This window comes from Macrotis lagotis, chromosome 1 (genome assembly GCF_037893015.1).
Source record: "Macrotis lagotis isolate mMagLag1 chromosome 1, bilby.v1.9.chrom.fasta, whole genome shotgun sequence".
NCBI lineage: Eukaryota > Metazoa > Chordata > Mammalia > Peramelemorphia > Peramelidae > Macrotis > Macrotis lagotis.
In genome coordinates this window covers 912948395-913020483 of record NC_133658.1, presented here as the reverse complement: position 1 = coordinate 913020483, position 72089 = coordinate 912948395, and the positions used below count along the sequence as shown (strand labels likewise).

At 40.1% G+C, this 72089-nt stretch overlaps 3 protein-coding genes across 8 annotated transcripts in view; 1 reads left to right on the top strand and 2 right to left on the bottom strand.

Moving 5' to 3' along the window:
• Nucleotides 1–7556, top strand: part of LOC141509768 (uncharacterized) — a 42796-nt gene extending 35240 nt beyond the window's left edge. For 2 of the 5 annotated variants that reach the window (XM_074219553.1, XM_074219552.1), the window contains exon 6: nt 2018–7553. In XM_074219553.1, the coding sequence (XP_074075654.1) occupies nt 2018–4008 (1991 nt within the window). In that variant the 3' untranslated portion in view covers nt 4009–7553. Of the gene's footprint in view, nt 1–2017 lie in introns of all 5 variants that reach the window. The other 3 variants (XM_074219555.1, XM_074219554.1, XM_074219551.1) reach the window with 3 other exon arrangements.
• Nucleotides 7557–14931: 7375 nt separating this feature from the next.
• Nucleotides 14932–33214, bottom strand: LOC141509770 (uncharacterized). Of its 2 annotated transcripts, XR_012474700.1 has the most exons (6): nt 33161–33214; nt 30229–30320; nt 25740–25866; nt 24904–24999; nt 15607–22171; nt 14932–15486 (listed from the first exon to the last, which is right to left on the bottom strand). XR_012474700.1 is itself a non-coding variant. In XM_074219556.1 (5 exons), the coding sequence occupies exons 2-5, from the start codon at nt 30259–30261 to the stop codon at nt 20109–20111; spliced, it is 2319 nt and encodes a 772-aa protein (XP_074075657.1). In that variant the 5' UTR covers nt 30262–30320; nt 33161–33214; the 3' UTR covers nt 14932–20108. The 2 variants fall into 2 exon arrangements, 1 of the variants encoding a protein (XP_074075657.1); XM_074219556.1 differs by having other exon boundaries at nt 14932–22171.
• Nucleotides 33215–40367: 7153 nt separating this feature from the next.
• LOC141509762 (uncharacterized) lies at nt 40368–71708 on the bottom strand. The gene is made up of 6 exons (XM_074219532.1): nt 71639–71708; nt 69243–69646; nt 67141–67232; nt 55063–55189; nt 53204–53299; nt 40368–46180 (listed from the first exon to the last, which is right to left on the bottom strand). Exons 2-6 carry the CDS (start codon nt 69271–69273, stop codon nt 43620–43622), a joined length of 2907 nt encoding a protein of 968 aa, XP_074075633.1. The 5' UTR covers nt 69274–69646; nt 71639–71708; the 3' UTR covers nt 40368–43619.
• Nucleotides 71709–72089: the final 381 nt, after the last annotated feature.

The following is a 72089-nucleotide window of genomic DNA, read 5'->3' as shown; positions in this document are numbered from 1 at the left end:
TCTCTGTCCATATCCATGTCTATGTACAGGCACACAGGTGAGCATGTATGTTTATGTGTAAAGTATATGTATGTACTGTGCTTATGTGTGCATAGATACATTATTTCATGTTTTTACACACATATGTGCTTTTACAGCAGACATTTATTTTCTACAGCAGCAGATAAAGTAGAAGTGATGCTGGAGATGGGAGAGAAGGAGAAGTCAGAGAACATAAATGAAACAAAAACAATAGAAAAAATACTGACACTGAAGTGTCAATTGAATAAAAAAGTAAACAAACCTAAATTTTAGATAGGCTACATTTAAATCTAGTTCAGTCTGAGACCAGACATGACGAGGGGATTCAGTACAGATGAGTCCATAATTCTGCTTTTTGAGTCCAATATAAGACAAAAATTTATGTGATGAATATTTTAAAAGAATTTTTAAACACAGTGTATTATCTGGGTCTGAGGTGAGTCTGAGGTTACATTTTATTTCAATAGATTATAAAATTATATATGAACTTTAAAATTTCAAAGTGTGGAATTCTCTGTACAGTCAGTGCATATACACTTTAATAAAAACCTGCTCCTGTTAAATCATTAGTATGGAGAACTAATGGTGAAGCAAGTTCCCCAGAGACCTGGAAGACCAGATGACTTTGTCTGGGTAACCTGGCCAGCATTTGTCTTGGAAGGAAGACTTGAACCTCCATTCTTCTTGATTCCAAGACCAGCTCTAGCCACTAGTCCACACTGCCTGTCATGTACAGAATAATTATGTGGGGGGAAGTGGGGAGAGGCCTTCCTTGGAATCCAGTGAGTACAGAAGGGATTCAAGATAAGAGGAATAGATTTGCCAAGGAATAGGAGGAAGACTAAGTGAATTGTGGAGTGCACCAGGAGGAATTATATTTGGTAAGGCTGGAAAAGTACATTGAAGCCAGGTTGTGAAGGGTTTTTAATTCCAACAGAGAAGATTCTATATGGTCCTGGAAGTAATGGGGAGCCTCTGGAGTTTGTTTAGCAGGGGAGGACATGGTCAGATCCTGTCTTAAGAGCTGTCATTTTTGAATCTGAAGTATGGATTAGCTAATGGGGATCTTAAGGCAGGGAGCTCTGTTAGGAGGCTGCTACAATAATTCAGGGCAGAAGTGATGAGAACCTGAACTAAGGTCATCTCTGTGTGAGTGGAGAGAAGGGGATAGATGCCAGAGATGTGGAGGCAGAAACATCAAGATTTGTCAACTAATTGAAAGTGTGGGTCGAGTGAAAATGAGAACTCAAGGTTCACTCCTAGAGGGAAAACTTGGGTGCCCTCAAGAGTGAGAGAGAAGTCTAGGGGCAGCGTAGGTTTAGGAGAGGAGACAGTGAGTTCTGAGTCCCCTTCAGTACACCCAGTTCAAAATTTCCAATAGGCATTTAGTGAAGGGCCTGAAGGACAAGAGGGACTGGGGTTAGAAATGTAGATCCCTCAGAGCTAGCAGCATAGAGATGGTAACAGGACCCCTGTTAGGGAGAGAGCAAAGAGAAGAGGTTCTAGAACAGAACCTTGGATTACACTCACAGTTAGGACATAGGAGTTGGACAGAGATCTTGCAAAGCAGGTTAAGGAGTGGCCAGACAGGAATGAAGAGAACCAAGAGAGAGTAGAGACCCAAAAGCTCAGAGAGAAGTCATGTCAACAAGGATTGATTAAGCATCACACGGTGCTTAATGTGACCACATCCTCCCCTGCTCAACAATGTGGTGCCTGGTACATTTTGTAGGAGCTTAATAAATGTGGATTAATTGATTGACCTATTCTAGACCATGCTTATCTAGTGGTAATCACTGGGGACATCTCACCCAGCTTGGGTTTCATTTTTGTCTTAAAAGACATTTATTCCACCCTTTTATTTATTTCTATTTCAATTTTTCCCTGTTAATCATGATTTTTCTTCCTGGAGGAAAGAGAATCAAGAATTAATTAGTATAAAGTATTTTCCTTCTATCCTAGCAGACATTTATAAATTATTTTTTTTCCCTTTCAGGGTCTCTTGTTCAAAAGAGAAGATGTGAAACCATGGGCTCAACTTCAAAGCAAAGCATTTCTATGGGAATATCATGGAAGGAAAAATTAACAAAGAATGGTCTCTGGGACCCCAAATTGGGAGAACCTTGGGAATTTGATGTCAGATTGAAGAGGCAGGATGACTGGGATGAACGGGCCAGGGAAATAGCAGTCATTCACAGAAAAATTTCTAATGAATTAAGTGCTCAGGAACATTATATGTTTATTAAAAGGGTTACCCCGGGGTTGATCCTTGTTCCACAACAGACACTTCCTGCAGGGAAAATTTTCCATAAATATGATACACTTGAAAAGAGCTTCAAACAGTTTTCTGAACTAAGTAAACATAATAACACCCCCTTAGGGAAGAAGCTTTGTAAATATAATACATGTAGGAAGCCTTTCAGTTACCACTCTGATCTTATTCAGTATTATAAAATCCATACAGGAGAGAAATCCTTTGAGTGTAACGAATGTGGGAAAGCCTTCAGCCAGAAAGGACACCTTATTGATCATCAGAGAATTCATACTGGAGAGAAACCCTTCACGTGTACTGATTGTGGGAAAGCATTTAGCCTTAGGGTATGCCTTACCCTACATCAAAGAACTCATACTGGGGAGAAACCCTATAAATGTAATGAATGTGGGAAAGCTTTCAGCCAGAGGGGACACCGAACTGAACATCAGAGAATTCATACGGGAGAGAAACCCTACATTTGTAATCAATGTGGAAAAGCCTTTACCAATAACTCAATCCTGCGGAATCATCAGCGAATCCATACGGGAGAGAAACCCTTTAAATGTGATGAATGTGGAAAAACCTTCAACCAGAGGAGACCCCTTACTGAGCATCAGAGAATTCATACTGGAGAGAAACCCTTCACATGTACTGATTGTGGGAAAACTTTCAGCCGTAAGGTTTACCTTACTTTACATCAAAGAATTCATACTGGAGAGAAACCCTACAAATGTAATGAATGTGGGAAAACCTTCAGCCAGAGGGGAGCCCTTAAACAACATCAGAGAATCCATACTGGTGAGAAACCTTTTGAATGTAATGAGTGTGGGAAAGTTTTTAGTCATAGGGTATGCCTTACTATGCATCAGAGAGTTCATACTGGAGAGAAACCTTTTGAATGTAATGAATGTGGAAAAGCCTTTAGCCAGCATTCCAATCTCACTCTACATGAGAGAATTCATACTGGAGAGAAACCCTTTGAATGTAATGAATGTGGTAAAACTTTCAGCCAGTTTTGCCACCTAATTGAACATCAGAGAATTCATACTGGAGAGAAACCCTTTGAATGTAATGTGTGTGGAAAAGCCTTCAATCACAAGTGGCAACTTACTGAACATCAGAGAATTCATACTGGAGAGAAGCCCTTTGAATGTAATGAATGTGGTAAACACTTCAGCCATCGGACATCTTTCATTAATCATCAGAGGATTCATACTGGAGAGAAACCCTATGAATGTAATGAATGTGGAAAAGCCTTCAGCAACAAATCAAGCCTTTGGAATCATAACAGAATTCATACTGGAGAGAAACCCTTTGAGTGTAATGAATGTGGGAAAGCCTTCAGTCAGAGAGGACATCTTACTGCACACCAGAAAATTCATACTGGAGAGAAACCTTTTCATTGTAACGAGTGTGGTAAGCACTTTAGTCACAAGACTTCCTTTATTCATCATCAGAGGATTCATACTGGAGAGAAACCTTATGAATGTAATGAATGTGGGAAAGCCTTCATCAGCAACTCAAACCTCAGAGGACACCAGAGAATTCATACTGGAGAAAAACCCTTTGAATGTAATGAATGTGGGAAGGCATTCCGTCAGAGTTGCCACCTTACTGAACATAAGAGAGTTCATACTGGGAAGAAACCATTTGCTTGTAATGAATGTGGGAAAGCCTTTAGCACCAGTTCAACTCTGAGGAAGCATCTTTGTAAGCATCTTTGTAAACTTTAAAATACTATGAATTTGTAGGATGGCAATGTAATTATCAGATAAGCCATACTGAAGGAAAACCCTCATGATTGTCATTTAAAAAGGGAGAAATGATAGCATATAGTTCATCAGTTATCAGATACCAGATCCTTCACACTGGAAAATCAAGATGTCATTTTGTTACCAATATTATTTGGTTCTTTCAGATATAAGGACTTTGATATTTTTTATTGCTCCATGTTACCTGCCATCAGAATGTTATTAGTCGATGCAGCAAGTATGCCTAAAATTCTTTCCAAAAAATCTGTTAGCAAATCCTCTAAAATGTTACTTAACAAAATAGCTCAACTTAATTTTAGATCACAGGAATAAAAGTGAGGAGTGAAATTGCCTAAAATGACCATTTTTTTCCTGATACTACACTATGATCTTTTTCCATGATATAAAAGAATTGACCTTGGGTTGCATTGTGACCAGTTAACACATTTTTCTGCCTGGGAGTCTGGGAACATATTGAGTGGCATTGTTGGGAAGGATCTCAAAAATAATTTAATCTTACTGTGGAAATGAAGAATGGAAAGGGGGTGAGGTAGAAACAAGAATGATCATTTTATATTTGGATTTCTCTTTGTTGCTTCATGGCAACCTGAGGAATTTCAAGAGAACTCAATCTGAAAGTAAAGATCTGAAACCCTTATATGTAAATTGGACTAAGAATAAACTAGATTTAGGAGGCTGGTGATGATCTGCAAGGGACATAGCATGAGTGGGAATGTACCATATTGAGGAATAAGAGGGCCACCAAACGTGGTTCTTTATGGATCCAGAGAAACCCTTACTCATCGTCTGGTCCTAAGTGACCTAACAATAATCACCATTTACATGGTATTATAAGGTTTGCAGAACACTTTTCATATATTCCCATAATTGACCCTCATGACTCTGTGAAACAGGTGCTATTATTCCCACTTTTCAGTTGAGACTGAAAAAGATTAGGTGACTTGCCCAGGGTCATACAGCTACTAAGTGTCCAAGTCAGGATTTGAATTTAGGATGTTCAGACTTCAAGTCTAGGAAGATCTACCCAAGGATTTTGATAATTTTCGTTCCACAGCACACTCGAAATACAATAACAGAAGAAAAACATTTATTAACCCTTGATCTCGCTAATGAGAATCGGAAGAGACTTGGGGATTCTGATATTGTGATTTCACATCTACCACTGTTTCCTCTATGTTCCTATGGCAACTTTTCCAACCCTGTATCCTGACCTGTGTGCCCACTAGAATCATATTCTTTTTGGTCTATCTTATTCTTAGTATCCATTTCTTGAAACTAGTCACTGCTGAAGTGGTAGCTTCTTTTATTTGATGTGTGAAGGGATGACCCGTGGAGACACCCAAAGAAGCAGAATCCTGGATAAAGAGAATAATAATAATAATAATTATAACACGAGGGCGGCCCCCTGCCCTTCCCTCTGCCCTGTTCTACAGGAGACACAAGTGACACTTTCAAATTAAGGCAGATTCCTCTCACCCCTCACACATTCCTGGCTAGAACACACAGGTAAGATTGGGCCAGGACACTGCCAGGGATCTCGTTACGGAACCTCAGGCACAATGGTCTGTAGGCCAAGACAGGAAGAAAGTGCTTAGTTATCTAGAACCTTGGGGACTGGGTTTCAGGGCAGCTGGCTCAGATGGAGTTGAGAGATGTCAGACTGCTCTTCAGAGGTTTTGTAGAAATGGTGGAGTCTTGTTCACCCGATCTTACTATCTTCATGTTTATGACCTCAGGAGCTAGAAACCAAGCAATTAAACTGGATATTTCTGGAGTAAGACATTTGTGGTGTGTGTGTGTGTGTGCGCACGCGCAAAGAAGAGATAGGGCAGAAAGAAGAGGGTGCCAGTTAGGAGGGGGTATATAACCTGTTTGACAGAGAAATGATTTTTTAAAAGTTTTTTTTCATAGACTACACCACCACCTATAAATCAAAATGATTAGTCTTATCTAGAAGTTTCCCAGATTCACAAATAAACCTTTTGATCCAGTTTCTCTTCTCTTTTCTCAGTCCTTTAACATCTGTACACAGTAATAGATATTATTCCACTTCCCAAAGTAGTAATATAAATGTGAATAGTACAGTCTGGCTCCTCATTATTTTGCTCTCCAGAGGGTTTACAAAACCTGTCAAGCAAATGAGATAGAACAGCCTGAGATGTGACTGATGGAACAATGTACGGGCTTCCTCCAGCCATATCACTCAATCAACAATCATAAGATTCCGTGTTACAAAATAAGCTCCATCTCCTGGGGAAGGAAAGCTCCTGGCTCCATTTTAAGATTCTCTGTAAAATTAACTCTGGCTCTGGCTCCCTTCCAGTGGCCTCCAACCACCCACTTAGCTTATATTCTCAGATAACATATACTTTGTGTGATCACATAAAAAAAGAGATTGATCTTAAAGAAACCAGGAAAAATGCATCACTACCTCCCTGCTCTCCCCCTCTTCTCTCCTAGAGCCAGTCAAAGCCACCTCAGGCCATGTAATCTCCCTGCTCATTTTGTTCTTGGCTAGGAGCTCCAAATTTCAAGGTGCTCAACTATGATTCAAAGCCTTTTCCCTGTGAAGTCTTCACCCTTAGGCCATGGGGAGGGTTAACATAGTTGCCAAGGGACTGTAAAATTTTGAATTTTCTTGAAAAATCAACTGCATCATTTTTTTTAGGGTTTTTCTTTTTGCAAGGCAAACGGGGTTAAGTGGCTTGCCCAAGGCCACACAGCTAGGTAATTAAGTGTCTGAGACCGGATTTGAACCCAGGTACTCCTGACTCCAAGGCTAGTGCTTTATTCACTACCCCACCTAGCTGCCCCTGCATCATTCTTTAATAATACAGAGTAGCAGCAAAAACAGCATTACATACTAGAACAAAAATGATTCCATCTCCTAGGCAACTCCCTTAAGAGTCAGGCATAGCAAATAAAGGATAATACATGCATAATGCATCGCCTAATGCAAAGCAGCATTTGATAGCTATTTCAATGACTACAGGTCTATATTTCAGAATACATGCAATGCAAACATCACATCTGAATTGCCAGTCAAAATAAAAGCAAATAGACATTATGGCAAACACACAGAATTCGTGAAAAGATAAGCTTTCCTATTTCCTTTTCCTTTGCTCTTGAAAGAGGTTTCCAGTCTTCAATGCAGACCACCAGGGGTTGGACAGAGGCATCCTGCCCAACATGCTTACAAGTGACCTCTGACTTTGGAAGCCAGTTTCCTGGGCTGCCATCCAGGACATGAAGTGGGAAGCCTTCCTCATCGATTGCACTGAGACTTTGGGAGCAGGGTCTCCTGAACTGTGCCTCTATCAGGTTGACTAGAAGTGCAGACAGGAGAGCTGAGACCAATGCCAAGGGCAGTGATCCAGACTTGATTCAAACCCAGGAATAATGACTGTAGTGTTGTCTAAGGAAAAGGGATCATGAATAACCAATACCATAAGTGATTATGTTATGCAGATTGATGAGCTAAGGCATGGAGACAACTTCCCTTCCCAACCTTTTCTTGTTTACATTTCATAGCTCAGCAATGCTCTCTCATCAACACCCCATTCCACTTCTCTCTTCACAATCTAGGACTGAGAACACTTCAGAATGGAGAGGGTAATGCGAAGAAGCTTGGGAAGACAGTTGGGTGGAGCTTCCATCTCAAAGCACTTAACAGACTCCTAATTTTCATGAAGTTTAATAAATTAACAGTCAAAATTTATTTTAAGAAAGAGGGGGGCTGTTTGGCAGAGAACAGAGATTCCAGGTGTAGTGTGGAGATGGAGCCATAAACTTATTTCTTAAAATTTTGAGCAAGATTTTATATTATTTCCCTACCTATATTCAGAACACAGTCAACATTAAAAACAATCAGATAGGGGTGGCTAGGTGGCTAAGTGGGTAGAGCGCTGGCCCTGGAGTCAGGAGGACCTGAGTTCAAATTTGACCTCAGGCACTTAATGATTACCTAGCTGTGTGGCCTTGGGCAAGCCACTTAACCCCATTACCTTGCAAAAACCTTAAAGAAAACCAGACAGACAACTGCTCAGAACCTTATGCCAAAGATACTGGAAAGAGAACTAATTGGTGGTATGAAGAGAGGGCTAACAAAGACAAATTGGACATTACACTCCACTGAATAACAAAGGGACAGGCTGCTTTTCTGGAGGCTTAGGAGTAGCAGCACAACCAGAGTTTCCTGACTGCATAATAAACAAACAAACAAACAAACAAATAAATAAATAGTAAAATAATAAAAAAATGAAACACACGTATACCTGCATATATCCCAAAGATTGGCCAAGTGACACAATGAATAGGGCACTAGACCTGTAGTCAGGAAGATCTGAATTCAAATTGTGCCTCAGATAAAGCCTTTCTGCCTCTTTCACCTGCCTCTAGCATTATTGTGAGAATTAGAGAATATTTTTAAAGCACTTTGCAAACTTTACAATGCTATGTAAGGGCTAACTATTATTATCTGAATGGGTGTTTTGATTTGTAAAAAAGCCCATCTTCCTTTGTGACACAGGAGTCACAATGAAGGATTCTTACCCTGAAAATGTATTTTAAATTTTTCTTGAGTGTGCACTTTGTTCATATTTTAAAGTTTTTTTTTCTGGATTTTTCTTTATTATTCTGATTTAAATTTTTTTATTTGTTTCTACTCTGGAATTTTTCTTTCTAGTGAAGATTTTTACAAATATATATTAAAAACAAATTTACCATGTATGATTACCCTCTCTTATGATTGACCCACTGTACTTTATAGTATTCAAATCCATTCTGCTTATGAATGTAATTGGTTGTTAATATGGGGATAGAATACCAGCCCTGGAATCAGGAAGACCTGAGTTCACATCTAGCTTCAGACACTTAACACTGAATTGCTGCATGACTTTGGGCAAGTCACTCAACCCTGATTGCTTCACATCCAGGGCCATCTCCAATTGTCCTGATTCATATCTGGCCACTGGACCCAGATGACTTCAGAGGAGACAGTGAGGCTGGTGACCTAGCACACACTGTCCTGACCATGGTCTTCCTCGAGAAGGAAGGACAGACAACAACCAATAACAAGAGAATGCTATTAACAATGTTATTGCTTATTTGCATGTGGCATTGACTTTTGGATACTGTTGCTTTTTCATATGTTAATTGTCTCTGTTTATCGTTCAGGGATGGTTTCTGCATTTTTATGGTTGTATATATGTTGCTTTTTGACAACTCTCTATCTTTTATATATTGTTATGTATTATATACATTGTTAATTTGCCCATTGCTGTGCTGCTTTGTTATTATATGGGATTGTTATATTTGACAATTTGTTTTTAATTACTGATTTCTTGAATACAATTTGAACTAAAATTTGAACTAAATAAAAGATGAAATTCTGGAAATGTGGTTCACAGAGCATAGAAACATGGAGATGTCTTTTAATCCTAGGATTAGAAACAAAGTGCAAAAATAAGGAGCTTATAAAAACATAAGAGTTGGAAAGAATACAGCGAACAATAAGAATCTAGCACATTCTTTGGGGCTACTAATCCAATTCTCATTCATATGAGCAAGTCAGGTCTCCTCTCTCTCTAGGGTTTACAAACTCTGAAAGGTTAATGTGCTGCTTCTACTGTTTTCTCATATAAGCCCCCAGCAGTGTGCTTCCCCATTGATTAGTCAGTTGAATTTAATAAGAAATGGGTAATTACTAAGGTGGGATAATCAGGGGCACACTCTGGCAAAAATATTTAAATGCAAGGGCAAAATAGAATTATAATTAGAAAGCATATGTGGCAAAAGAGTAAATCAAAACTCCCAGCTGCTGAGGGCCATTATTTCCCTTTCTGAGCTCCTCATGAAATTCTCCTTAGGCATAAGGTAGCTTTCTCCTCAGGTCCTTTATAGTCTGGAAATTGGCTTTCCTCAGTATCTCTGAGTTTGTTCTTGGCTCACAATGCAAACACTAATATCAGCTGTTCCGGAGACATGGCCAGGATCCCAATGGGAAGTTCTTAAATCTTCTATCCTTTCAAAATATTAAGTTCAGTTTTGAATATGTTGAATTTCAGATGTCTATGAAACATCCAGTTTGAGATATTTCAGAGGAATTGGAAATGTGAGAATGGAGACCAAGAGACAGAACAAGGTCTAAGAGTCACATGCCTAGAGATGCTAAGTGACTCATGGGAGCTGAACAGCAGGAGTAGAGAAGAGAACCCAAGACAGACTATTGGGGAACACTCATAGTTAGCAAGTCTGTCCTGGAAGATGAAGAAGAAGCAGACCAGTATAACCAAGAGAGACCGGTGTCCCCAAAACCTTGCAAGAAGAAAGAAAAGGGGATGGACAATGTCAAAGGCTTCAGAGGGTTGGGAAGGATGAAAATTGAGAAAAGACCATGGGAGACAGTAACTTCAGTTGGATGATGAGGACAGAAACAAAGTTACAGAGTTAAATAGAGAATGACATGAAAGGCAGTGGAGGTACCTATTGTGGACAGTCTCATCAAGGAGTTTATCTACAAAAGATAAGGGAATGATAGCTAGGAGATAGAAGTGGATCAAGGGAGGATTTTTTGAGATTCAGAAAGATATGGGAAGTAGGGAGCAGCTGGTGGAAAGGCCACCATTGAACAGTGAGCAGGTAGGGATGAAAGAGGGAGCAAGCTTTTGGGGAATATGGGATGGAATGGGACTATTTGAGCTTATAGAGGGGGCTTGCCTTGGCAAGGACAATGGCTGATTCTTCACGTAAGACAGAGGAGGAGGTAGGCAGATACTGGCAGAAGGCTGTTAAATGATGTAACATGAGGAGGAGGGGAGAAGAAGGAGCTCCAAGGGAATGCCTTCAGTTTTCTCAATGAAATATGAGACAAGATTCTGGGAGGAGAGGGGCTACAGGAGGCTTGAGCTGAGATTGAAATAGACGCTGTATGAAATAAGATAGGGTATAAAAAAGATAGAGTATAAAGAGGGGCGGCTAGGTTGCACAGTGGATAGAGCACTGGCCCTGGAGTCAGGAGGACCTGAGTTCAAATTTGACCTCAGACACTTAATAATTACCTAGCTGTGTGGCCTTGGGCAAGCCACTTAACCCCACTTGCCTAGCAAAAACCTAAAAAAAAAAAGAGTATAAAGAGATTGTATAAAAAAAGAGGACAAGGTGGAATTGAATTGGTTCACCAAAGGACCAAGATGGGAAAAGAAAGGGCAAAGAGAGTGCAGGGTAATGGCCTGGGAAAGGACTGAGGAATGGAGGGATTGGAAGTTGTGATGAGGATGAAAAAGAGAAGTGGGATGACAACAGATCACAATTGACAAATATGGAAGTAGTGCATTTGTAGTTGATGGGAAGATTAAGGAATGACCTTAGTGTAGCGTATCTGAGGGAATATACATATGCACATTGAAGTCCCCACTTAGGAGGGCAGGAATTAGGAAGGGGAGAAAACCTGAGTAAGGCAGGTGCTGAACTCATGAGGAAGGAAAGAGAGAATTCCTGGAGATCGGTAAATCTTGATGGGGTGATAAATACGGATTGAATGATTCACAAAAGAGCTAAGGTTCCTAAGTTCCAGTCAGCTGCAAGTGAATCTAGAAGTGGCAAGGGGGAGAGATAAGGAACTCCCCCAGCAAGACCAGTGCACTAGTCGGGGACTGAGTGGGTGTCTTGGAAAGAGAAATCATGGAAGCTGTGTCCCCAGAAGGAAGCCAGGTCTCAGTGACTATAAGAATATAGGAGGAAAAAAACCAAGAGTTTTAAGATGAAAGTTCATTTTTCTGTGGAACACATTCCAGAAAGCCTAGTGGAAGTTATATAACTAGAGTGGGAGGTTAAGGAGAATGGCAATAAGGGAACAGTTAGCAGGGGATGGAAAACTGGGTTTGAACAACAGCAACTTGGGGTTCAGAATCACTGAATGAATTTAGGTCAGTCATTGTCCACAGAGGTTTGTCCTCTGGTGGAACTGTCCAAGGATATTGGGCAGCTGTGTGTGGGGCTGGAAAAGTGGTGGGAACGAAGGCAGCCCTGTGGAGCTGTAGGGAGCTGGAGAGGATGCCTGGACTGTAATGGAAAGGCAGACAAGTCAGGTCCTATGGTGGCAAAGAAAGTCCAGGCAGGAGTGAGCCTGAGCAGCTGCAAAGCAGGTGGGTTGTGACCAGGACTACACCTGTCTGGAACCCATGGTATACAGAAGTAGCCAATTGCATTGTGCTCCACCATGAGGTCCCCCATCAGGGCACCCCTCACCCTTTGGAGCTCAGAGTGCTCCAAAGTTGAAGGTGTCATGTATATCCCATTCCTGGCAGTTTTGGGAAAGGGGTACGGAACTAAAGCTCAAACCCTTGGTGTCATCTTCAACACCTCAATCATGTTTATCCCACATAAACAATCTGTTTTCTTCTCATTTCTATCTTTGCAATTTCTCTTCACTGCCACAGCAGCCACCCTCAATCATGGCAAGTCCTCATCACCTCACTGGCTGACTACTGGCTCCCTGCCTCAGGTCTGGCTGCCAAAACGACTTCCCCGAGGCACATACTGACCATATGTACCCCCACCCCATCCCATTCAACAAACCCCACTGCCCCCTTATTACTTTCATGATCCTGACCAGGTCTTTTCTTGCCCTCTCAGTCTTCTGACACTCTTCACCTCTTCTGACTCCATAGTTTTGCACGACGGTTCATGCTACTTTGAACTATCAGTTCAAATGCCCCCTTCCCCAGTCTCCCAGCTGCTTGTTCTTTCTCTCTTCAATGACCTTCCATTTACTTGACAAGAATTTCCTTCTTTTAAAAACCAAACCACAAGGATTTGGAAACTCATTTCCTGAGGCAGGGAAATATTGCATCATTTGGGGCTGGAAAGGAAGTGATAAGACTCCTCTTCCTCCAAAAAACCAATTAGATGATTTCGATTACATTAAATTAAAAAGCTTTTGTACAGATAAAACCAATGTAACCAAGATCAAAAGAAATGTAGTAAATTCGGAAACAATCTTTACAACTAATGATTCTGACAAAGGACTCATTTCTAAAATATACAGAGAACTGAGTCATATTTTTAAAACAAAAAGCCATTCCCCAATTGACAAATGGTCAAAGGATATGCAAAGGCAATTTACAGATGAGGAGATCAAAGCAATCCATACCCATATGAAAAAAATGCTCTAAATCATTAATTATTAGAGAAATGCAAATCAAAGCTTCTCTGAGGTATCACCTCACACCTCTCAGATTGGCCAATATGACCAGGAAGGATAATGATCATTGTTGGAAGGGTTGTGGGAAATCTGGGACACTATTACACTGTTGGTGGAGCTGTGAACTCATCCAACCCTTCTGGAGAGCTATTTGGAACTATGCCCAAAGGGCAACAAAAATGTGCATACCCTTTGACCCAGCAATACCACTACTGCGTCTATACCCTGAAGAGATGATGAAAAAAGGGTAAAAACATGACTTGTACAAAAATATTTATAGCAGCCCTGTTTGTGGTGGCAAAGAATTGGAAATCCAGTAAATGTCCTTCAATTGGGGAATGGCTTAGCAAACTGTGGTATGTGTAATGTCATGGAACACTATTGTTCTATTAGAAACCAGGAGGGACGGGAATTCAGGGAAACCTGGAGGGATTTGCATGAACTGAGGCTGAGTGAGATGAGCAGAACCAGAAAAGTACTGCATACCCTAACAGCAACATGGGAGTGATGGTCAACCTTGAGGGACTCGCTGATCCCATCAGTGCCACAATCGGGAGCAATTTTGGGTGTCTGCAAAGGAGAGTGCCATCTGTATCCAGATAAGGAGCTGTGGAGTTTGAACAAAGTGCAAGGACTATTCCTTTTAATTTAGAAAAAAAAAACAGATATCTTATAGTCTGATCTTGTTACCTCTTAGACTTCTTGTCTCTTCAAGGATATGACTTCTCTCTCATCACACCCAATTTGGATCAAGGTACAACATGGAAACAAAGTAAAGACTGACAGAGTGCTTTCCGTGGGTGGGTGGGGGAAGCAAGATTGGGGGGAAAATTGTAAAACTCAAATAATATCTTTAATAAAAATAAATTTAAAAAAGACTCCTTTTCCTGAATTCAAATATTTTTTTAGCTGAGTGACTGTGGGCAAGTCACTTCACCCTGTTTGCCTCACTTTCCTCATCTGTAAAATGAGCTGGAGAAGGAAATGGCAAACCACTCCAGTACCTTTGCCAACAGAACCCCAAATAGGGTCACAAAGAAACAGACACAACTAAAGAACAACTCAACAGTAACAATGGAACCAAAAGGGAGACACTTTTTATTGCCCTTGCAGTAGATGCATTCCTACAGGTGCCCATACCTTCATTCTTCCTCCAATATTCTCCCTAAAGCGAGGTGCCCACAAGTGCACCAGTAGATCACCTCTGAGCTGATGTGCTCACCTTAGGAACACCTAGCAGGCTGGTTCCTGCAGGTAGGGATGCATTGGCCTTTTTGAGTCTCACATCACATGGTTCATTTCTAAAAGCACTGGCTTCCCAGAATAGCTGTGGGGATTCAATGAGGTCATATTTGTCCAAGGCTATGCAAACCTTAAAGCTGTATGGAATGTAAGCTGCTGCCCCTACTGCTGCTAGTGAAGAGTGTTTCATTAATTATGAACATGATAATCCCCTTCAGGGACTCATCCAGTCCCTCATGCTCACCATTTCAACTCCTTTGAATAAGCTGGACCCTAGCACCTTCCTCCGCATGTTTCTTAGCTTCTCTAACTCAGTCCATGTGCTCCTTCCGTGGGGAGGTCTTCCGGATGCTTTTCAGGGCCAGTGCTCCTTCCCCACTCCTGACCCCATTAACTCAAATTGACCTGGTAAATCTTTGCTATACACTTTGATGCATACGTGTTGTTCCACCCAGTGGAACATAAGTTCTATCCTATAATGACCAAGCTTTTGCACTAATTGAGGCAAAAGCTATAGGATTTGAACTGTCAACCAAACTGGAACTGGTCTTTAAGCTGTGGGTGCTGGAAGCCAAACAAAGCAGGCTAGAGATGGGAAAGTCAAAAATCAAACAAAAAGTTTAATTTCAGAGTGAGGAAAACAGTTTTGCAAACCATCCTGAGGAGGGCTTGTGGAAGGCATGGGTAGGGATTTTAAACATGAAAAATCAGCAAAAAAAAAAAAGTGGTACCTAACAACTGTGGGCAAGTCACATGGTAGGTCCAATAGTGTAGCTCTTTGGGGGATAATACAGGCAAGAAAGTTCTGTGCTAACAAAAATCACTGAGCCTTATGATTGTCTCAAGTTTAAATTGAGCGGGTACAGAACCAGAGTTAGTGTGGCAGTAACACTAGTGAAACACCTAAGTTCACTCAGCAGTTGTATGCGCGGAATTGTTCAGTATCAGATGTGATTCATCATTTCCTGTAGTTACAGCTCTTTGGTCAGGACTACCTAGGAAATAGGAGTGAATATAAAGCACAATTCTGGCAATGTGCTGCTGTGATTGAGAACCTCCAAAGGGTGAGCACAAAGTATTGTTATTACACCAAGTGCAGGGCATGATTTGCTTACCTGGTCTTATCTCTGGAAAAGAGGATGTCTCCTGATGTCTTGACATCTAAGGTGGTAGCATTACAAATAGAGGAAAAAGGTTCCAATGCAAATACTTCGATTATGAACCTAGAAGATTGGAAGAATGGGGATACCTTCAAGGAAAAGAAAAGTCTCAGAGAAGAATTTGTCTGGAGTATAAGAGGTTAAAGATAATGAGATCAATTTTAGATACTTTGCATCCAGTTTGAAATATCCAATAGGGAATGAATGCTGCAGGACAGAAACTCAAGAGTCGAAACTGTGACCAAATATAAAGATTTGTATTGGGAGGCTAGGGGGTGCAGTGGATAGAGCACCAGCCTTGGAGTCAGGAGTACCTGGGTTCAAATTTGGACTCAGACACTTAATAATTACCTAGCCGTGTGGCCTTGGGCAAGCCACTTAACCCCACTGCCTTGAAAAATCTAAAAAAAAAAAGATTTTTGAGCTATGTACATAGAGATCTTAGGTAATGGGAAACACCAAGGTTATCAAGTGAAGAGTGTAAAGAGGATTTTGAGCAGATCCTTGGGAAATATCCAAACTGATGAGGTAGCAAAGGACACTGAGGACTTGTTAGACTGGAGGAGAACCACAAAAACTCAGAGGAAGATGGTCAACAGTGTCAAAAGACTACTAAATTTACAAAAAGAAAATGAAAAACCATTAATAACTTTTTTGGAGATTAATTTCATCTCAGGGATGAGTAGAGGTCAGATTACAAATAGACAATCTTTTCTTCTACAAAATTTTCCTGTTGAAGAATTTCCTACCTTTTAAAGTAACCCATAGTTCACTTGGATCATTTTCCTTCTTTCTTTCTTTCATTACTTCCAGTTGTCAAGATTCATCAGCTATCAAGGTTAATTGTTCAACCCTGGACAGATAAGTGACTCGCAGACCTATTATAGCCAACCTCAGCCCCACTCTGGAATTTCAGTCCCCTATCACCAATTGTCTAGTGGACATTGCAATTTGGTTGTCCTTTTGAGATTTCAAATTCAACACATTCAAAAGTGAATTCATCATCTTTATCAGGAAACTTTCCAATTTCTAGAGGGCATAGTCAAAATTATTATTCAGGTATATAATCTTATCAATTTCTACTTCTCATTTTTCTCCACATCCCCAATAATTTGATAAATCTTGTTAATTCTACTTCCACCACTTTTCTCACATTCATACCCTCAGAAATGTGTAATGCTCAACAACCGATTCTTCAAGTGAGGCAAAGATACTCTAAATACATATCTAATTTAAACTGCATTATTAACATTTGCTCCATGACTTTCTTAAGTTTAGATCAGGAATCAACCTACTACCCCGTTTTTATATATCCAGTGAGCTAAGAATTCTTTTTATCTTCTTAAAGTCTGTTTTCTTTTAAACTGTAAATAAGCACTCTATAGATTTGGCCCTTGGCAGCACTCTACTGACCTCTGGTCTAGATAATCAACAAAATAATAAATCAAGTCCTGAATTGTAGTATTTGTCAATTAATAAGGTAAGAATGCTTAGCACTAAAAACTAAATTTTCATGCCATTCCCAGATGTCTCCTGCACATCTTACTGTGATATCCTCCTTTCTACTCATAGGAGTATACTGACATACTCATATGGCCAAGAGCTGACTTCAGGCTCTTATCATTTCTCACCTGGAATATCACAGTAGACTCCCACTGGTCCCTCTATATCCATTTGCTATTCTGAAAGCCGACTCAAGTCACTCCTCTCTAGGACCAAATTAAAAACCCCTCTAATTGGCATTTAAAGTTCTATTATTTGGCTCTTGACAACCCAAAAATGGAGTTAATCTCACAAAAGGTAGACTAGATTTACAAACATATTAGACTCCAACTTACAAATCAAAAGAGAATGAAACTAAGCTAGAGGATTAAAACAATTTACATTAAAACAACTTACACTAACCATGGTCAGTGAATAGTGAAGTCTAAAACTGCTTGGTCAATTAAGTAGCAACCTTGACGATTCACTGCTGCCTATTCTTCCCTTGCTTATGGTTGGTAAAAGGAAAAACCATTGTCTTGAGAGCAGTTCCATTAATATGTATAGTATATTTAGCTGCCTATGAAGGACCCTATTGCAAGCCCATTTCTGGTGGCTACCAGCCTCGAGATTAGTTGAAGTAGTCTTAGGAATTATTCTAAAATACCAAAAATCCTAGAAAGGAATATTAAGATACTCTGCAAACCTGCTGGGTCCCCCTTCTGGATTCTTTATCACTATGTCTATGTAGTTGTTCCAGAGACACTTTCACCTCTTACCAACTTTACCTGAGGCTGGAGATTGCTCTGAATCACCTTGACCTGAAATATTAAATTTGTTACAGTCCTTTAGTCATCAGCCAAATAATCTCCCAGGTTTTCCAATTAATCTTACTACTTGGTATGAAATCTATGAGTGGTATGCATCTTTGGATGACTATTTTTTTTAATAAGAAAATTGATAAAAGAGGGCTGATAGGGAGGTGCTCCTTATAAAAAAAAGCCTATTATATACATACATATATATATATATATATAATATATAACATATATATGTAAATTCAAGAAGTCACAACTGTAATTTCACAAAAGGATACAGAGGTCATTTTTAAAGTAAGATATTTATTAATAGAGCCCTGAACTTACTAATAAAGGGGTCTCTGACCTCCTCCATTTGAGTCAGAAGCCCTAGAGTCATCAACTTATTAGTCAGGCTAGCAGTAGTCAGTATGTTGAGTTGATGGCACCTCTCAATAACCAAAGACCGAAAGTGAGGGTAGAGAGGGCCTTTTAAACTTCAGAGTGTCTTCCTTCTCCTTGGTCTTACAGTACATCATCTGGGCATCATTGGTGCAGCCAGGTTTGTAGTGGCTATAGGGCGGGTTCACCTTCCTGAGTTCAACTCTGGTCTCAGACATTTACTAGCACTGTGAACCGAGGCACACTTTACCCTTTAGGCTTCAATTTTCTACTCTATAAAATGACCTAGAGAAAACCACAAATAGAATCAGAAAGAGATAAATATGATTGGAAAAAAGACTGAACAACATATCATTTGGACTGCCCCTGGAAAAGGCAAAGCAATCACTACTGGATATTTAAATGATGAAGTGGGTTAATATTTCTAGGTTCCCATGGATTACTTCCTAAATAAGGGAGAACTGAAGACAGGTCCAAACTTTAGGTGACAGAACAGGTTGGAGCTAGGGAAAATGGGATGACTTAAAGATGTAGCTGATTACATACCTCTATGGAACTTCAAGAATGTTATATGACCCAGTTGCCTTTGGCAATCCTGGCTAGAAAATTCGAAATCATCTCAATCAAGTCTCTCCTGCATTTCCTTTGCTATAGGAGACCAGGGTACCCCAAATCTTGATTAGGAAATTTAAGGGCACCAGTCATCCCATGAGAAGATCCTTAGCTCAAATTGGCTTTTGTTTGAGAGTTATAAAAAAAAAAAAGCAAGTGGTCCAAAAGAAAAAGGGTCCAGCCCAGGCTGATAAATGAGCAGATAATGATTAATTGGAGGCTGGCGATGTTCTCCTACCTAATCAAGCCCTCCAGAAACTCCCTATCCTTGAGAAATGGGGTCTGTCAAAAATCAGCAAAAGGATGGATCACACAGAAACACTGATTATTCACAACATTAATTTCTCTCAAAGTAGAAGGGCAGGGGTGGCTAGGTGGTGCAGTGGATAAAGCACCGGCCCTGGAGTCAGGAGTACCTGGGTTCAAATCTGGTCTCAGACACTTAATAATTACCTAGCTGTGTGGCCTTGGGCAAGCCACTTAACCCCATTTGCCTTAAAAAAAAATAAAGAAACAAAAAAAGTAGAAGGGCAAACATGGTGAATATTTAGGTAAAGAGTAGAAGGTAAAAACAAACAATTTTTATCATCTGAATGCATGACAATGTATTTAAAAAGTAAAAGCAAAAAAACAAGATCCTGTTGAGGGCTTTCCCATATTCATTCTGGAAGAATTCTCTCAATTATGAATTCTGGTGCTTCCCAAGAACTGAGATATAATTAAAGGAAGGTTTTTCCCATATCAATTACAATTACAGGGTTCTCTTCTGTGAATTCTCTGGTGTTTCCTAAAGATTGACTGTTGAAGGATTTCACATTCATTACATTTAGATGATCCCTCTGTAATTGGAGCTCTCTGTATTAGAGTATGGTGATCCCTCTGCCTGAAGATTTTTTACTGTATTCATTATTTTTATAAGGTTTTGCTGCAGCATGAATACCCTGATGTAGAACAAAGTAAAGCTTTCCTACATTCAGAATACACAAACTGTATCTATCGTATGAATTTTATGTTAAGTTCTCTTGTCTGGTTTTAGACTCTACATTTAGTCTATTTGAAGGATTTCTCTCCAGTATGAATTCTCTGATATCACCACTGTTGTGAGGTATGGCTCACATATGGGGTATGTGAAGTTTTCCTACATTCATGAGAGATGAAGGTTTTCTATCCAATATGAGTTTTCTGATGTACAGTAAGCTTTCCTCTGAGGGTAAAGGCTTTCCCACATTGAGAACATTCAAAAGGTTTCTCTCCAGTATGAATTCTTTGATGTATAGAAAGAGACCTATTTTGGCGGAATGTTTTCCCACAATCAGTACATTTGAAAGGTTTCTCTCCAGTATGAATTCCCTGATGTATAACAAGATTTGAACGGTGGCAGAAAGTTTTGCCACACTGAGTACATTCAAAAGGTTTCTCTCCAGTATGAATTCTCTGATGTACAATAAGATATCTCTTGAGGGCAAACGTTTTCCCACATTCAGTACATTCAAAAGGCTTCTCTCCAGTATGAATTGTCTGATGTCGAATAAGAGATGAATTTAGGCTGAAAGCCTTCCCACACTGTGTACATTTAAAAGCTTTCTCTGTAATATGAATTTTTTTATGCTGAATCAAACCCGACTTATGCCTGAAAGCTTTCTTACACTGAGTACATTCGAAAGGTTTCTCTCCAGTGTGAATCATCTGATGAATATTAAGATAGCTCTGTTTGAAGATTTTGCCACACTCCTTACATTCTACATCTGTTTCATCAGTATCATTTCTCTCTGGTATTGTAAGAAATTTCTCGTAGACAAATGTTTCTACACTTTTAGAATGTTCCAAAGTTTTCTTTCTAATATGAATTCTCTCATGATTATTAAGGCTGTACCTGGTAGTAAAGCTTTTACCACATTCATTACAGATAAAGGGTCTCACTCGAATATGAATTCTCTGATGCTTGCTAAGCAATGGTTTACTGCTGAAAGTTTTTCCACATTCAGTACATTTAAAAGGCTTCTCTCCACTATGGATCCTCTGATGGTCATTAAGTGGTCCTTTGTGGATAAAGGCTTTCCCACAGTCAGTGCATTTGTATGGTTTTTCTCCAGTATGAATCTTCCGATGAATAGTAAGTGACGCTCTCTGATTAAAAGCTTTTCCACATTCAGTACATTTAAAAAGCTTCTCCCCACTATGAATTCTCTGATGGTCAGTAAGATAGCCTTTCCAGCTAAAAGTTTTCCCACATTCATTACACTTATAGGGTTTTTCTCCAGTGTGAATTCTCTGATGATTCCTAAGGAAAGAGTTATAACTGAAGGCTTTCCCACAGTCAGTGCATTTGTATGGTTTTTCCCCAGTATGAATCTTCCAATGAATAGTAAGTGATGCCCTCTGATTAAAAGCTTTTCCGCATTCAGAACATTTAAAAAGCTTCTCCCCACTATGAATTCTCTGATGGTCAGTAAGATAGCCCTTCCAGCTAAAAGTTTTCCCACATTCATTACACTTATAGGGTTTCTCTCTGCTATGAATTCTCTGATGATTCCTGAGGAAAGAGTTATAAATGAAGGCTTTTCCACAGTCATTACATATATAGGGTTTTTTCCTCTTCTGAGAATGAATTTTCTGATGTACATAAATAGAGCGCTTCAGCTTAAAGGTTTTGCCACATTCATTACATTTATAGGGTTTCTCTCTTGTATGGATTCTCAGGTGGTTTTTAAGGACTGACTTGTTAGTGAATGATTTCCCACATTCAATACATTCATATGATCTCTGTGCAATTGGTGTGCTATTAATCTGAATAAGATCTGGGCTGTAAGTGAAGGGCTTCCTGCATTTAGTACACTTACAAATAGAAGAGTGAATTCTATTATCTTTATGTAGGTTTGAAAATTCTTTGAAGTTATCAAGTGTATCATGTTTCTGGAGAATTTTTCCTGTTGGAACTTTCTGTGATGAAACAATGAATGATGTGAGACTAAACCTCCCACCAAATGTATTATATTCATGAACATTTAACTCATTATTAGTTTCTCTATGAATTCTTGTTACTTCCTTGGATTGTCTATTCAAGCTGTCCATCTGCTTCTCTGACCTGACATCACATTCCCATGCTCCTTTCACTTTGGAAGTAAAGGGATCATTGTTGGTGATTCTGTCCTTAGAGGATGCTCTCAGAGAAATGTCCTGATTTGGAGAGTGCAAAGTTTCACGCCTTGTTTTCAGAGTAATGGAATCTGAGGGGAGAAAAGAACAAACAAAATTCATTGTTTTCTGTGTTGTAAGAAACAAAATTGCTTTTTATTGTTTTTAATTCTGAATCCTCATGAGCAAAAATGACAATCAAAGAATCAATACTGTTAAGTGGGACCAAAAGACCAAGACATAAGGAAATAGGAAAAGATTTGACAGGAGTCATAACATTTACAGACTTAGGGGAAAATGCTCAAATGTGTGTGTGTGGGGGGAAGAGAAATAAGGAGATTGTGAAACAATTGAATATGAAGCCTAATACCAGTCTCTGTCAATCTGATACCAATCGAATAATACACACTTTGGGAGATTCAAGAAGAGAAAAAGGCTGATTTCTAAGGCTCAGTAAGGGTTAAATATGAGCAAATTTCTTAGCGTATCAATTGGACAAGCATGTGACCTATGATTTGACTGGCAAAGGGAATTCCTGAGGGAAGGAAAGGCTAATAATGTATGTCAACCTCTTCCCTACAAATTATAGCCCTAGAAAATTCAGATCACTGTGAGGTTAACTAACTTAACTGGGATCAATCACCCAGCTGAGAGACCAAACTTCTTCATTTCTTTTAAATCAGATGAGGTAAAAACACATACCACAGCTCACACTTCTAAAGATTACACCGAAATGTCTTAGTAGTTTTGTTTTTATTAGCTTAAAGTTTATAATGTATATCACTTAAATCCTTTAATTTGAATTCACAACTATTAAGTATTATTTAACCATTATTAATGGGGGGAAACTGAGGGTCATAGAGACAGAGTGACTTGGCCATAACAATACATCTCATAAATCTGAAGAGATTTGAACCCAGTAGAGATTTGAACTCAAGACCAATATTCTAAGTACTAGCCTTGCACATCTCTCTAAGGAAGCTGCATGCATCAAGTAGTCTGATTTAAAAAAAGAAATGGAAAGTGTCTTACACTACCACTGAAGGCAAGATAACAGCTCACAGTTTAGGATCTACAGAGTGATGTCCCCTAGAGACCTAATTCAAAGTGTTTCAGTTAACAGATCGATATCAGTCTATCAGGAATTTCCCTTGTGTTGTGCCTCAGGTTCTATAACTGTGTTGTTTACTTTCTTATTCAACACTTTTAATGAAAACCCGGAAGGCATAATTAGTGTTGTCTCCAGATGTAAAGATTTCAAAAAATAATGACTTTGAACCTTCAAGAAACATTCCAAGAGGGTAGATGGGGATGTTGGGGAAAAAAAATTCCTGCACTGGGGAGGAGGTTGTACTAATAATTTCTAAGGGCCCTAGAGTCTATGACTTTAAGTCTTTCATCACAACATAAAATCAGAGGAAGATCAGAACAACAAATTGAAAAGACAATGAGGTTGATTAGCCCTCCATCTTTCCTACCCTCACATCTTCTATTGGCTCACATGCAATGGGCTGCTCTCCCAACTGATCTCTGACATTTCAGTACTGCACATCCCTTCTTATTTGAAAATAGGGATGATGTTATACTACCTGGCTGCTAATAGGAAAAAGAATAGGTCCTCCTTTTAAGAGAAGCTTCACAATGAACTGGAAATAGAGGGAATGCCTATCAATTGGGGAATGGTTAAACAGTTGTGATATATAAATGTAAGGGAATAATACTGTGATATAAAAAATGATGACCTGGCAGATTTCAGAAAAACCTGCCAAGACTTACAAGAAATGATGCTGAGTGACAGGAGCAGGACACTGCAACATTGTGAGATGATGAACTATGACCAGACATTACTCTTCTCAGAAATACAATAATCCAAGATAATTCCAAAAGACTCTTGATGGGAAATGCTATCTAAACCTAGAGAAAGAACTATGGTATCTAAATGAATTTATCATGTTTTTTTTCCCTTTTGTTCTGTTTCTTCTTTTACATTATGGCTAATGTGGAAATATATTCAATATGATTCTAAATATATATGCTATATCAGATTACTTTTCATCTTGGAGAGGAGAAAAAGAGGAAGGGAGGGAGAAAAATGTCAAATTCAGCATCTTAGAAAAAATGAATATTTAAGACTATCTTCATATATAATGGTAAGAAATAAAATACTATTTATAGAAAGAAAAAAGAGAGAATCTCATAAAGACTTCAATTATTGGGTGAAAATAAAAAAGTAGAATTGACCCACAGTTGTGTATTAAAGAGGAAACCAGGAGATATATATATATATATATACATATATATATATTATATATATATAGTGGAGTAGATAAGGAGAAACTTGAGATCTGAACCCAGGTTGTCTTCATCATCTCACACCTGAGATGTCATAATGAGTAATCCTACTAAGTAACCTTGCCCATGTCTAATCTTCCTTCCAGTTGACACTGCAAGCACTTACTTTTCTCTTATATTAACTTCAACATATTATTCATTTCCCTGATTGGAGATGGTAAATTTCTTTCCAACAGGCCCCAAACTAAAAGATCACAAAATTATTCTGTGAGGCATTCAAAGGTTCCCACAATCAGCCCCCATGTTAACCAGGTTTACCTTGCAGAAAACTTCTAGGGAATAGCTTTCTTATAAGATTAAAAAAAAATGAAGACATATGGAAACATTTCTCGTATTTAGTAGTCTCAGACTTTTCTTCTTGACCAACCTAAGCTGTTTTGAGAAGGAATTCTTTCCATTTCAAAGATATTTAACTGAGCAGCTACATTACTGTTTATAACAAATCTAATCACTCTGATCTTCACATACCCACCTGGACAAAAGACTTGTGGGATTTCTGTCTCTGATATCCAGGGTTCTTCCCCTCGTTCCAACTGGGATATTACATGTGGTTTAAAAACTGGCAATCCTGAAAACATGAAAAGACATGGAAAATGTCAAGAACATGGATCCAATTAAGAATTCCAAGCATCACAAATTCAAAGTTGAAAAGGACAACAGAGATCATCTAATCTACATCATAATCCCATACACAATATAACCAATTTAAGAGGGATTTCTACACACACAGAACTTTCAATCAATTAGTACTGATCACTTGGATTTATTTTTACTTGATTATAGGATTAAACTCCTTTCTTTAGAAAAAGTTAACCCTAATAGCTACGTCAAACTAACACAGATACCACTTCTTTTCACGAAATCCTCATCCTTATTTCTTCCATGAAAAGAGATAGTGGGAGAAACTTCAAAGTGGAGTACAAAGCAACTCAAAAAGAAAATTAGCTCATTTGAAAAACGTTTTGCTAAAAATATGGGAACCTTTCATGTCTTCAACTTGCCTCATCTGAGAATTTAGGGTAGAATCTTTGATATGAGGGAAGAGGACAAGAAAGTGTACTTTCATGGATACACAAAGCTATTGTCAAAAGAAAAGCCTATCACTTGAAAACAGTGAATAGGAAATCTTTAGTTTTGAATGACTGAACAAGTGCCCATATTGTATCTATTTCTCAATATTCCTGAGCAGCAAGCTCAGCAGTAGTTAAGCACCAAGTTAAGTATTACAGACCTGCCACAATTCCAAACAAAAGCTAATTCAAAGACACAATAGACAGATTTTTAATTACAAAGCAAAGTTGTCCTTACGCAAGGAAACAAGGTTCTTATAGTTCTCCAGCATCACATCCCTATACAGGTCCCTCTGTGCTGGGTCCAGTTGTTTCCATTCTTCTTCAGTAAAGTCCACAGCCACATCCTTGAATGTTATTGATTCCTGAAATAGTAAAACAGATACTGCTTCTCCTTCTATTTATACAGAACAAGAGGGGAGAAATGAAGGGAGCAGAAGGTAAAGGAATTGGTTCTCACAGTGCTGAGGCTTTCAGTGTTTTATCACTTATTTGTTGAGAAGCCCTTTACTATATGCATGATTTTAGGCTAGACAGGAGAGCAGATAGACCTTTGTATAATATTACTTAAGTTCACCTACAGTAAGGGATTTTCGTTTTTGGGGGGTGGGGGGGTAGGTTTCAAGGCAATGGGGTTAAGTGACTTGCCCAAGGTCAGACTGCTAGGTAATTATTAAGTGTCTGAGCCTGGATTTGAACTCAGGTCTTTCTGACTCCAGGGTTGGTGCTCTAACCACTGTGTCACCTAGCTGTCCTGGATTTCCTTATTCCTTTGTTGTCACGGGCCCTTCTGGCTAGTTTTTGGAACCTAGGGATGTCATAGGGTGAAAATCATGTCTTTAAATAATTGAAGGAAATGCTAACTTTCAGGTAGGGGTTAGCACACATAAAGAAGTAGGATTTTTCTGATCCAAGTTCACAGATTCCTTGAAATATATCCATAGATGTCTTAGGGAACTGTTAACCCCAAGTCAACAACCCCTTACTATCATCAGATAGTACCTACTCATGCAGAAGACAACCCATCCAGCAACTGAAGACTCAGTTTGAGAGTTCAAGGTTTGCTTGAAGACCCAGAAACACTCATCCCAGACAGACATGGATCAATGTGAGAATGAATGTAAAGTGATCGCAAACCCAGAATTGTTAGAGAAGTATTGTCTAAAACTAATACTGTTAGTACTATTACAAGGAAGAAATTTCTTTTGCTATCATTATCCCATCTCACCTCTCAAAATCTATAACTCTCCTTTTCCCAAATAAAAGAATATGGTTGTAAAATAGAATCACTTACAAAGTGGAATAAAATATAATATATAGGGCAGAACAACTGAATTGAATATACAGTACCAAATTCAAAGACAAAGGGATATGACTTAAGCAGTTACAGGACAAAATCAATTAAATGGAAAGAAGAATAAGGAAGGACAGATTTGATCTTAATCTTATATCTATTTTCCAAAGTTCAGTTCAAAAGCCTTCTTTCTTGGCTAGCTTTTTGTTAGACTTGATCAGTAACTCTTTAAGTTTCCTGTTCTAGTTCTCCTAGTAATTTGAGTGGTTTCTCCTTTCAGTCCTTAGAAGCTGATAGACCAGGGTTAGAATCTTCTACCTTGATGGTAGCATGTCTTTAAGTTTGAATTTTGGTCTATAAAAGCAAAGACTATTCAGTGAAATGATGCCAGTTCCCTTTTCATAGTATCAAGTCCAACCTCAATATACATCCTGAGCAGAAGGATGAGAAAGCGTGCCTCCAGAATGCTGAAAAGGCACTCTCCTTTCTTCCATGCAAGCCATGATTCAGTTATACTGGCCTACAAAGACACACAATTACAGACACAGACATACTCACTCACTCTCTCTCTCTCTCTCTCTCTCTCTCTCTCTCTCTCTCTCTCTCTCTCTCTCTCACACACACACACACACACACACACACACACACACTATCCCATCTCTCAACTCTCTGGCTCTGAACTGGCTATTCCTCCAAGCCTAAAGAGCTCGCCCTCCTCCCCTTTGCTTCCCAAGTCTCCTCTCTTCTTCCAGTCCTACCTGGCTATTCTGTCTTCCCTGGGAGACTAGGCTCCCCCTGAGTTTCTTTGTTGTGTGTGGTTATTTATTCACATTAGAATGGGAGTTTCTTACTGTCAGGGACTGTTTCTTTTGGCCTAGCTTTGTAAGCTTTAATTACTGTTTGCCAGAAGCATCCAGGAGCATTTGTTTCTAAGCAACAGTCATGTTCTTTTCCTTATCATTCACAGTCCAGTTATTGGTGACTTCAGATGCCTTTAAGTCTGTTTTTACATATTTAAGATTTGAGCCCTCAGCTAGCTTTCATTTTTCTCATGTAATCAACAGATTACACAGTCAACCCATTTCTACAGCATTTTCTTCTACATTGTGGGTAAAAGGAAGAGAGGACCCCAATGCTTTCTACTGTCTCCCAGAATAGCCTAGGGGAACCCTAAAATTTTTAGAAAGGAAATTTTATATATGTTGGTTGACATTTATACCTTATTTAGTTAAGTACTTTTGTTTTGTATTCATTTTACTAAGAATAATATGCTAGAGATGGAAGAAAAATGTAAACCTCAAAACCTTGCAAAAAATGATTGGGAAAAACTACTGCTGCATGTAGTTGGAAAAATAAATAAAGAAAATATTTTAACAAAGAATACACTAGGAGGGATAAGAACCAAACATTTAATAATCATCTTTTTTGATGTCTAAGGATGTTTAAAAGCTTTATTAAATGCTTTAGAGATTAGCTCAACTCTCTTAAGAAATAAGTTAAGAATGAATTGGGGCAAAGTAAAAGAATGAAACATTATGCAATGAAGAGGAGAAGGAAGAAGGACAATGAGGAAGAAGGGGAAAAAGGAGGATTTCCATCCCTATGTATTGTTTAAAACTGTGCAAATTCAAACAGATGTGATCATTTCTTTTTTTTAGGGTTTTTTTTTGCAAGGCAAATAGGGTTAAGTGGCTTGCCCAAGGCCACACAGCTAGGTAATTATTAAGTGTCTGAGACCAGATTTGAACCCAGGTACTCCTGACTCCAGGGCCGGTGCTTTATCCACTATGCCACCTAGCCACCTCAGATGTGATCATTTCAAGGGACTGATGATTCAAATTAATTAGGACCTCTCTATACATATATTTATGAAATGATGATGAAACAAAGTAGATCAATCACTTTTTTTTAAACAAAAGAAGTCTCATTGGGTCTAATTAGTTCTTCTTCTTCTGAGATCAGGTCAGACATTTCAACTCGGGGCTCTGTTTCTTCAGGTCCCAAGTGAGGAGATTAGGCCAGGTGATCTACTGCCCACTCCTGTTCTGTAATTACAACTTCTCAATTTGACATCCTCTGTCAGAAAAAGACCCTTTGGGACTTCAGAAAAGTCTGGAAAGACTTGCATGAACTGATGCTGAGTGAAGTGAGAAGAACCAGAAGAACATTGTACACCTTAACAGCAACACTGTATGAGGATCTGCTATGATGGACTTAGCTGTTCTCAGATGTACAGTGATCATAAACAATTCTAAAAGACTTGTGAGGGAAAATGCTAACCTAATCCAGAGAAAGAACTATGAAGCTTAAATGTAGATCAAAGCAGACTATTTTTACTTAAAAAATTTTTTTCATTCTTTTCTTTCTCATGGTTTTTCCTTTTTATTCAGATTCTTTTTTTTTTAATTTATTTTATTTTTTCCAATTACATGGAAAGAGTTTCCAACATTCATCTTTTTGTAAACTTTGGAGTTCTACAGTCTTTACATCCTTCCCTCCCCTCTCCCCATGACTACCCTGATAAAGTTATGCATGTACAATCATGTTAAACACATTTCTATATTGTTATATTATGAAAGAAGAATCAGAATGAAAGGGAAAATAAAAAGATAAAACAAATTTTAAAAAGTGAAAATAACATGTTTCTGACTGCATTCAGACAGTTTTTCCTTTAGATGTGGATGGCTTTTTCTATCACAAGACGTTTAGAATTTTCCTTGAAGTTTCCCTGAACTGTTAAGAGGAACTGAGTCTGTCAGAGTTGATCATCATATAGTCTTGCTGTTAAGGTTTGCAATGCTCTCCTGATTCTGCTCATTTCGTTTAGCATCAGTTCATGCAAGTGTTTCCAGACTTTTCTTAAATCCACTTGCTCAAGATTTCTTACCTGTTCTTCTTTCACAGCATATGTGCACATATAACCTGTATCAAATTATTTGCTATCTTAAGGGAAGCTGGGTAGCACAGTGGATGGAGCACTGGTCTTGGAGTCAGGAGGACAGGACTTTGAATTCAATTTCAGACATTTGATACCTCTTAGCTGTGCGACCTTGGGCAAGTCACTAAATCCTGATTGCTTCCCATCCAGGGTCATCTCCGGTTGTCCAGATTCATAGCCAGACTCTGGACCCAGATGGCTCTGGAGAAGAAAGTGAGGCTGGTGACTTAGCACAGCATCCCCTCAGTCAAATCTAATTATCACCTCCCAAGAATGAAGGACAAACATCATCACCAACAACATCATCATCATCACTTGCTATCTGAGGGGGGAGGGAAGGGTCGGAGAGAGAAAACTTTACAAAAATGAATATTGAAAACTATCTTTACACATATTTAGAAAAATAAGTTAATTAGTGAACATAAATTTTTTTTTAAAATGATAAAAAATAAAAATGAAATGAACCAGTATTTAGGAGAAAAAAATCTAACTCACCTGGCCTCTGTCTGACAGGAGATCAGAGGTCATTCCTTTTTCTTGCTCCGTCCCCCTTTCTTGGGGAAGAGAAGAATCTTGAGAAGGTAGAGCTGAGGGGAGAAAAGGTGCCATGAGGGAGACAAATCCCAATTACGTAGCTTTCACATTCAGCAGCATGGAAATCCCCAGACCACCTAGAGAGGTGATCCCCATGATTCCTACCCAAAGAAAGGTCAAAGAAACCTTCAGAGCAATCATGGCCCTTCAGGGAAAAATTAAGGGGATGCCTGCTACAGCCTAAGATCCTGCCACAGTCTCTGTGCTTATATCAGGACCCAAAAACTAGTCCTGAGATTTGAACTGGAGCTAAATGGATGTTCACAAATGTGCTCCCTGTATAATACATGACGTGACATTTCTCATGTAAGGAATAATAGTCATTTAATCATTAAAGTACTCCTGAAATAAGCATTATCCATAGCATTAAAGATGGGAAAGCACTTTTCAATATGATTTTGTAGGTACAATTATTATCCAGCCCCATGTTACAAATGAGGGAACTAAGGTAATCAGAGGGGAAGTGATTTCCCAGAAGTCACAAAACTAGGAGGTGACTAAGGCTGGAAATGAACATGGCTCAAGTCCAAAGTCATTGTTTAGTTTCCTCATTAAATGATAATCATCTAACTTGTGAGACCACAGGCTTCTCAAAAAATAATAGTACTGGGGCAGCTACGTAGTCCAAATGTATGAAGCACAGGTCCTGAAGTCAAGAGGATCTTTGTTCAAATGTGGCCTCAGATGTTACTACAGAGCAGTTACTTAACCCCAATTACTGCCCCCAAAAGCTAACCGTAATAATAGCCTGGAATTATATAGCACTTAATGAAAAAGCCTGAGAGACATAGTTCCTGGGTAATTTATAATCAGTTTCTTAATTAGACTAGTACATAATCAATAAATTGAGGTCAGAGGTTTTCTCAATAATCAAAAGATGATGCAAGGTGGTCTCTAAAGGTTTAAATCTCTTTGGAAAAGGACATATCCCTGAGGGTGAAAATCAGCTCTGATTGGTGAACAATCAATAATGAGAGAATGAATATTATAATGAGATGGCTTTTTCTAATGAATGATGATGGAACTTTAATCAAGTTAGCATTGTTCCAGGTCATTCTGCTTCCCTCAATCTATATAATTTATTCTCCAACCAGTACTACCTTAGTTGAATAATGGGCCACCAGAATTCACCTAGATTTTTTTTTTAGGTTTTTGCAAGGCAAATGGAGTTAAGTGGCTTGCCCAAGGCCACACAGCCAGATAATTATTAAGTGTCTGAGGCCGGATTTGAACCCAGGTACTCCTGACTCCAGGGCTGGTGCTTTATCCACTGCGCCATCTAGCTTCCCGATTCTTTTTTTTTAAATCAGAAAAATGTTCTACCAGTTGGGTGGGGTGATTGCCAAAATATTGAGAAGAGTCTCATTGTCAGCTCTGTCCTTCACAAGGGCTAGGCTTTGAATGAGGAAGTAAAAAGAGGGAAAAAAACTTTACTAATAACTAGCCTACTAATAATTGGTTATGAATCATCAAAAATCTTTTGGTCCTGTATATTAAACTGGCTATTACTGAAAAGACCTACATGAAATGATGCTGAGTGAAGTGAGCGTAACCTGGGGAACGCTGTACAATGACCATGGTTGCCTTAGCTCTTCAAAGCCATACAAAGAGGCAAGGCAATGTCAAAAACCTGGTGAGAGGATGTGGAATGAAGCACACTATTTTGGTTTCTTTTTACTTTCCCATGGTTTTTCCCTTTTGTTTTGATTCTTCTTTCACAACGTGATTAATGTGGAAATATGTTTAATGTGATTTCTTTCACACATATAACCTATATCAGATTGTTTGCTGTATTGGGGAGGGAAAGGGAGGAATAAAACTTTGGAACTCAAAGTCTTACAAAAATGAATGTTGAAAAGTATCTTTGCATCTAATTGCAAAAAAATTTAAATAATATTCAAATAAATTAAATTGCTTATTAACAAGAAAATGATCATTTTTTCTCAGCATTCCGCACTGTTAAGTGATTTTTCACAATCACCCTTGGAAATGAAATGATTTTATCATAATTACTGATTTTACAATGGAGGAACGGAGGCAACAGAGAGTCTGAGGCCAGAGTCCAAACTTCCAAGTTGGGGGCTCCATCTGTCAATCAGGTGAAAAACCCTGCACAAGATGCGAGTGAAGAGCGTTTTTCCCAATCCGAGGGCTTTTCAGAAGATGCATAAAAAGCAGGACTGACTACTCATGAGGCCCGGAAGGGTCACCGAGGGCTGACCAAGGAGGCTGTAGCAGTAGCTTCATTTGTTTTTGTTTTTGCAAGGCGGTGGGGTTAAGTGACTCGCCCAAGGCCACCCAGCGAGGTCATGATCAAGTGTCTGAGGCCGCATTTGAACTCGGGTCCTGCTGCCTCCAGGGCGGGGCTCTGCGCACGGCGCCCCCTGGCGGCCGCAGATGTAAGTCCCCGCGTCACCCGGCTGCCGGGCCCCTGGCTCGCTCCTCCCCTTCCCTGTCCACCTGACCAGCAGTGAATGATTGACAGACGCGGGGCTCCCGGCCTGGGCCGGCCCCTTCCGGAACACCGCCACCCTTCCGGAAGGGGCTGGGCCGGAGGCGGGACCAGGGAAGCACACTTCCGCTGAGACGCCGGAAGGGACCTGCGCAGGGAAGCGGGGCGCATGCGCACGCGCTCCCCCGGCACGCTCTCCTCTGCACACGCGCAGCCTCCGCCCCCTCACGCCACATTCAAGGCCTCCCGGCGTCCCCCCGAGGGGGCACACACACGCACGCACACACACAACACTCTCTGAGCCCACACCCAAGACGAGAAATTCGCCGGCCAGACGCCGCAGACTGCGCAGAAACCCCCACGCCCATCTCCGCCTCTCACCTGCGCAGCACAGCGGGCCCACGAACCGAGGCGGGAAACGGGGGAACTTCCGGCTTCCCCTTGAAACGCGCCTGCGCACGACGAAACCGAGACTCCCCGAAGCCCATTGGAGCCTGGCTGCGGTCCCGATGTCTTCTGGGAAATGCAGTCTTTTCTGCCCGACTAGGAGCCGGAGCCGCTGGTTCCCAGGACACCATTTCCCAGAGTGCAACGTGGCCTTTTTTTTCTGAACCTTGGACTGATACCCCCTGGGTGTGGGTGATTTCGCCCTTTTGGCTCTCCTGGTCCGTGGCCTTGGGCCTGCCAGAGTGCCCACGAGGACCCCGCGAGACCATATTTTTCCACATCTGTGCAAGCCTTTGAGTGGGATGTTCCCTCTTAAGAGTTGCGGGGTGGCTGGGTGGCGCAGTGGATAGAACACAGCCCTGGAGTCAGGAGGACCTGAGTTCAAATTCGGCCTCAGACACTTAATAATGACCTAGCTGTGTGGCCTTGGGCAAGCCACTTAACCTAAAAAAATTCAGAGTTAATATTCCTAGTCAAGTCCTCTCAGGGCTAAAAATCATGAATACCAAGACAGACTATTACCCTTAGACTATTCGTAGAAGGAAGAGGGAGAGAGGCCTTGCATTCCCAGCCAGGCCCCTTCCCCACTCTGTTGGGGGTGGGGACAGTGGGCTGTTTCCAGAGAGACCTTACATTTTTGGTTAGTCACCTGTTTGATGATGAATGCTGAAAATGTTGAATGTTGAAAAGTATCTTTACATTTAATTGCAAAAAAATTTAAATACTATTCAAATAAATTGGTTATTAACAAAACAAGAAAACTATCATTTTTCTCAGTATTCTGCACTGTTAAGTGATTTTTTTTCACAATCACCCTTGGCAATGAAATGACTTTTTATTATAATTATTCTATATTCTATTTGATATGATTATATATGATGAAACTTTTCACTGGGAGCAGGCTGTTCCTGTGAGAAAAGCTGAAGCTCATAAGACTCCTCTTGTTGGATGATAAGTAAACTGTTACTTCAATAAGATAGTCATCATCCTGAAGGTTATTCTCACCATCTGGATGGTGAGGTCATATTTTATAAAAACCTTCCATTCTCTTTGTTCCTGGGGTAGATTTTCACAAGTAGAATGTAACTTTGAGGACTAACCCATGAGTCGACAGAGAAAGGATAAGGAGGTAGGAGGGGATGCATTAAGCCTTATAATCTTGCTTGACTGTCCATTTGGGGCAGCATCTTGATCTTCACCACCTTTGTGAGACTTGGGAGTGTGCCCTTGTCTCAAGAAAAGTCAAAATAAACTTTTTTTTTTGCTCAGAGGAGTCTCTATATTTTTTTAAAGTGGATTTTTATCCCACACACCTCAAAGCTTTGGCCCTGGCAGTTGCTCCCAAATTCTACATATGGGTGGATTTTTTTTTTCCTCTGAATGACACCTTGCTCCTTCCCATCCTATTCAGTCCAGCCTCCCTGGTTATCTCCAACCTCAGGGATCCTGCTGCATCCCTGCCTCCCTCAAAGCTCTGGTCCAGGTCGCTTTCCCAGATCCCAGTCTTTAATACACTGACCATGTTTAATAAGAATAACCTATATTCCTGATTAAAAAAAGAAAGTCTGATTTCTTACTATTGTAAGTATGGCAGGTTATCTCTCCATGTGTTAATCACAGTCAATGGAAGACAGGTGATGATAAAGTCAGAAACTTTGTCCTATCTTAATCCAGGAAGGAGCTAACCATGCATCCTCCTTTAGAAGGATGATATGCAACCTAATAGACATCTTTACTTAAGTACAGAGATCCCTGTCTCCCTTTCCTAGGGGTAGTCTTTTCAAAATGACCTTCACCTATAGATTTCTTGGTAGAGAATAAACTTCATGTCTGACCTAAAATCATTTTTTTAAACCTAAAATTTATATTAACACTAAATATTTATTAAGCATCAACTTTGTGCACTGTGTTAAGCTGGGGGATCCAAAAAAAAAAAAAGACAGCAGAGAGTTCCTGCCCCCTTATGAGCATACTCTCTAATACTCTAATAAAGGAGAAGAGATCTAAAATATATATAATGAAGCCCCCCACCCCCACCCTGCCTATGGGTTTGGCCTTGAAAATTATAATTAAATGTGTTAACCTTCAGTTTGTCCTAAAAAGGTTTAAAATCCCCATGGTTTGGCCTCAAGAAATAGTAAAACAGAATTAGGCTAATATACAGTTCCTAATATTCTCTAAGTTTACTTATTACCCAGGCATGAGTGGGGAGGGGGGCAGCTAGAGAACCAAACCTCAAAATGGAGTCTTGGAATAGAGTACTTATACATTCCACTCTCAGAAGTCTGGATCTGAAAAGACACCTTGAGCCCCTTCTATCAAAGAAGGGAATTCCCTCAACCTATATTGGGTAGATATCGAATACACCTCCTAAGAGTTATATTCAGGAGCCTAGGCCAGGAGGGATGCCACCTCCCAAACTCAGAACGTTTATGCTTATCAATTATGTTAAGACCTCCACAAGCAACAGTGAATTATGCTAAGACCTTCTCAAAGCACTGTGAATTTTCCCCCTTCAAGATGTCACCACTACAAATGGTCAAAGGATATGCAAAGGCAATTTACAGATGAGGAGATCAAAGCAATCCATAGCCATATGAAAAAATACTCTAAATCATTACTTATTAGAGAAATACAAATTAAAGCTTCTTTGAAGGTACCACCTCACACCTCTCAGACTGGCCAATATGACCAGAAAGGATAATGATCATTGTTGGAAGGGTTGTGGGAAATCTGGGGCACTATTACACTGTTGGTGGAGCTGTGAACTCATCCGACACTTCTGGAGAGAAATTTGAAACTATGCCCAAAGGGCAACAAAAATGAACATACCCTTTGACCCAGCAATACCACTACTAGGTCTATTACCCTGAAGAGATGACAAAAAAGGATATAAACATCACTTGTGCAAAAATATTCATAACAGCCCTGTTTGTGGTGGCAAAGAATTGTAAAGTAAGTGAATGTCCATTAGTTGGGGAATGGCTTAGCAAACTGTGGTATATGTATGTCATGGAACACTATTGTTCTATTAGAAACCAGGAGGGATGGGAATTCAGGGAAGCCTGGAGGGATTTGCATGAACTGATGCTGAGTGAGATGAGCAGAACCAGAAAAACACTGTACACCTTAACAGCAATATGGGGGCATGATCAACCTTGATGGACTTGCTCATTCCATCAGTGCAACAATCAGGGACAATTGTGGGCTGTCTGCAATAGAGAATAGCATCTGTATCCAGAGAAAGAACCGTGGAGTTTGAACAAGGTTCAAGGACTATTCCCTTTAATTTAGAAAAAAACAGATATCTTATTGTCTGATCTTGCTATCTCTTATACTTTTTGTTTCTCCCTTAAGGATATGATTTCTCTCTCATCACACTCCATTTGGATCAATGTACAACATGGAAACAAAGTTAAAACTGATGGATTGCTTTCTGCGGTGGGGTGGGGGGAGGGAAGTAAGATTGGGGAAAAATTGTAAAACTCAAAATAAGTAAAATCTTTAATTAAAAAAAAGTCACCACTAAGGACTGATGGATTAGAGATCTTCAATACACAAATCAAAGATAATTAAGAAATAATTACTAGAGGGAAAACAACTAGAATTAAGTGGGGTTGGGAAATTTGTAGTGTCAAAGATGGGATTTTAATTAGGGTTTCTAGGAAGGCAGAAAAGTGAGGACAGAGAGAATTGTGAAGATTAAACTCTCTAGGCTTATGGGAGAGCTAGAGCAACTACCCAGTGTCTTGGTAATGGGCCAAGCAGGATGCCAGAGTTCCTGGGAAAAAGGGAGTTAGATATAAGGAGAGTGGAAAAGTTGGGGGCAGTGAATACCGAACAGAGCATTTAGCCTTTGATTCTAGAGATTATACAGTCACTGGAATTTATTGAGTAGTAGGATAAGATGATGAGATCTGCAGCTTAGGAGAATCGCTCGGCTGAATAGATGGTGGATTTGAGTGGCGAGAGACTTGAGGGAGGTAGACTCACAGAACACTTGCAACGGGTGTGACTTTGGTAAGGAGTTAGGTCACTGCACCTAAAACAGAAATGAAAGAGAAGAAAGGGCAGAAGGGATCGAAGTGAAAGGGGGTAAGGAAAATGAAAAGGAGGGAGTTCATAGAAAATGGCATCAATTTTTTTTTCTGTAAAATGAGAGGCAAAGACTACATCGAGGCTTGAGAAGGGATGAACAGGTTTGGAAGATCTGCTATAGAGAATAGGTTACTGAGTTGGTAAGAGAGGTGTAAAAAAAAATTCCCTAGTAACAGTGAGGTTGAGATGTCAAAATTGTCAGATTGACTGTGTGATTTTCCTCACTTTCATTCAGAAGCATCCAAGATGGCAAATGATGGGAATGATCCAAGTTTGAGGTTTGGCAGAATGTAATCAGGAATATGATGAAGGAGCTAGGGGTTCAAGAGAAGAGGTCAAGGTAGCTTTGAAAGGGCTCACTCAGAGATCAAGTGGAGAGAAAGAGAGAGGGTCTACGGCAGGGGAGATGACCTAGAAGAGAACTGAGGGGTCAGGATATTGAAAGTTGTTTTTTTTTTTCCTGAGACAATGTATGTAGTTATCTTCTCTTTTAGGTTTCTGTCTTGATTTTCCTGGTCGCCATAAAAATCTTTATGGTGGGATTATTTGTTTGTTTATTTTTCCAGCCTATTTTTTGGTCTTCTGATTTGATATTAGGGCTAGTTTCTGTGACACTTTTGGAGGGAAAGTCTGGGCTGGTCCTCTTGTTGCTCTCTTGGGGTACTATTTTGCTATTCCAGGATTTCGGGGACAAGCTGGGGATTTGAAAGCTTTAAAAGCTTTGTTCCTGGGCGGCTAGGTGGCACAGTGGATGGAGCACCAGCTGTGCAGTCAGGAGGACCCGAGTTCAAAATCGACCTCAGACACTTAATAATTACCTAGCTGTGTGGCCTTGGGCAAGTCACTTAACCCCATTGCCTTGCAAAAAAAAAAACCTAAAAAAAAAACTTTGTTCCCGTACAATTGCTGCCCTCTTGGATTGTGCTCTACTAGCTCCTAACTGAGTTTGGGTCTGAGCAACAAACAGAAGAATGCAGTTGGCCTCAGTTTCATCGGCTAGCTGAAAGTCCATTGGTTCAGAGTGACAGCATGGGAGGCTCTTTGTTGGCCTGGGATTCCTTCCCTAGCTATTCCTTTGGAGGCTGGTCTAGATCCTGGTTTAAGACCCATATTTGCTTCTTGTTCTGAGCCATACCTCTCCTTCTTGCTTCTAAATTTACTCCCTCCTCGACGCACAGCCAGGGCCGCTCTAGCTGGAAATATCACTTTGAGTCCAAGCTCCCTTTTCAATCCTCTCGTGATCTTTGATCCAGAACTAGGTAGCAGTTGTAATGAACAATCTTCAGTGTGGTCTTGTAGTATGGTTTTGGGGGTGTCCTGGTGTGGCTACGGGACCTCTTCTTGCCATAATACACAACTTCAAACACTTTGATAGAGTTATTGGACAGAATTGCTCTTCAGCTGTTTAATACAATTTATTCATAAATCCATCTGGTTTTGGGATCTTTCTCTTCCAAAGTTTATGACTTGTATACTTTCTTTTCAAAATTTTTTTTGTAAAAATTCTCTATTTATTATTTTTTTATTTTATTTTTGGCAAGGCAATGGGGTTACGTGACTTGTCTAAGGTCACACTGCTAGGTAATTATTAAGTGTCTGAGGCCACATTGGAACTCAGGTCCTCTTGACTCCAGGACCAACACTTTATCCACTGCACCACCTAGCTGCCCCAAAATTCTCTATTTCTTGTTCTCTCGTGACAATTTATTTTGTAAATATACTCAAATTTTATCTAGATTGTCAGTTTTCTTGGCATATAATTGGACAAAATAACTCCTAATAAACTATTTTGTCATTTCAATGATTGTGAGTCCGCCTTTTTCATTTTTGAAACTAATTTAGTTTTCTTCTTTTTTAAAATCAAATTAGCTAATATTTTATATATTATTGTTTTTAATAGTTGCTAGTTTTGTTGTTTTTTTGCTTTTGCTTTTATCTCCTTTTAGGATTTCCATTTTGATATTTGGGTTTTTAATGTACTGTCTTTTTAGTTTTTTTAATTGCCTGCTCAATTGTTTATCTGTTGTTTCTCTCTTTATTCCTGAAAATGTTTAGAGATATAAACTTGCCATTTAGGACTGCTTTGGTTACATCCCCAAAAGTTTGATATGAAAAGTTTGATACTGTCTTTGATGAAATTGATTGTTCTTATGACTGACAAATATCATGGATTTTTGACCTTAAATAAGAACTACATGTGGTAACCCCCAGTTTGCCTTAAAAAGGCCAATTTGTGTCAGCTCCCTGAAGTTTGTCTTAAGAAAGAACAACCAAAAATAGATCAACATACATGTTTAATAATTCTTAGTTTTGCAGCCAAATGCATATGCATGGGGGAGTGGGGTCCAGCTTGGAACTGAGCCCCTCAGAATGAGATTTTTAGAGCTAAATTCATGGGGAGCAGACAAAGGAGCATAGGATGATTGGCAGCAGTCAATAAAGTCATAGCATGTTATACTTTCCTTCCCCAATTTCAGGATGTCATCCTCATGTCAAGTAGTCAAAGGGTCCCATCAGGGGCCAAGGAATGCTACATAGCCAAAAGGGTCTAATGGGGAAAGAATGCTTTATTTTAACTCACAGTGTCTGGACCTTAGCTGCCACAAATTTCCACCAAACAGGTGATTCTCCTCTCTAGGATGACTGAGCCATCCTGTCATAATAGGGAATTGGCAGTTGTTACTGGAAGGAAAAACCAGGCAAGTTTCTCCTGTTCTCTAAGAAAGGAGGATTTTGACATTTTTATACTCATATTTGAGGGGGAGAAGCAGATTTTGAGCAAAAAAAAAAAAAAATCGAAGTTCAGGGGTAGCTGGGTGGTGCAGTGGATAGAGCACCAGGAAGCTAGGAAGACCTGAGTTCAAATCTATGTTTAGATACTTGATTCTTACTAGCTGTGTGACTTAGGGCAAGTCACTTAATCTCATTGCCTTGCAAAAAAAATAAACAATTATTATATATGTTAAAACATATATATGTATGTATGTATATAGACTCCTATAATTCACTGTTCACAAGACTTCCCCTTTGTCCCACCTTTTCTTTAGGATTTTCTCTACCATGTCTTAGAAACCTCTTTCTAGATCACTCCACCTGGACTATCTCTTACATGGAAGTACCCTCCTGTACTTTCAGCTTCTCTTTCAGATTGCTGGTTCCTCTCAAAATCTGCATTTTAATTAGGAGATCCAGGCTAACCATGTCTTCATTCCTCGCAAGGGTACATTGCTGACATCTCCACAGGACTTCCATTACCATGGCCTGGGGCTGGGGACTTTCAGTCCCCTAAGTTCTCCCCTTCCCCTCATCTTTTTTTCTTATGTGTTCCCTTTCCCCATTAGAATGGAAGCACCTTGAGGGCAGACTTGTCTTTCTTGTCTTTCTTTCCACTTCTATTTGTATCCTCAGTTTAGCCCAGTAACTGAGACATAGTAATATCCAAAGACATGGGGAAGGTGGAAGGGGGAGATCAGAGAGCTTCTTCCAGATCCTTCATTTAGAGGGACCAGAACAGCTGTCTCATTTCCCATCCAGCTTCAGGACTTCAACTGCCTTCATATGACCACACTTCTCATTCCTTCAGATCCCCCAAACTTCCATGTCCAATCAGTTGCTAATTCCTGACCATGAGTTGTCCTTTGCTCTATGTGACCTGCCATTTTATTTTTGATTATATAATTCCCTGACATTCTTCATGCATTTATTCTTGCAGCCTGCTACCTTATTGCTGACTTCCAACTTTGTCTTTGGAGAAGATGGTGTTCCATGACTCAAGGCCAAGGATCTTGGTATTAGAAAAGAAAGGGGAATAGGGTCTTCATTTTAGGAAATCATTCTTTTGAGTGATTATGAATCTGTTAGCAGACATTACAATATTTCAGGACTTGATGAAGTGTATTGACGTCATCTTCCAAAAGGCATGGTTTATTGGCGTGGGGTATAAATGTTGCAGGGAGTTATTTTTTTTTTTTATACAGCTAGTAAGTTGACTAAAGAGATGGGGAGTAGCCAGCCTAGCCAAAACTCCTGAGATTTCATGGGACATAACACTTTTGCAAAAATATTGCAAACATGCTATGAATAAATGTGAAAAGGGAAGGAGGAATTAAAGGAGTAATGAGATAATCCAATGAGATGAAGACGGAAATGTATAAATAGGGAGAAGGATATTAGTACCCAAAAAGAAAGAACAGAATGAGGTAGTTTGGAGACAAAGAGAACTTAAAGATGAATGAAGAGAAATGAGAGAAGGGATAGTGTTTGTAGTAAACTGTCAAAAGCAGGTTGTTAATTCTATTTTGTTCTAATTTGCCACTTGCTCTCTATGATCCCAATGAATACCGACTTCTCTTTAAAAAAAAAAAGACAAAAACTGCAGAATTAGTTTACAGCAGCTAACCTCCTGCTTATTTTATTGCCTATAATTGTTTCAAGGATTTCAATTGCTTCAATTTCTACTCCATCTCATGTCAGAAGTGATATATTTTTTCTTTAATTTCATATAACTAGCTGTTTTAAATCACATGCTCTTTCAACAAGTTATACCTTCACATAATCAGCTGCTTTGTAGTAGGTGCCCACATTTCATGTAAAGAATGGTATGTAGCTACTTTGTAAAATTCTAATTTTAGAATTTTAATTTAATTTAGAATTAATTTAGAAATTTAATTTTGAATTAGAATTCACTTGCTATTGGTGTATCTCACTCTGAGTAAAACTGCAACTTCTGGAGGAGTAGAAGGACATCTATGGCTGTGATTTAGGTGGAAGTTTGCAATCCGAATAAAAGACAACGAAAACTGGAGCAACAGGTTTATTTGTGTATCTGGAGTGAATATAAGGTAAGCGAATATGGTTTATAACAATAATTGACATAGCTTATTTTGCAAAGCATCTTACATAGGTGACCTCATTTAATCCCCACAAAAGCCCTGGGAAATGGGTACTGAAGGTATTTTCTCGCTTTATAGATAAGCAAACAGGATCAAAAAGGCTGAATGACATGCCTATGGTCAAAAAGCTAATAAACATTGGAGCCTCAAGCCCAGGTATTCCTTGCTCCAAGATCAGCACTCTAATGACTCTATACAAAGCAGAGGAGTGGTCATAGGGAGGAATTTGCAGAAGTTATAGTGGGAAAAAGCCCAAGATGTGGAATCATAACATTTAGGTCTGAACCCGATCTCAGCCAACTTACTAAATGTATTATCTTTGGAAAAAGTCATTTCCCCTCTCTAGGCCTAAACTTCCTCGACTATAAAGGAAGGGGTTTGGAATCACTAGGTGTTTTTCAGTTCTAATTAATATGATCCTATGATTTTTAGAGAGAAGAGGGGCACCTAAGGGGATAATAAAGACTTGGCTCCAACACCTGGAGCTGTCTCTAGGTCCATGTGTTGGTAATCTAAAGTATCTCAGGGCCCATGAAGACTCTAACCTGGGATTCCTTTTATGCTATAGTTTAATAAGGTCAGTCACAACCATGTGGAAAGGCTGTGACACTGGTCCTTTCCGTCTTTACCTATTTTTAGAATCAGCTCTTCTCAAGGAGTCTGTGGCTGAATTCTTCAAGACTTTCTCGTGTGCCTTTGCAACAGGAAACAAATTTTAAAAACTGCAATTTTGTCCTTATTCTCCTTATCCTGACCTATATTATTCCCTTCCACAAAATAGTTAAGTAGGTTTAGATGGAAAGTTTTCCAGCTGTGGTATTCTGATAGTTCTACCCCAGACCAAAATACAAAATAGTAGTAGCTTATAAATTGGTACCATTCACATTAAATTAATATATGAGAAACTTCCAAAATGAGATGTTTCCTATGTTATTTTCATATCTCATGCAAAAAATTATCTTGGGCATTTTGTCCACTATCTTTCAATCCTTTATTCCAAATGTATTCAAATTATTATTTTTTCCCCTAAACATCTTGGCGCTTTCAATAGAGATTCTTTCAGAAATCTTTTGGTTTAAGCAGCACAAGTTGCTGTATTGACTAACACTATGTTACTGCAGCCTGATGGCAGTTAACATATATTACTGGATGCATACTGGAATACAAAGTTATTTTGACCTATTTAAACACCAAGTAACTGTGTGAATGTTACAAATGGACAAATTGACTCTCCAGTATTTAGCAATGAGAAATCAACAGATTTTCCCTACATCATTACACCCGTAGGGAACCAACCAGCATAAAGTCTCTGATGTCTGATAAAGTTTGAAGCTCATGCCAACAGTATCCCTTAGCTTAATTATAGGGATTTTTTCCTTTTCAAATAAATCACGACTAATGCTTTAAAGTTTAGAAAGATGCTTACAAAGATGTTTCCTAAGTGTTGAACTGGTGCTAAAGGCTTTCCCACATTCCTTACATTCAAAGGGTTTCTTTCCAGTATGAATTCTCCTATGTTCAGCAAGGTGGCCCCTCTGACGGAAAGCTTTTCCACATTCATTACACTTAAAGGGTTTTTCTCCAGTGTGTATTCTTTCATGATCCCTGAGGACTGAATTACTTCTGAAGGTTTTTCCACATTCATTGCATTCGTAGGGTTTCTCTCCAGTATGAATTCTGTGATGATTGATAAAGGATGTTTTATGGCTGAAATGTTTACCACATTCATTACACTCAAAGGGTTTCTCTCCAGTGTGAATTTTCTGATGTTCAGTAAGGTGTCCCCTTTGGCTGAAGGCTTTCCCACATTCATTGCATTCAAAGGGTTTCTCTCCTGTGTGAATTCTGTGATGATTCCAAAGGCTTGAATTATTGCTAAAAGCTTTTCCACATTCACTGCATTCAAAGGGTTTCTCTCCTGTATGAACTCGGTGATGGTTCCAAAGGCTTGAGTTATTGTTGAAAGCTTTTCCACATTCATTGCATTCATAGGGTTTCTCTCCAGAATGAATCTTCTGATGATTAATAAAGGATGTCCTGTGACTAAAACTCTTCCTACAAACACTGCATTCAAAGAACTTCTCTCCAGTATGAACTCTTTTATGTTCAGTGAGGTGACTCTTCTGATTGAAGTCTTTCCCACATATATTACACTGAAAGGATTTCTCTCCAGTATGGATTCTCTGATGTTCCATCAAGTGGAGACTTTTGCTAAAATTTTTACCACACTCGTTACACTCAAAGAGTTTCTCTCCACTATGGCTATTCTGATGTTCAATAAGGTGTCCTCTCTGGAATAACATTTTCTCAGATTCATTATGCTCAAAGGTTTTCTCCCCAGTATCAATCATTGGGTGTAGAGAAAGGTCTGAATTCTGATTAACAGTGTTTCCACATTCAAAGGGTTTCTCACCAGCATGAATTCTTTGTAAAGCAAGCCTAGCCTTATGGCTTAAAGCTTTCCCTTTTTCTAAACGCTTCAAAAATTTTTCTCCAGTATGAACTCTCTGATGGTCAGTAAGGTGCCTCTTCTGTTTGAATGCTTTCTCACAATGATTACAGTTATAAGGTTTCTCTCCAGTATGAATTCTCTGATGATTCTTAAGGATTGAGTTATTACTGAAGGCTTTCCCACATTCATTACATATGTAGGGTTTCTCTCCTGTATGAACTCTCTGGTGTTCAGTATGATGCCCTCTCTGGCTGAAAGTTTTTCCACATTCATTACACTTATAGGGTTTCTCTCCAGTATGAGTTCTCTGATGTAGAGTAAGGTATACCCTATGACTGAAAGCTTTTCCACATTCAGTACATGCAAAAGGTTTTTCACCAGTATGAATTCGCTGATGTTGAATAAGATGTCTTGTCTGGTTGAAGGTTTTTCCACATTCATTACATTTATAGGGTCTTTCACCAGAATGAATTCTTTGATGATTCCTAAGAATTGAGTTGTTGCTGAAGGCCTTTCCACATTCATTACAGATATAGGGCTTCTCTCCAGTATGAATTCTCTGATGTTCAGTAAGGTGTCCCCTCTGGCTAAAAGCTTTCCCACATTCATTACATTTATATGGTTTTTCTCCAGTATGAATTCTCTGATGTAGAGTAAGATATACTCTATGACTAAAAGCTTTCCCACATTCAGCACATTCAAAAGGCTTTTCTCCAGTATGGATTCTCTGGTGTTCATTAAGATGGCCCCTCTGATTGAAGGTTTTCCCACATTCATTACATTTGTATGGTTTCTCTCCAGTATGAATTCTCTGATGACTCCTGAGTATTGAGTTGTTACTGAAGGCTTTCCCACATTCATTACAGATGTAGGGTTTTTCTCCAGTATGAATTCTCTGATGTTCAGTCAGGTGACCTCTCTGGTTAAAGGCTTTCCCACATTCATTACAGTTATAAGGTTTCTCTCCTGTGTGAATTCTCTGGTGGTTTCTAAGGATTGAATTATTGGTGAAGGATTTTCCACATTCATTACATTCATATGGTCTTTCTACAGTATGTATTCTATGATACTGAATAAGGTCTGAGTGGTAAGTGAAGGGCTTCCTGCATTTACTATACTTACAAAGAGAATAAGGTATTCTATTATGCTTATTTAGTTCTGAAAACTGTTTGAAGTTCTTATTAAGTGTATCATATTTATGGAGAATTTTTCCTATTGGAACCCTCTGTGGTGGAACAATGATTGATGCTAGACTAAACCTTCTTCCAAATGTATTACATTCATTAATATTCAATTCATCATTAGTTTCTGTATGAAACATTGTAACTTCCTTGGACTGTCTATTCCAGTTGTCCTTCTGTTTCTCTAGCCTGATATCACACTCCCAAGCTCCTCCCAACTTGGGAGACCAGGGATAATTCTGGCTGATTATCTCCTTAGATGACTCTCCCAGAGAAATGTCCTGGTTTTGAATCCAGTCCAAGTTTTCAAAAGTCTTCTGCATAATGGAATCTGAAAGAAAGAAAAGAGCATGAAAATCCAGTTCTATGTATTGTAAGAAAGGAAATTGCTTATATTAAATGATTGATTCTGACTCCTCAATTAGCAAAAATGATTACGAATTTGGAAACAGGAAAAATATAAGAAGGAACTGAAGCCCAAGAAATGCGAGGAACTAAAACAAAGACCTTTCAGGGACTAAATGACTTCGATTCAAGATAAAGAAAGCATTTTTGTAGCTGCATTCAGAGAAAAATTGTTAGCAATTTGGGAGGAAATGCATAAATATTCAGAAAAGAAAGACAAATTTTTTCCTGGAAACTCCAGACTGTTTAACCTGATGCCAACCTCTGCAAAATGCAGGAAACTAATAAATAATAATTGGAGAGATCTTTAAAAAGAAAAAGGAAATATTAAGGGTTGATTATGATAGGATTCAGAAAGAAATCTGATCTATTATTTCATTGTTATGGGGAACTTTTTTTTTAAGTTTTTGCAAGGCAAACGGGGTTCAGTGGCTTGCCCAAGGCCACACAGCTAGGTAATTATTAAGTGTCTGAGACTGGATTTGAACCCAGGTACTCCTGACTCCAAGGCTGGTGCTTTATCCACTGTACCACCTAGCTGCCCCATAGGGAACTTATTAAGGAAAGAACTGTTACTAATTCAAGTCAGACAAATTACAGTCCTAAGGAACCCAGAGGTAAAATGACTTACCAAGGGTTGCATAACCAATATGTATGAAAGGCACATTGGGACACCAAACTCAGTTTTTTATTTATAAGATTCTAGACTGGAGGGAGAATAAATATAAAATAGCAGCTGAATCTGTATAGGGTGTTTCAAAGGTTTTTGGGGTTTTTTTTTTTTAGGTTTTTGCAAGGCAAATGGATTAAGTGGCTTGCTCAAGGCCACACAGCTAGGCAATTATTAAGTGTCTGAGACCGGATTTGAACCCAGGTACTCCTGACTTCAAGGCCATTGCTTTATCCACTACGCCACCTAGCCACCAGTTTCAAAGGTTTTTGTGAAGTTTTAAGTTTTACTAGCTTAAGGTTTGCAAAGTGCTTTACTTACATTCTGTCATTTGAGCCTTGAAACCCAATATATTAGGTACATACTTGTGAACTCATTCTATTTTAAGATGGGGAAACTGAAGCAGAGATGTGAAGTGACTTGGCAATAACAACAGATTTCATAAATATCAAGAGGTGGCATGGGAATTTGAATTTTCCTGAGTTCAAGGCCAATATTTTATGTACTGAAACTTGCTGTCTTTCTTACATGGACATCAAGTATCTTGATTATGAAAAAGAAATTATTAAGTCTCCCAAACAATAAGAGAATAAGATAAACCCATGTGGTTTGGATGTCAATTTTCTATGAAGTGAATTCAAAGATGCATGAATGATCTTAACCAGAAAGTATTTTGTCTGGTTTTTTTTTTTGGCAAGGCATTGGGGTTAAGTGACTTGCCTAAGGTCACACAGCTAGTTATTTATTAAGTGTCTGAGGCCAGATTTGAACTCAGGTCTTCCTGACTCCAGGGCTGGTGTTCTATCCATTGTGCCACCTAGCTGCCCCCAGAAAGAGGATAATAGACAGATGTCAATGGGTAGGGAAAATTCTTGGTGCCATGCCTCAGAATTTCATACTTTTCATCCTGTCCTATTTGCCTTCTTATTCAAAACTTTTTAATGAAAATATAAAAGGCATATATCAATGTTGCTGTTGATATACAAATGTGAGCAACAGTTAATACACTAGAGAATGAAGTATTTAAAAGAGTATTTAGAAGTTCCAACACATAGGGGCAGCTAGGTAGTGCAAGTAGACAGAGCACCAGTCCTAGAGTCAGGATGACTTGAATTCAAATCTGACCTCAGACACTTAATAATTACCTAGCTGTGTGACCTTAGGCAAATCACTTAACTCCATTGCCTTGCCCCAAAACCCCCCCCCCAAAAGTCTCAACATGTTGAGAAAAGAGAAAAAAACCCAACAAGACAAAATTTAAAAATAACAAATATAACTGTTCAAAATGTCAATAGAGAGTTCTCCTACCCAAGGTAACCTGGAAAAGAGCAGAGAGGCTCTGCTCCTAGGGCCGGAGGGGCGGCCTGCCAGAGGGGTGGCCCGCCAGAGCCAAGGAACTTCAGCCTCCCGGAGGCAGCCCCAGGGCGCTGGGGGCAGCAGCTCGCAGCAGCGGGGGAGTCTCTTGGGCTGCACCCCGGGGAGCACCAGCACGGAGTGGGGGAGCAGCGGGGGACCTCTGCTGGGGCGAGCACGTGGAGCAGCCCTCAGGGCACACAGCCAGCAGCCTGGTCTTTTGGCAGCCCAGATCCAGGAAACAGAAGCAGGTGAGCTGGTAAGCAGGAGCCCCCAGGACATGAACCCATTGAGCTGAGGGAGGGGAGTGAAGAGAGAGACTGCTGAGCTCTGTCCTCTGCCTCTGGAACAGGGCTCTGGAGCTCTGACCACATTCAGATCCTGATCCCAGTCTAGGCTCCCCCATAGAACAACAGGGCCCCCCCACCTCGGCCCCGTGGCAGAAGGGGGCGCATATGGTCATTCACAGACCAGGAAGGAGGACAGAACCTCACACACTAAGACCCTTGTGGGAGTATCCCAAAAGCTCAGGAAGCACCCCAAAAAACAGGCTTAGGCTTGGAAAATGAACAAAGAAACAAGAGGAAGACCATTGAGAAATGTTTTGCAAATGAGCCCAAGAAGGATCAAAATACTCAGTCTGAAGATGAGGAAGCACAAGCTCCTGCATCTAAAGACTCCAAGAAAAACAGAAATTGGGCTCAGGCTATGATAGAGCTCAAAAAAGACTTTGAAAATCAAATGAGGGAGTCAGAAGAAAAACTGGGAAAAGAAAGGAGAGAGATACAGGAAAAATATGAAAATGAAGTCAGCAGCTTAGTCAAGGAAATCCAAAAAAATGCTGAAGAAAATTGCATGCTAAAAACCAGCTTAGGTCAAATGGATAAAACAGTTCAAAAAGTTATTGAGGAGAAGAATGCTTTAAAAAGCAAAATTGGCCAGATGGAAAAAGAGATAAGAAAACTCTCTGAGGAGAATAAATCCTTCAGACAAAGAATAGAATTCAGGGAGATTGATGAATTTACCAGAAATCAGGAATCAATACTTCAAAACCAAAAAAATGAAAAGTTAGAAGAAAATGTGAAACATCTCATTGAAAAAACAACTGATATGGAAAACAGACTTAGGAAAGATAATTTGAAAATTACTGGAATACCTGAAAGTCATGATCAGGAAAAGAGCCTTGACATCATTTTCAAAGAATTACTACAGGAAAATTGCCCTGATATTCTAGAAGCAGAGGGCAAAATAGAAATGGAGAGAATCCATCGATCCCCCCGAGAAAGAGATCCCAAAAAACCAACCCCCAGGAATATTATAGCCAAGTTCCAGAACTCCCAAGTCAAAGAGAAAATATTACAAGCAGCCAGAAGGACACAATTCAAATATTGTGGAGCGGCAGTCAGGATCACACAGGACTTAGCAGCAGCTACATTAGAAGCTCGTAGGGCTTGGAATACAATATACCGGAAGGCAAAAGAGCTTAGAATGCAGCCAAGAATGAACTACCCAGCAAGGATGAATGTCCTCTTCCAGGGAAAAAGATGGGCTTTCAATGAACCAGGGGAATTTCAAAGGTTCCTTTTGGAATGGGCAGAGCTGAACAGAAGGTTTGATCTTCAGATACAGGACTCAGGTGAAGCATAGAGATTGGAGGAGAGGGGGGAAATATGAGGGACTTAATGAGGATGAACTGCATGTATAGAAAAATGATACTGATAATATTCATATGAACCATCTCAGTTAATAGAGCAGGTAGAGGGAGCTTTTATAGTTGAAGCACAGGAGAAAGCTGAATTCGAAGATAAAATATGGTGTAAAAATGTAGTCAATAAGAAAAAAAGGGAAATAGAATGGGAGAAAGAAAAAGGAGAGGGGGAATAGTCCAAGCTATTTCACGTAAGATTTTTTTTTTATTACAATGAGCTATTTCAATGATATGGAAGGGGGGAGGCAAGGGGGAATGAGGGAACCTTTGCTCTTATCAGAGATGGCTAGGAGAGGAAACAGCAAATATACTCAATGGGGTATAGACAACTGGAGTAAGAAGGAGGGGGGAGCAGGGGGAAGGGGTGGGGATGTGAATAAAGGAGGAGAAGATGGACCATGGGGGGACAGTGGTCAGATAGAACACATTTTCTTTTTTTACTTCTTGCAAGGGGCTGGGATTGGATGGCCTGCCCAGGACCATAGGGCCAGGTGGATTCTGGGCCTAAGGGGTGGTATGGGGGCTCAGGGCTTCTTGGCCCCAGGACCAGGGATCTGTCTGCTGCACCACCCAGCAACCCTACAGCAGAGTCAGAGTGAAAGGAGAGAGAAAATATAGTACATGGTAGTGGAGAAATAAGAAAGGAGGGAGTTGCGATTAGCAATGGCAATGTTGGAAAAATATGGAAGTAACTTTTGTGATGGACTTATCATAAAGAATGTGATCCACTCACGACAGAGTTGATGGTGTTGGAACAAAGACTGAAACACATTTTTTGTTATTATTATTTGGGGGAGGGTGCAGGGCAAGTGGGGCTGGGTGGCCTGCCTGGGGCCACATAGCAGGGTGATCATTGGGTGTCTGGGGCCGGATTTGGACCCAGGTGCTCCTGGCTCAAGGGCCAATACTCTGTCTACCACCCAGCCACCCCTACTATTATTACTATTTTATTTTATTTTGGGTCTTTTTTTTTTCTTCTTTTTGGTTTTTGCAGGGCAGTGGGGATCAGATGGCTTGCATGTCACATGGCTGGGTGATTATTGGGTTTACGAGGCTGGATATGGACTTGGGTGCTAGTGGCTCCAGGGCTGGTGCTTCGTCCATTGCTCCACCTGGCCATACCTACAATTATTACTATTATTTTTTTTTAATTTTAATTTTTTTTCTCCCCCCTTTACTTTTTTGCCCAAGCAAGTCTATCTATATTCATGGGAGGAGGGGTATTTTGTTTACTTGTAAACAAGTATATTTTATTAATGTAAAGAAAAACATTTGTACAAAATGAGAATAAAAAATAAATTAAAAAAAAAGATAGGAAATATGTCAAGCCATTGAGAAAAAAATATGTCAATAGAACAGGATTGGAGAGAGCTAGTTGGTCAGCACAGATTGTTCAAAAGATCTGGAAGTTTTAGTTGGCCACAAAATGAATGCAAACCAACTTTTAGTAGTCACTAAAACTATCTATAACCATTTTGAGCTCCATTTCTAGATGGAAGTGATCAGATTAAATAAAATTATGTTCATATTATATAATACACAATTCAGAATACAATTTTAAGTTTGACATTCAATTCTGAGCTCATTTTGAGGGGACATTAATAAACAGCAGTGTAGTCACAGGAATGCCACTGGAATGATGAGAAGTCTAGAAATGATATCTTTTGAGTAATGGGTGAAAAATCTTGTGAGGTTAACAGAAGGAAGAAAAATATTCAGAAGAAATAAGATGGCTACTTTGAAGGCTATCATATGGAGGAGAAAAGGGACTTTTTCCCTATAGCTATCAAATAGAAACCTTGAACTAATAGGTACAAGTAACAGGAAAGTAGATTCTGGCTCAATATAAAAGAAGAAAATTCTAATAATGAGACCTGTCCCTAAATAGAACTGACTTTCACCAAATAATTACTTTACCACCTCTGGAATCATTCCAATTGAGGTTAGATAGGGATTTTGAAGGTATATGAGGTTTTTTAACCAATGATCCCCAAGATCCCTGAGATTCTGTAATTTAATGAAATGAAAGATGGTAAACTCAAGCCTCTAACTTTCCTTCCCTCAAGAAATCTACACTCCTCAGGCAATGGACTATTTTTGACCCTCTGAAACATATCAATTCAGGACATCTCTTTTTATGGTAAGGACAATGTTGTACTCTCTCAATGTTATCATGTTAAAGAATAGTTGTCACTCCTATACATGAGGTTTTTAAGAGTCATCTAATATGGACATAAAATCTAGGGGAAATAAAGGGTGAACACAGGCATAAAGCAGAATGGATTCAGGAATATGTATGAGAAATAAAAAGGGAAACCAGGATAGAGGTGATGGGAGGGGATGGTGGGGTAGAAAAGAAATATGAGATAATGAAAATAATTTGGGATTAGAATCAAGGGCTTCATCATCTCACATGTAAATTACTAAATCAGGGTCCTATCAATTGTACCTATAATAGAAAAACATGAATTTACCCTTCTTTGATATTATTTTCATCATAGGAATCATTTCTCTGATTAGATGATCAGTTTCTTTCCAACATGACATAAACTAAAATATGTCAGATATTCTGGGAGGAATTCAAAGATTCCCAGGATCACAATGCATGTTACCTATTTTACTAAATATTTTACTGTTCAACAAAAAGTACCACTGGCTCTAAAAAAGTTAGTATACTTAGCCTCTTCCCTATACTCTCAAATTCACATCTGCTTGTTCTCATGTTCACAGTCTTTCTTATTATATTTTCCTTGCTAAGTAATACCTTACTCACCTATTCCCAACTATTCAAATTCCAATATTTTATAACATTAAATAGATATATAATGTATTGCTAATTAATTGTTATAAGAGCAATGTGCCTTATGTTTTGCAAGAAGAATGTAAAATTAGAGCAGGACATAAAGTTTAGTGTTATATTCCCACAAGGTAGTAAAACAATGGCAAAAGAATCAATCAAAAAGCATTTAAAAAGTTGCCACTAAATCTCAAGCAGATTTGAGGCACTAAAAATGACTTCTGGTGAATAAATTTTGATTTTTTGAAATTAAACAACAAAAATATATGAGGGACCTTCCTTATGCTTGGTGGCATGAGCCCATTTTTCTCCACCAAAGCTAGACTAGACCACTAGGTCTAGTCCTTTTCAAAGGTGCCTGGCTGAGCAGCTCAACCGTTGTTTGGAATGATTCCTCTCTGCTTGGCTTTCACTTATGTACCTGTAGAAATGACCTGTGGGACTTCTGTCTCTGATGTCCATGGTCCTTCCCCTCGCTCCAGCTGGGATATTACATCTGGTTTAAAAACTGGAAACCCTGTTCATGGGAAAAGACATGGAAATCATTAGGAACACAGAATCACTTTAGAATTCCAAGTATCACAGACTCTCAGAGTTGGGTCAAAAAACCACAGAGATCCTCTAATCTAAATCATACTGAAACCCACCTACAACATACCCAATAAGTGATCATCCAATATTGTTTAAAGACATCAAGTAGGGAGAATATAAAAATTCTTATCTTTCTCCACAGGAAATTCATTCGATTATTAGAAGATGACCATCATATCCTACTCTCCCATTTCCCAATTCCAAGTCTCTTCTTTTTCACATTATATACGTCTAATCCCATCAAGCAATTCCTTAGTTGACATGAAGCTCTTGACCATCCAGGATGCCCTCTTCTGGGTACTCAATCTTAGCGATTTGTTTCTTAAAATAAAATTTAAGCTTAAAATAATACTAAAGGTAAAGTCTGAGTACAGCAGAATACCCAAAACTATCATCTCCTAGATTCTATACACTAAGTCTTTCTGAATGCAGAGAAAAAAACAGATTGTGCATTGTGGGGCTACTTTGTCACACTGCTGACTTAGATAAAGTTCTTTTTCAGATACATAGATATCCATCTTGTTTTCCTGCCTTGTCAGCAAAGCTGACTTTTTTTTTTTTTTTTTTTTTATCATTTTTACATACCATTCCATTAACTTTTGCCCAACATTCTGGCCTGTTGAGCTCTTTCTGAATCATAACCTATGCACCCCTTCTTCCTAGAAAATTTGATAAAATGCTATCTAAGCCTTTCCTCAAATCATCAACAGGATGTTGGACATCAAGGTTGCCTGGGGCATTTCACTAGAGACCTTCTGCCAAGATGACATCAAACCATTGAAGACTGACTATCCTTGGGATCCAGATATTCAAAATCTAGTTATCTGCTGTACATCTCTGTATCTTGTTCATGAGGACAGTAAGATAGATTTCTGTCAAAATCTAGGTAAACTATGCTCAGCATTTCCCTGTTGTACTGGTCTTGTCAGCTATAAAAAAAAGTTAATATAGAATTCTCCATTACTGATGAAGTCATGCTAATTCTTTGCAATCACCACTAACTTTTTAAGATGTTTGCCATTTATTCATAATATATATTCTGGGAACAGAACCAAGAGAACATTGTACACATTAACAACAACATTGTGAGATGATCAACCTGGATGGAAGCAGCTCCTCTCAGCAGTTCAGAGAGCTAGGACAACGTCAAGAGATAAGCTATGGACAATGTTATCCACATCCAGAGGGAGAAAAACAAAACAAATCAGACAAAAAACACCTACAGAATCTGAATGAACATTACATTCACTTTTGAAAAAATTTCTCTTATGTTTTTCTTTCCTATCTCATGGTTTTGTTTCTTTTCCCTTAGTCCTAATTCCTCACTAATTTATAATCTATAAATTAATCTATAAATGTGCTAGATACAAATGTATATGTATGATATTCAGCAGATTGTTTGCTGCTGGGGGATGGGGGATAGGAAGGGAGGGTAGAAGGAAATTTTATAATTTATAAATATGCATATATATGTGGATGGATGTTGAAAAATCTTCATAACATGTAACTGGATAAATAAAATATCTAGGAATTGACAGCAAGTTCACAGACGGACAGCTTAGACTTTGCTTCTTCTGATTTTTAAAAACCAGGACAATAAAAATGCCTAAGCCCTTCAGATACCCCATAATCTTTAGCGAAGACATCTCAGTAAATAGATTCTGCGATTCAACAGAACACTGGCCTTACCTAAAGAGACAAAGTTTTTATAGTTCTCCAGCATCACATCTCTATACAGATCTCTCTGTGCTGGATCCAGTTGTCTCCATTCTTCTTGAGTAAAGTCCACAGCCACATCCTTAAATGTTACGGATTCCTGAAATATAAAAACAGAGAGATATGAAGCTGGAAGAACATAAAAGAACTGTCCTCAATATTGAGTGTTTCAGTGCGTTCTGTAAAATATCTGTTGAGTGGCTATTTATTCTGTACCAGAAGAGTTTGTACTAGACCTGGGGGCATACAGATTTATTTTTTAAGTTCCTATTTTTATTTTTTAATTGATATTTTATTTATTTTTCCAATTACATGCTATGAACGTTTTTCAACATTCATCCACTTGCAAATTTATAAGCTACACATTTTTCTATCTACCACCCACACTTCCCACTCTCCTCCCTTCAGTAACGAAGAATCTGGTAAAAGTATTCAGTTTTTAAAAAGCTGTTTGCCCAATTCTTCCTTTTTTTTTTCTTTGATTGATGAAAAATATTTAGAGATATGCATTTTCTCCTAAGGAGCACTTTGGCAGCATCTTAAAAGTTCTGATATGTCGTCACACTGTTATTTTTGTTAAATGAAATTTATCTATTGTCTCAATAATTTATTTTCAAAATGAAAGCTCTCTTGATTACATTTTTAATTGTACTGTAATTAGTAAATGACTTATGCTTTTTTCATGTTCATTGATTTTTTTCCAAGTATCAGGTACAGTTCTGAGAAAGACAAATAATTCCTTTTTAATTCCATTCAGTAACTGCCAGAGATGAATTAACATCTAACTACTAAAATTCTGTTCCTGCACTTAGCTTTTTTCTTGGTTTTCATTTTGTTAGACTTGTCTAGGTCTGAAAGAGGCATAAGGAGTTCCTCAACTATGAAAAGATTTTCTTTCTATTTCTCCCAGTAATTTGATTGGTTTTTCCTTTCAGTACTGAGGTGCTAACAGGCCAGGGTCAGATTCTGCCACCTTGTCACTTGGTCACAAAAGCAAATGGCAACTATGTGGTCTCTACTGGAATGTTGTCAATGAAACTCTGCCAGTTCCCTTTTCATATCAATCCCATCTTCCATATTTACTTACATCATTTCCAGACTGATGGGAAGTGATGAGAAAACAGGCCTCCAGAATGCTAAAGAAATTCTCTCCTCTTCTCCATGCACACTATGATTCAGCTATTCTCTCACATACACACAGACACACAGGCACACACAGATACACACACACATACATGCATACTTGCACACTTTCCACCTCAGCTCTTTGGCTCTGAACGGTTGTTCCCTTGTTCCACAAACCCTGCCCTCCTCGCTTCTGCCTCATAACTTCCCTGGCTCCTCTCAAGTCCCCTCTTGTGCAGGCTGTCTCTCCTCGTTGGACCCCCCATGTCCCACCCCAACTTTCAGTGTTTCCCCTGAGAGTGCCTTCTGTCTTCTCTGTAGACATCTTCTAGTTATAACCCCCTATAAGAATGGGAGCTACTCAAAGGTGGGGGGAGGGAGAGGAATGGTAACCTCTATAAAGAATCAGGGGCAAGCAATATTCTCACCATGCATGGCCTAGTTTTTTGTGACTTCAGATACTTTTGATTAAATCCTGTTTTAGACATTTAAGTCTTATACTTAAACCAACTTTTATTTTTCTGATGTGACCAATAGATTACCAGTGACCAATAGATTTCCAAGGCCTTTGCTTTGTGAGGAAAATAGAGAAAAGATCTTAATTATCTCGACTTTCCCAACAATTCTCTACTCAAACCCTCCAATTAAAAAAAAAATTTGTTTGTATCGGCTACTTTTAATATTTTGTTTCTGTTAAATATTCTGTAATACCTTAAGCTGTGGTATGTGATTGTGATGGAATACTATTATATCATAAGAAATAACAAGCAGTTTCATAAACAAGATAGTTTCAGAAAAAAAATCTAGGAAGATTTACATGATTAGATGCAAAGTGAAGTAAGCAGTGCTAGGAGAACACTGTACACAGTAAGAGTAATATTGTATCAACAATCAACTGTGAAAGACTTAGCTATCTGATCAAGAAAACGATCTAGCACAATTCCAAAGGACCCAAAAATGCTATTTCCCTTCATTGACAGAACTGATGAATTCTGAATGCAGGTTGAAGCATGCCTTTCATTTTTTTTATTTTTCTTGGATCTTTTTTGTTTTCTTTTTCAACATGATTAATATGGAAATATATTTTGTATGACTTCCCATGTAAAAATCAATATATTGCTTGCCTTCTCAAAATGATGGGAAGGGGCAAGAAGGAAGGAGAGCATTTGGAACTCAAAGTTTTTAGTAAATGAATGTTAACTTTTAAATGTAATTGGAAAATATTTAAAAAAAATTTTTTTTAGATTTTTTTTTTCAAGGCAATGGGTTTAAGTGGCTTGCCCAAGGCCACATGGCTAGGTAATTATTAAGTGCCTGGGGTCAGATTTGAACCCAGGTACTCCTGACTCCAAGGCCAGTGCTCTATTCACTGTGCCACCTAGCCGCCCCAATTGGAAAATATTTAATGAGATTTCATATATATGTATGTATGAATTTTAAAATCATTACACTCATTGCACTTGATTCTCCAGTCAGAGTTTGAACTTTTACTCTAAAGTAAGGTAAGGTAAGACCAGGAAAGATGAGGAAACTCTTAAAAATCAAATTTTTAGGACACAAAGAGAAACAATGCCAATTAAACAGAAAAGTGCAACCATCTAAAGCTGCCAATGTGGATGCCCAACCAACTTTTAAGAAAGATATGTATAGAAAATGGAAGCAAAAGCAGATAACAAAGGATGAAGAAGAAAGTGGGGTACAGTCCTAAACAAACAAGGTCAGAATGAGATATATTTGGAAAAAATAGCTAAGGATGACAAGAAGGGTTTTTTGGAAGGGATGTGGTTAGAGAGAAAGAGAGCACAGTATAGTGGACAGAATGCTGGCCATCAGGCCAGAAGACCCAAGTTCAAGTCTCACCTCTACATGCTGGCTGTATGACCCCTGGCAAGTCACTTAATCTTTCAGTAATCTAAATTTTTAAGTTGTCAGAAATGTGTTGACCTGCAGAGGTAGAAGGAATTTCCTGATTCAAGAGTTTCCCCAAACCAAAGAAAAGGGAGAAAGGGAAGGGAAAAGAAAGCTTAAAGGCATAGGCAGGATCACTGTTTTAGGTGGAGGAGACAAAGATAACAAATGATGGAGAAAAGACAGAGTTGCTCAACTTTTATTTTACATTTCTGTCTTCTGTCCTGTTTGTGCCAAGGAAAATGATCTTTCACTAATCTCAAATTAATTGTAATGACAAGTATCAGTCCTGGGGAACAAAGGATGAAATATTCCTCTTCTCAGGCTCATATTCTGGGAGAATAATTTACACAGTAACCACAATAATATAAAGGAAACAAACTTTGAAGACTTCAGAGAGGTAACGGAATACAGATACAGAATGAGACATCCATTTTCAGATAAGTTCAATGTGCTGAATTGTTTTGTTGCCTATTATTTGTTACAAGGGAAAGGGGTCTATGGGGAAGGACAGAAGGATTAGTAGAAATTGATTGTTTTAATTCTGAGGTGCCACCTTATAACTATCAGATTGGCTAAAATGGAAAAAGATCAATATTGGATGAGTTGTGGGAAAACTGGGACACTAATGCCCTGTTGGTGGAGTTGTGAACTGATCCAACCTTTCTGGAGAGAAGTTTGGAACTATGTCCAAAGAGACAATCAAAATGTGCATCCCCTTTGATCCAAAACCAATACTAGGTCTGGATCCCAAAGAGATCATAAGAAAGGGAAAGACCATTGGGGGCAGCTAGGTGGCGCACCGGCCTTGGAGTCAGGAGTACCTGGGTTCAAATTCAACCTTAGACACTCAATAATTACCTATAATAATTACATAGCTGTGTGGCCTTGGGCAAGCCGCTTAACCCTAATGCCTTGAAAAATCTAAAAAAAAAAAAAAAAACAAACCAAAAAAGGGAAAGACCCAAAAGACCCAAAAGTACAAAAGTCTTTACAGCAGGTCTGTTTGTAGCAGCAAAGAATTAGAAATTGAGGGGATGCCAATTACTTGGAGAATGGCTGAACACATTATGCTATAAGAATGTTCTGGGGTAGTATTGTTCTGTAAGAAGTCACAAACAGGCAGGTTTCAGAAAAGACCAGAAAGACTTGTGTGAACCAATGCCGAGTGAAGTGAGCAGAACCAGGAGAACATGGAACACCTTAAACAGCAACATTGTTTGATGATCGACTATGATGCTCCTATCAGCAGATCAGTGATCAAGGACAATCCTAAAAGACTTGGGCTAAAAAATGCCATCCACATCCAGAGGAAAAACTATGGAGTCTGAATGTAGATTAAAGCAGACTATTTTCACTTTTCAAAACATTTTTATGTTTTTTCCTTTTTTTTTCATGCTTTTTTCCCCTTTAGTTCTTTTACAACACTAACATGGAAATATGTTTAACATGATTGCACTTATATAACCTATAATCTATATTTTTATATATAAATATAGATATATAGATTAGATTGCTTGCTGTCATGGGGAAAGGGGAGGGTAGGGAGGAAGGAGGAAAAATATAGAACCCAAAAGCTTGCAAAAAGATGAATATTGAAAACTATCTTTTGCATATAATTAAAAAAATAACATTCAAGTCTTTAAAAAAATGAAGGTTTTTTGGGGTTGTTTTGGGGTTTTGGGGTTTTTTTTGCTAGGCAATGGGGTGAAGTGACTTGTCCAAGATCTCACAGCTAAAAGCATTAAGTATCTGAGACTGGAGTCCTTCTGACTCCAGAGTCAGAGCTCTATTCAACTCAGCTGCCCCCCAAAAGTTACTGTTTTGGAAATAACATTAATAAAATAAAACAATAAAATTCATAAGACAAACTTGGCAACTGTTACTGATCTGTTAAATTTCATATACAATTTTCCATATACATTTAAAAACAGTATATTCAAGAGAAGTTCACAACTTCATATATTACTCCTCCTTTTTGATCTGTGTTTTTGGACATCTGTGTTTGTTGAAGACTGTTAACAACAAAAAATGAAAAAGCCAACAAGTTGTAAAAACTAATGATGGCAAATATTACCCAAAAAAGTGACATTTAAGATAAATAAGAAAATGTACAGAATTCACAGGGATGACTCCAAGTTTACAATGACAAATATAGACTGAAGATATGATCAAACAATTTCTCTCTCTCTCTCTCTCTCTCTCTCTCTCTCTCTCTCTCTCTCTCTGGCAAGGCAAGGGAGTTAAGGGACTTGCCCAAGGTCACACAGCTAGGCAATTAAGTGTCTGAGGCTGGATTTGAACTCAGGTACTCCTGACTCCAGGGCCTGTGCTCTATTCACCGAGTCACCTAGCTGCCCCAATCAAATAACTTTCAAAAGAGAATACAATTGTTTTTAGAATTAGATTTATCAAGTATTAAATGCCTTTACATGCCAGGTCCCAAGCTAAGTACTTTTAAGATATGATCTCATATGATCCTTACAATAAACTTGGGAAACAGGTACTGCTATTACCTTTTAAAAATGAGAAAACTGGGGCAAATAGAGGGTTTATCTAGGGTCACATCATTTCTGAGTGTCTGAGGCCACACTTGAACTCAAATTGGACTCCAAGTTCAGGTCTCTAGTTATGGTGCTGCCAAGCTACCAAATTGTTTAATAATCACTTGGAAAATTCTCAACCTCATTAAAAATCAAAGAAATTAAGGAGATATCACTGCAGATCCAGCAAACTGATAGCAATAATTAAAAGCAACAAAGTTCGATGTGGTAAAAGGGAGATAAACAGGCAAGCCTTTTGCCAAGAAATCTGAGAGCTGAAGAAGTTGCAAAATCATCATACTCTTTGAGCCAGCACTTAGCATAGGTCTTTTTTTTTTTGCAAGGCAATGGGGTTAAGGGACTTGCCCAAGGTCACACAGTTAGGTAATGATTAAGTGTCTGAGGCAGAATTTGAACTCAGATTCTCCTGATCCCAGGGTTGGCTCTCTATGCACTGTGCCACCTAGTGCCCAATAGCACATGTCTTGAAAAGCATTCAATGGTTCTTAATAAGTATTTATTGGTTGACTGATTGATTCAATAATTCTATTTCTTGGGATATACCCCAAAAGCGTTTTTGCTGGGGTGAGGAGTAGGGGTGAGAGGAAAGCCAATTGCTCAAAGATTTTCTTAGCAGCATTTTTTGAAATTGCAAAACAAAGAAAACAAAGTCCTGTAGACAACTTAAAGACCAACAAGAGAAAAATGGTCAAATAAACTGTGGTACATTAATGTAATGAAATATTAAAATGTAATTAAGAAACAAATATTAAAAAAAAGAAAAAATCTGAAAAGATCTTTAATAAGAAATATGAAAAACAAAAAAAATCCACAGAAATAGAAGACCAGAGTATAAATAACTAGAACCCTGGAGGAGAAAAGATCAATAATGGACAGACAAAGCATGTTGAAGGAAGTTTCTAGGAGGGACTGGAAAGTTATACTACTGAGAAAAAGTTCATGATCAGGAATAATCCTACTTAGCTGTACTTAAGTTCAGTATCACTTATAAATAATTTAATTTAAAAAGAAAAAAAGAACAAGATGAATATTTTAAAAGGTTCAGATTTCCAAGAAAACCTCTTATAGCATGTTAATCTGTCAGCACCAAGCACTTTATTAAACGCTTACTATGTGCTAAGGACCACATTAAACCCTGAAGATACAAAGAAAAGCAACAATCAGTCCCTGTCCTCAAGGAGCTCATAATCTATAAAACCAGATCTATACAGGATAAATTAGGGGTGGTCTCAAAAGGAATGCCTTATTTTATTTTATTTAAGGCAATGACTTGCCTTAGACTTGCCCAAGGTCACACAGCAAGGTAACTATTAAGTGTCTGAGGTCAAATTTGAACTCAGGTCCTCTTGACTCCAGGGTCAATGCTCTATCCACTGTGCCACTATATTTCTCAAAAAAAAAAAAACCAGAACCAAGAGACAAATAGAAGTCAAAGAATGGGGCGGCAAATGATTCTTACTATGTAACAGATGAGCAACAGTGGACCTTAGACTCAACAAGCAGGTGACACAGATTTCCAATGGAGAACTGGCCAAAGAATATAAACAGCTCACCCATCCCCAGGATGAAAAGTGTGCAGAAACTGATTATTTTTCTGCTGCTGCTTTTCCATTTTTTGGAAAAAGTCTTTATTATAAGAGATGGCTCTTTGGGATGGGGAAGGAAAAGTGATAAAATGGGAAATTAAGCAATGCAAAAACAAAAGATATAAAACAAAATCCACTTTCTTTTTAAAAACAAAAATGACTCATCACCAATATAATCAGGTGTGGAACACTTCAGTTCAACATGGGTAGATGAGTAGTCAGAACCAATATAATACAATTGACAATTTTACCAAAATTAATCTATATATTCAATGTCATCCCAATTGAATGATTAAAAAGTTATTTTATGGAGCTAGAAAGAAATGACAAACTCATTTGGAAGAGCAAATGTCAAAAATATCAAAGGAACTAATGGAAAATATGTAAAGGAAGGAGGTTTAGCAGGACCAGATCTTAAACTAAATTACGAAGCAATAATTATCAAAACTATCTGGTCCTGACTGAGAAATAGAAAGGTAGATTAGTGGAAAAGAGTAGATATATGATCTATAGCAGCAAACTACTATAGTTTCCCAGTGTCTGACAAACATAAAAGACTTAAGTTTGGGGGGAAAGAATACATTATTTGGTAAAAAAAATTGTTGAGAAAGCTGGAAAGTTGTCTGGCAGAACTTGTCATTTTTTCTCTGGCTCCATAGAATAATTTTTTGGTAACAAACTACAAATGAACCTGGAAGAGCCCTGGACTTGTAGTCAGGAAAGTCCTGGACTGGAATTCCATGGACCTGTCATCTAAACTTTTGGAGGTTACGCTTACTTGTCTGTAAGATGGAGATAATTATGCCAGTCCTCTTTACCCCAGAGTTGGCAGAAGGCTGTATGATAATGCCTATACTTATTCATTTGTTCATTTGGCTCAAATGGGGCAGTGGGTAGAATGCTGGCTAGGAGTTCAAATCTGATCTCATACACTTACTAGATGTGTGACCTTGGGCAAGTCACTTAACCCTGACTACCTTGCACCCAGGGCCATCTCCAGTCATCCAGATTCACATCTGATCACTGGACCCAGATGGCTCAGGAGGAGAGAGCAAGGCTGGTGACTTGGCATAGCCTTCCCACTCAAATCCAATTCACGTGTATGTCATGCCATCACCTCTCTGATGTTGTGGACTTCTTTGAAAATGAAGGAGTCAAACACCACATTCCAAACTTATGACAGAACTGAGCTCTATTCTGGTACATCAAATGCACCCTATGCAAATCTGGCTGGGCTTTGGGTTCAACATTCCTTCCTCTTGAGCCTATCCAGGACTCTTTTTGCCTCTGAGCTAGTTCTTCACCCCTTTTAAACATTGACTTCCACATGCTAGCTTAAGACACCAGTCCTCACCATCCTTGGTCATCTCCCACACTCGCCCCCAGTTTGAGGGCATCGCGGTCATTACCCAGGGCTGGGCAACAAGAGAACCTGAGTTCCAATCCACTCTCAGCACTGCTCGGGATTCAGATTCTAGTTGCAAGTGGCCCAACCTCGGTCTGTGTTGGCATCTGTTCCCATGAAATGGACTTTACAGCAGCACCCAGTTCATAGGACAAGGAGACAGGTCCATCAGCACAGGGCTCACACTGGTGAACACTGACTGCTTTCCCCATATATACCCCAGGTCCACTTGTAACATATAAAAGACAGACCAAAACCAAAAATAATAAACATTGCCAAGGTCACAGAAATTGTTAGGCCTCTTCCAAGATCTAACTTCCTGGGGGAGGGGAAGAGCTTGGGCTATGTGAAATACTCCTAGAGGGGGAGAGGAAGGGGTGCAGGGAAATCTTGGACTCAGGGAGCAAGAAGGGTCAGGAAGGGGATCAGGGGCCAAAACAGTGGGGTGGGGCGGTAGAGGGACTGCTGGGCATGAAGTAGGACTCATGTCTTATTTCTTTTAAAACATTTATTGAACTTGAGAAAGCTTACTAAGCTAAAGTGAAAAAGGACACAAAAACCCAGTTTGTCTTCAGGCAGCTCCCATTCTAAACCAGAAGGCAATATGCAAGGAACTAGATGATGGAAACAAATGGAAGGTGATCTCAGGAGGAAGGGACTGGAGGGGAGCAGAAAAGCCCTCCAACTGAAAGTGGGATGGGGGCAGAGACCAGGCCTGGAGGACAGCCGGGGGAAGCTGGGCTCTCCCTCCCTTCTCCTTCCCAGGTCCTCAGCCTCTGCCCCTGAGATGGGGGCTCTCAGGGAGTGGGTTCCAGGTCTTAAGGACTTTCCCTCCACTTCACTGAGAGGCATTGGCCCCTCCAGCCCCCTTTGAGGCTCCTCTTGATGGGCTATCTTCCCCTTGGCAGAAGGTGAGCTTACTGAGGTCAGGGGGAATCTGGCTCACTTAGATTTGTATCCCCAAGTTATTCTTGGGAAAATGTCTAGCAAAAAGCCAGAGTTTAATAAATGTTTTAACCATTCATCATTCAAATATTGAAAGGAAGGAAAGTGAGGATACTAGATGATGGAAAACATCCTCATGAGGGATTCTTAATTTTTTTTTTTTAAATCATCAACTGTTCTGGCAGTCTGGCAAAGTCTAGGGAATCCTTTCTTTTTTTTCTTTTTTGTTTTGCTTTTTGCAAGGCAATGGGGGTTAAGTGATTTGCCCAAGGTCATACCACTAGTAGTTATTAAGTATCTTAGATTAGATTTGAACTCAGGTCCTCCTGACTCCAGGGTTGGTGCTCTATCCACTGAGTCATTTATCTGCTCCTTAGGAATGTTTTTAAATGCATAAAATAAAATAAAATAAAATAAAATAAAATAAAATAAAATAAAATAAAATAAAATAAAATAAAATAAAATAAAATAAAACACAGTGAATTAAAAAGGAAATCAATTATTTGAAATATCTCCTGCTTCTCCTTTGACCTATCTGACCAATTGTTTTCAATCTTCTTTGATGGGTCTTCACCCAAGTTATGCCCATAAACTATGGGTCTCCCCAAAATTATGTTACAGGTTTTCTTCTTTTCTCCCTCTATTCTATTTTACTCAATGAATTATCGCCTCCATACAGAGGATTCTCAGATCACTTATCCAACCCAAACATCTCTCCTAAGCTCTGGTTTCCTATCTCCAATTGCCTATTGGACATCTTAAACTGGAGGCCTCATAGACATATGGAACTCAACAAATTCAACACTAAACACATCTTTCTCTCCCCCCCCCTTCCACATTTCCCTGTTCCTCTTGGGGGTACCACCACCCTCCCATTGCCCTAGGGTTACAACTTAGGTATCAATCTCAACTCTCAGCTCAACATACCATCTGTCACCAAGCTTCCCCCATGGCTCCTTTCCTCTGACAGTGGCAATTCCTGCAGGCCCTTAGCACCTTGTGAATGGCCTGGATTACGTAGCTCTTCCTCCTAGAGCTTTTCATCTATGGCTACCCCCATTCCGTTCTGTCTAGAATTTTTTGGTATGAAGTTGTTTATATGTCAACTCCCCCATTTGAGGGGGGGGAGCTCCTTGAGGGCAGGGGTTGTTTTTTGCCTTTCTTTGTATTCCCCCCCAACACTTACTGACTGAATGACTGAGTAAAATACTTTTATCAAAACTTTTTTTAAAGTTCATAGACTGAACAAAAGAACACAATGTTAATTTGGGGTTTCCTAAGACAATATGCTGCTCACAGGGATCTGTTTCTAACTGAATTTGACACCACTACTAGAATGAATTAGGAATCTGGAGCACGGAGTTCTCCCTTACTCAGTAAATGTTCTAAGCGGGCTGAAGATAAAAGGAAAGGTTAAGGTTCCCATACACTCAGAAAGATTTACAAGAGGGCTTTTTTTTTTAAATTGGCAAACCATTGAAAACAAAATGGGTGTCCATCCATTGGGGAGTAATCAAACAATCTGTGGCACAGGGATGTAATGGAATATTACTGTACGGTGAGGAATAGTGACTATCAGGAACAAGGGGAGGTGGGAACAGCTAGGTGGCACAGTGGATAGAGCACCGGCCCTGCAGTCAGGAGGAGCCAAATTCAAATCTGGCCTCAGACACTTAATAATTATCTAGCTGTGTGCTGTTGGACCTTGCAAAACAAACAAACAAACAAAAAGACTAAGGCGAGGTGAGTGAAGATTTTTAGGAACTGAGGTGAAGGGAAGTTTGCAAAATATAGACAATTACAACAATGTAAACAATGACCACCAGAAGACAAAACAAAATGGAATGCTGTGTAATGACAAGGACACTAAGCTTCATACCCCCAGAAAAGGCAGGCAAACAAAATTTCTTTTCTTCTTCTTCAGAGGTAGAACATGGTATTTCCTTCAAACCTGAATGACATGCTGATTAGTTATGCTGAGCTATTTATTTTTTAATTCATTGTTATAAAAAGATGACCCTCTGAATAAGAGAAAGGGGGAGGGTAAGCTAGGCTTTGACTCCTGTGAATCAAGCATCCCCTAAGGTGACTGACTCTGCTCTGCATATTTCCATTGGGCTGAGGGCAATCACTATATTTTATATAATTACAACTTCAAATAGCACAAATTCAAATACTTTAGGGGATTCAGTACTCACACTAAGCAGGCCCTCCCTGTATACATTAGGAAATGAAGATGATACAAAAACAAAGGATAATAGTCTTTTTTTTTTTAAAAGAAAAGATGCTGAGTCTAATTCCAATTCTTCTTCTGAAACCAAGCAAGCCCTTTCACCTCCTGGGTTCAGTTTCTGTCCGCTCTCTTTCTCACAATTTATTAACCTAACACCCTCTTTCAGAAAAGGGGCTCTGGGTGCCTCAAGAAGACATGGCTGGGAAGATCCCAAGGAAAGGGAAGGTGACCCACCTGCTCTAAGAAATGAAGCAATGTGTGGGAAAGAGTAAAAATCCAACTTACCTGGGCTCTGTCTGACAGGAGATCAGAAGTCATTTCTTCCTCTTGCTCCGTCCCCCTTTCTTGGGGAAGAGAAGAGTCTTGAGAAGGTAGAGCTGAGGGGAGAAAAGGTGCCATGAGGGAGACCAATCTTCACATTCAGCAGCATGGAAATCCCCCGTGATCCCTACCCAGAAAGAGGTCAAAGGAAACCCTCCAGAGCAATCAAGGCCCTACAGGGAAAATGTAAAGGACTGTTGTGTGTGGGAGTACTGTAAACCTTTATCACCTGGTGTGATAAAGCACCTCTCACCAGAGCATTGTTTTACTAAGTGCCATGGGAGTAGGAGTGGACCAGGGACAGGGGAGGATATTTAAGCACTTGTATTTGGTTTAATAAATGGAGATCTTAGAGAACTTGTCTCCCTTGTGTCTCACCCCTTCAACGTTCACCTGGGTAAGGATAAGCTAATGGGCAGGAACCTAACACTTCCTGAGCAGCTAGTCAAACAGGAATTTAACAGGAAAGATTTAGAGAGGGGGTTCTGGGGCCTGAGACCCTGCCCAGTCTCTGTGGTCCTAGCAGGCCCCAAGAGATGGTACTAAGGGATAGCTCTGAACTGGGGCCAAATAGAAGGAAATTCACAGATATGTAATTCTCTTCATATAAGGAATCATCATCTTAATCCTCATTTATACAGTATATTAAGTTTGAAAAGCACTTGATAAATATTATCTCATTACATCTTCACAAACACCCTGGGAGGTGGGTACAGTTATTATCTCCATGTTACAGATAAGGACATGGAGGCAAGGGGAAGGGATCTGCCCAGGGTCACATAGCTAGTTAGTGATCAAGGCTGGAGAGGATCTCCAATCTCTCTGACTCAAAGTCCAGTACTTTCTGCTCACTGTGTCACCTGACTGCCTTGGGAATAAAATATTCCAATTCTCTTCCATGGCCCAAAGGGTGCATCAGAATCCATTTTTTGGGTTCTTTGAGTCCTTCTCCACCCAAAATGCTTTACTCTTAGAGAGGCCCAGTAGATATGGCACCAGGATTCTAATCTCAGCTCTGACATAAGCTTCTTTCTTGATTTCTAGGATCTTGCTTGCAAATACTCAAAATGGGGAGGAAAGTAACCCAACCCAGCCCACATCATAGATTCTTATAAGGACAAAATGACGTGTATATTAACATTTTAATAAATATCAGGTTAACTGCTGGAGACTTCTGAAGGCACAGCAAGACCCTCTGAAGGGAAACACTTCAGTAGGGGTTTGGTGAAGGAGCTGCCCCCTCCTGACTGCCCCTGATCCAGGAACAACCAACGGAAATTGGCTTTCCTTTCTTGATTTCTTAGGATGTGTGTATCCCATCTGGCACAAGGAGGAGGAAGACAAAAAAGAAGGTTGGAAGATGGGATGTTTCTGGGGTGCACCTTAAGCTTCAAATATTCTCATGTAATGATCTCTTTACACACTAAGACCGGAGGGACCTTTCTCTAGTTCAGGCATCTTCATTGGGGGTCCACAGAAGTCACATTATCCATTAGCTACTTCATATGTCTATATGGATTTAGAGCTATAGCTTCATATAGACAGATCTCTCGATGGACTCCAGTTTAGAGCTATAGCTCCATCAATATCTAAGGTGATCTATCTATGGATCTGTCTCTGTTTATTTGCAGCTATAGCTATCTATCTGGAATTACAATGGATAGAATAATCTTTCCCCCTCTCCAACCCATTCACAATGAAGAGAACTGATGAAATCTCCTATGGACCCCACTCTGCAAATCTTAAGGCAGCAGGCAGGCTAGCTACACTTCCATAGAAAATGAGGGGATTGGCTTCCAATGTACTGGATCCTCTGAGACCTGAGAGAGGATTGAGACCTCCGGCATTTCAAGAACTGACTTTTGTGGTGTGTTAAGGTTTGCAAAGAGCTTTATAGAGATCGGATCTCACTGGAACCTCACAGCAAACACCTGGGTGAGATCTGGGACACAGGGATGCTACTCCTGGCCTCTTGAGATAGGCAAATTCAGCTCAGACAAGCAAAGGGACTTGCCTAGAGCCACAGGAGGTACAACAGCCCAGCCCCCAACTTTTGTAATCCTCACCTCTCTCAAACATTTGGGTCAAATTCTCCATGATCACCTCTGCCTTGCAATTCCTGAATGCTTGGGTTTTGCTCCAAAGGCAAGATGGGGAGAAGAGCTTCCCACTTCAGCAGGAGCCTCTTCAAGAGCTGCCTTTCCCATCGGTCTGTGTCCTGGAGCTGCCAGCCAAAGTCTCAGGGCAGATGCATCTCCTGGTAAGGGTGCCTGAGTCCCAAGGACACTTCTTTCACATAAATCACTGCCAGGCTCATCAGCCTTCCCTTCCTAGAGAGGAAGAGTGTACAAAGTTGCAGGTAGGTTGACTGGGACCATCACCATATGAGTCTCTAGGTCTCTTCAGCTGGCACTTCCAGAATGGCTCAGTCACCAATCTCATCCCAGCTTCGTGAAGATGGTCAAATGCCCTGGATAAACAGAGGAGCAAAGGGTGAACTTCATTCACTTCAATCACTCAATAGCACCAACACCCAGAGACAATGGGACCAAGTGGCCATAGGGTCAGTCTTTGAATCTGGAAGGCCCACTGGCACTAGCTCTATGACTTTAGAAGTAAGTTATTTATCTTTTCCCCCCAAAGATTTTGAGTTACCTATGAGTGGCCAATTTGTGTTGGTAGACACCCAGACTTGCCAAGGTCTGGATCCTCCAGCACCCTCCAAAAAGGGACTCTCACAGAATATAGAAGGTAATGGAAAACTATGAAGGAGATAATGATGGATAATAAGCAGATTTCTTGAGGGCAGGGACCCTCAAAAATGGGAAAAAAATCCCATTTTGGGCTTTGTATTCCTCAGCTCCTTTTTGAATTATATTATCTCCTGTATTAGAATGTGAGGGAAGGATCCAATTTTTGCCTTTCTTTGAATTGTTAGCAAAATGCTTGCTGACTTAGCATGACAAATCAGCATTTAAGGGCAGCTTAGCATTAAAATACTGGTTGAATGACTCATATGGAAATGTACTGAACATGACTGTACAGGTCTGACCTATACCAGATCGCTCGCTGACATGGGGGAGGGAGGCAGAAGAAGGCAGAGCTGAAAAGCTTACAAAAAGATGAATACTGAAGACATCTCTGTAGGTAACTGAAAAAACGACATTCCCCCAGACACCAATGCCTGTGGAGATCGGGATGGACGAGGCTGTTCTCCCTGACCCTGCTGTGAATGGGTCGGAGCCCAGGGCTGCGGTCTCGAAGGCCCTGGGCCACCTTAGTTTAGGAGGCAGCAGCCCGGCGCCCTGCGAGGGAATGCCTCGGCTGTGTCGGAATAAACACGTCTCCGTTATCAGTGGGGATTTACTAGACACGGAGCGTGTCCTTGGGACCAGCCGGAGGGCATCACCCCTACCGGGGCACTGGGCTGACCAGTCCTCAGTTCTCGTGGGAGCGGTGATGCCATGACAAACATATGGCCGGACCTGACTCCCACCAGCGCCATCTGGGCCCGGTGCCCAGAGGCGGATCAGAAGGCCGGGCGATGGCACTGGATGCCAGGCAGCTGGCGAGCCTGCGGAGGGTCTGGGGCCCGGCTTGGACTCGGGGCGCTCTCAAGTTGACTGCGCAGACGGTGCCGGCCGCGGCCAAGGTGACGAGGGGCTGGGTCATGGGTCATCCTCGTGTCCGAGGCCGGCGGGGCCCCCGGGAGGGGGCAGGGCGGCCCCCAGGGCCGAGTCCGTCTGACAGGCCAGGGGCCCCCAGCGGCCGCGCCTGCGCACAGGGCCGGCGGCCAGGCACAGACACACAGACACGCAGACACGCAGACACGCAGACACGCAGACACGCAGACACGCAGACACGCAGACACGCAGACACGCAGACACGCAGACATGCAGACACGCAGACACGCAGACATACAGACACGCAGACATACAGACATACAGACACGCAGACACGCAGACACACAGACACGCAGACACGCAGACACGCAGACACACGGACACTTACACAGACACGCGGACGCGCGGACGCGCCACCGACACGACACTCACTCACGCAGACACGCAGACACACGGACACACACACGGACACTTACACGGACGCGCGGACGCGCCACCGACACGACACTCACACACGCAGACACACGGACACACACGGACACAAGACACACAGACACGCAGACGCGGACACGCGGACGCGCGGCCTCGGCGCTCAGCGCCCCCCCGCCCCGCCCCTACTCGCCCCCGCGCACTCACGCGCGCACACGCGCGCGGCCCCCTCCCCCCGCCGGACTCACGCGCACACCCGCGCCGGGGCCCGGGCGACCCTGAGCCATCCCCGGCGACGGGATGCCCCCGCCCCCATCGCCCTCGCGCAGGCGCACGCGTACCCCCGCACACGCACACTCCGGCCCGGCCGCCTTGGGGACCCCCGCTTCTCCCCTCACTCTCCTCCTCACCTGCGCTGCGTAGCGGACCCACGAACAAAGGCTCCAAGCGACTTCCGGGCCCCACGGAGAACTGCGCCTGCGCATCCCGAGTCCCGAAACTACAACTCCCGAAATCCTATCGGGGCCGGCGCCCTCCGGGCCCGGAACCGCAGGCCTAGTCCGAGACCCCTACGTCCTCTGGGAAATGTAGTTTTCTGTGCCGCCCCGTCCGACCAAGAGCGAGAGTCGCCGCGCTCCCCGGACTCCGTAGCCCAGAAGGCTCCGCGGCGCTCGTCTCACTCGAGGCTGCGGAGGGGGCCGCGGTCCGTGGAGGAGGGGCGCGACAGGTGGCTGCTGACAGGTGGCGTCCGCCCCGAGCACGGGAGCGACAGACTGAATGGAGGCCGCGCGCCGTGTCACCCGGACCCGCCCGGGACCCCCGCCCCACGGCGCCCCAGGGTGCCCGGGAGAGCGGGCCGCG

What these genes read in the sequence shown, in the direction of transcription:
- LOC141509770 (XM_074219556.1), bottom strand. Translation starts at nt 30,261, where the DNA reads ATGACCTCTGATCTCCTGTCAGACAGAGGCCAG. An exon ending in TCCTGTCAGACAGAGGCCAG is followed by an intron (nt 25,867 to 30,228) that starts GTGAGTTAGATT and finishes TTACTATTTCAG; the next exon opens with GAATCAATAACATTCAAGGA. An exon ending in CCCACAAGTCTTTTGTCCAG is followed by an intron (nt 22,172 to 24,903) that starts GTGGGTATGTGA and finishes TTCTCCCCTCAG; the next exon opens with ATTCCATTACTCTGAAAACA.
- LOC141509762 (XM_074219532.1), bottom strand. Translation starts at nt 69,273, where the DNA reads ATGGAGAATTTGACCCAAATGTTTGAGAGAG. An exon ending in GACCCAAATGTTTGAGAGAG is followed by an intron (nt 67,233 to 69,242) that starts GTGAGGATTACA and finishes TTCTCCCCTCAG; the next exon opens with CTCTACCTTCTCAAGACTCT. An exon ending in TAAAAACTTTGTCTCTTTAG is followed by an intron (nt 53,300 to 55,062) that starts GTAAGGCCAGTG and finishes TCCCATGAACAG; the next exon opens with GGTTTCCAGTTTTTAAACCA.